At 41.4% G+C, this 72,089-nt stretch overlaps 1 protein-coding gene across 1 annotated transcript; it reads left to right on the forward strand.

Moving 5' to 3' along the window:
* The first annotated feature begins 26,112 nt into the window (after window positions 1–26,112).
* LOC147437875 (uncharacterized) lies at window positions 26,113–27,865 on the forward strand. The gene has a single exon (XM_086486025.1). It carries the CDS (start codon window positions 26,435–26,437, stop codon window positions 27,656–27,658), a length of 1,224 nt encoding a protein of 407 aa, XP_086342151.1. The 5' UTR covers window positions 26,113–26,434; the 3' UTR covers window positions 27,659–27,865.
* The last annotated feature ends 44,224 nt before the right edge of the window (window positions 27,866–72,089 follow it).

The following is a 72,089-nucleotide window of genomic DNA, read 5'->3' on the forward strand; positions in this document are numbered from 1 at the left end:
TGGAGGAGATGTTCAAATGGTTTTTTTGCACAACATTTGCTCGTACGCTCATAATGGAGCGTGTGCAACAATCCAAGATTGCTAGGGAAGTGCAAAAATGGGGTCGTCAAGAGCACAACAACAAGTGGAAAATGTCGCAAGGCCCCGCCAAGCATGCTGCATGGCACCAATGCAGAGTGCAACAAGGGTCAAAGTGGATTCCACGCGAGTGACTACACGTGAACGCAAGGTCCAACTCTTGACATGTTTTTCTAAAAAAGTTGGTGCATCCATTTTAAATAATGGTTTTTTTCCAGAATTAGTGTGAACAGGGCCCTTTTAAAATGGGCCCTTATAAACATTGCACGCTCTCATAAATCACTCATTTCTTAAGCACATGTGAGCTCTTACCATACCCAATGGCGCACACCAAAAAAACCACAAAAGAGAATCCATCTGCCAACAAAAACACCCTCCAAGGATGTGAGAAGTCGACGTGTCTTAAAGGCACAAGAAAATGGCCACGAACATCTGGCCGTTCCAAGCACTCTTCTAGCAGTGGGCATGATAGTCGGGCCCAAGAGACATTGAGGGCAGAAGAGACTTCACCTGCACAACAACAAACACCACGACGTAGAGTGAAGCAACACGCCCTGCGTTGGCAAGAAGAGAAAGCCCAGCAAACACCAGATTCTGATAGGGAGGAGCCGCCGCAACACAATTTGCAACCAAGACCATCCAGAGCTGGGGTGGTTCATATAGATACCGAATCAAAGATAGAGCCACCATGGTAGTGAGCTGATATACCGTACACACATCGGCTAGGGGGAAGACATTTCCTCGTGGCAAGGGAGCTCTGCCCACAACACAAGATTAGGAGGCAAGGGAAGAGGATGACTATGAAGAGGCTGCAAATCCAACCCCAAAGCATGTAAACAGGTGCAAATCAATGTTTTTCAAGAAGCCTAAACGCTGCCAACTAGCAAATGTGCAAGTGCCCCCAAGACAACCTCAGCGACGTTAGAAAATAGCAAGGGCATTTGTAGGAATCCGGCACTACTACCAGAAGACCATGGAGCTTTTAATTTGACACGCTCCCTTTGCTCGCACGGTGAAGGAGGTGCTTCAAAGCTATGGAAGTCAGTATAGGATGCAAGCAGTAGCGCTGGAGGCTATTCAATAAGCTGTAGAGGCCCACATCATTTCGGTGTTGGAAGATACCAACCTATGCGCCATACATGCAAAGAGAGTGACAATACAGTCAAAGGATATGCAACTTGCATGCCAATTGCGACGAGAGTTTGAGCATTAGCCAAAGTTACACGTCCCTTTTTGAATTGCACACCCTTCTCTTTGTAATTAGATGACTTTTCAATGACAAAATGATTAAGAGTTGTGTCTACTATCTCCATAGTGATTTGGCTTTTTGGACTATCCATGTATTTTAAATTACGTGCTTTTGGCCATGAAGAGTTAAATTTAAATAAAATATCAACATTTTTGGTAACCTAAGGGGCAAACAAAGCTAGCAAATGCAAAACAAGGGTGGCCACAAGGGCGCGTAGGTGAGGCATCCAACAATTTTGGATGGCTCACCTGCGCGCCCTTGTGGCCACCCTTTTTTTTGTATTTGCTAGCTTTGTTTGCCCCTTAGGTTACCAAAAATGTTGATATATAGTGAAACCAGATGTTTATGCAGCATGAGACTAGATTTTTATACTGTTCAATGTGATTTGGCCTTTTAGTGCAGGGAACTAGTAAGTTGAGTTGAAGGAAGACCTAATGTGATTGACAAGTTAAATCTTATGTTCATCTCACCTTTTCCAGGGTCCTCCATGCAGCAATAGCCTAATTATGAAAAAAAAAGGGTCGCCACAAGGGCACGTAGGACAGTCATCCAAAAATTTTGAATGAGCCATCTGCGCGCCCTTGTGGCCACCCTTTTTTTTGCATTATCTGGACTTGTCTTCCCCCCAGGATACCAAAAAAAATTTAGATTAAGTGAAAGCAAATATTAATGCAACATGACAATACAAATCCACTTCTTTTCACTCATATGTTTTTTGTATTGTCCCCAGAATTAAGGTCAACTCAGAAGATATCATGTGCATCCCACTTCTGCTGTGTTGTTACTTTAAGCAAATAAGACACAACCTAATGAAACACATCACCAATTTCTGCAATTTATAAGATTGAGAGATCACATTGAAAAGAACATACAAGATAGAGAGATCGTTAGAAGTATATTGTATTACTTCTAAGAAGTTGATTTTACATCATACATATGAGGAGCTCATAAATTTCTTGACCATTTTTTGGCGCCTCTATTGCGTGTAAGGCAACTCCCCACTCAGGAGGGACTGCGCTATCGCCTTAGGGTCAGTTGAGCCAATGGAAGCATGTATCCCTATCTGGGCAAGCACTTTACCACAAAAGCCAGTGCCAAATATTGTGCATGCAAGGGATCTACGCACTAGGAACACAAGATGGGTAGTTTGAGCAATGGTGCACAAACACAAAACCTTGCTTAGAGCTTTCAACGACCACGTTATAAAATGGCATTGGGGAGTAAATTCATTATGTTCAATGGCAACATTGCCAGGGCGGAGTTGTCCTAGGTAATGCGCAAGGGAAGACTGAGGTCTAAAGCATGTCCTCCTGCCACGCGTCCTTGATGCAAACTCATCAATCTCCAGGATGTCCTATCATAAACCAGTCAAGGTTAAGAAAAAAGACAAAGAAGGGTAAAAATTAAAAAAAAATTAGGATAGAGTTTACCTCCTGCTCCTTGCCGTCCTCCTCCCTGTTGCCCTTTCCACCCAAGTCGATGCTACCACACCCACGAGCTTTGGATCATCAGAGAGGGGGTTACGCAGTGGAGTAGGCATCCTAGGGGCCTCAACATTGGCTTGTGTGGCCTGGAATTCTTCCTCATCCACATGCAACTGCTCTACTGCCAGGACCTCCGTACACATAAGTGCAATAGTGTCAGTAACAGAGTCCCCAAGTGGCAAGAGCTTGCTTTTAAGGGTATCTGGCGCACAGTCTAAGGGAAATTTGGCACTGGTGCATAGCACGTTCAAGCATTCATCCATGCACAGACCAAATTCTTTCTCTAAGTCATGCAAAAACACATACTCCTCCCCATCCACTACCACTAAGGAGAAGTGGTTAATTTCTACCTCTGGGATAGTGTTGGAATTAGGGTTGCAGAGAAACACGCACAGCTTGGAGAAGACGAAGGAAGCTCAAGGCACACAATAGAGAGTGTGTTACTTACTGTGCAATGGAAAGATAGATATCCCTAGAGTGATGGGCGTATATACAATGCACGACGGAAAAAACCTCCTAAAGAGGGAAAAAAATGCCCTAGCTATCCTAGTGTATTCACACACATCACTACCACATGTATATGGTAACAAATCCCCCCTGGAGTGATGCAGTGAACAAGAGCTGGCACATGAGTAAAGGGAAGTGCCATGCCCTGAGGACATGATCAGTCCACAAAGGGGAGTAAGCCTAAAGCTTTGCGGAAAGCTTCAAGCTTCTCACGAGACAATGCCTTTGTGAAAAGATTTGCAAGGTTGTCCTGTGTTGGCACATAAGCCAAGCTGATCTCTCCTCTAGTGAGAGCCTCTCCCTCACATAGTGGTAATGCACCTGAATATGCTTTGTGCGAGCATGAAAAATTGGGTTCCTCGCAATTGCCAATGCGCTTTGACTGTCAATGTAGATAGTGTTGGTAGTGTCCTGTCCAACACCCAAATCAGCCATACACACTCAACTGTAGTTGTGAAGACTGCCATGTACTCAGCCTCACAACTCAAAGTGGCCACAATAGGTTTCCTCTTGCTCGCTCAACCATGGTATACATGAACTGCCAAACATGAAACAAAAACCACTTGTGGACACTCACGTGTCAAAACAACCAACCCAATCTAAGTCTGAAAAAGCATGTAAGTCTGGAGGCAATGATCCCCCCTTGGGATAAAACAAGCCAAGATGTAAAGTGCCACTAAGGTAGCAAAAATTCCTCTTGACAGCCTGCCAATGCTTAGACCCTGGGCTATGCATAAATCTGCTGACCTATGATATTGAAAATTGAATATTCGGCCTCGTGTTGCATACATTAATGAGGCATCCAATAGAAATTTGGTAAAGAGTGACATCATCAGGATCATCAGCATCATCAGCATCATGAAGACTCAATTTCAAACATGTTTCCATGGGAGTGGCAATAAGTTTGCAATCCTCAAGTCCAAACTTACATAGCAATGTCTCTATGTAACTTTTTTTGACACAAGGCAATACCACCATCACACTGCTTAAAGTGTATACCGAACTAATGATGCAACAACACCAAATATTTCATCTTGAAAGTAGCATTCAAATCAGCCTTAAATCACCAATGTGTCTCTCATTTGGTCCAGTGATCAACAAATCATCTACATAAAGAACCACAATGAGAAGTACATCACCCTCACGCTTTATATACAATGTGCTTTCTATTGGACTGACGAAAGCCTTGTTTGACCAAATGAGTGTCAGCTTTCTCATACCAAGCACGAGGAGATTGCTTCAACCCATACAAAGCCTCGTTACATTTGCACACTTTATCCTCTTGTCCTTTCTTGACAAAATCACGAGGCTGCGTTATATAAACTTCCTCAGATATGTCACCGTTCAAGAAAGCAGTAACAATGTCTGATTGATGTACATCCCAACCAAAATGAGCTGCCAATGCACATAGAAAACACACAGTAGTCATACGACAAGTGGGAGCAAAAGTCTCTTCATAATCTATGCCTTTTTGTTGTGCATAACCCTTTGCAACAAGTCGAGCCTTATGGAAATCGATCTCACCATTCGGCTTGCGTTTCAACTTGTAAACCCACTTCGTACCAATGGCCTTTTTTCTAGGAGGAAAATCACATAAATTCCATGTGTCATTTTCTATAAGTGCACCGTATTTTGATTGCATGGTAGCCATCCACTTTTTTGAATTGTGTGCTTCATCAAAAGACAAAGGCTCCTCAACATCATGTAAGCTAGACAAAGCCAAAGCATAATAATCTGATGCATAAGATGCATGGCGAGAGCCTGAACGAGTACAACTAGACAAAGGTGCATCCAATTTATTGTCACGCAATGTATGCACCAGCCATTTTGGCATACTTCTAGCCTGCTCATTTTCAGCCCTTTCCTCATCAAGTACATCAAGTACATATGCATCAGTAATAGGCTGATTTGTAACATTTTCAAAAACCCCCATAGGTTGTACATTTGCCTCATTGGAATTTACATTCGTATTTCCACCACTGAAAAGAGGCAACAAAGTGCCATAAATGTCTTGTGAGCTTACATTGATGTCTCTAGTACATGTTAGCAAGGGCTGAACAGAATCTTCCACAAACACTACATCTCGTGAAACCAGAATACGCTTTGTTTGTGGATGATACCACATGTAACCTTTTCTTTCAGCTCTATACCCAACAAAAATACATTTGACAGCCTTATCATCCAATTTTCTGCGCTGTGTTTGTGGCACCAAAGCATATGCCAAACAGCCAAAAACACGCATGTGCTCAATAGAAGGCTTTCTATCATGCCATGCTTCATATGGAGTAGTAGACTACAAAGCTTTCGTAGGACACCTGTTTAGTACGTAAGTGGCACACATGATGGCCCCAAGCCAAAAAGAATGCGGCAAAGCTTGACTTTTGACCATACATCTTTCCATTTTCATAAGTGACCTGTTTTTCCTCTCAGCAACACCATTTTGCTGAGGCATATAAGGCACTGTACATTGGTGTTTTATCCCACGACTAGCTAGAAATGAATTAAATTCATAAGACATATACTCCCCCCCCTCGATTGGAATGGAGGGTGCCCATAGTACACTTTAATACATTTTCAGTCATAGCCAGAAATTGTTTGAAGCACATAAAAACTTTGGACTTCTCTTTAAGGAGAAATACCCATGCATGCCTGGAGTAATCATCAAAGAAAATTACGAAGTACAGGTAATTGCCCAAGGACGGAGTTTGCATGGGCCCACAAACATCACTATGCATAAGCTGCAACTTGCATGTGGCCCTAACTGAACCATCCTTTGGAAACTTAGAACACTGCATTACAGCCTTCACAAACATGTTTGACAGGTGCTTCAAGAGCCGGCAAAGAAGCAACCATATCAGATTCTTGCAAACGCACCAAACTGGAAAAATTCAGATGACCAAAACGTGCATGCCAAAGTTTTGCATCTGAAATAGCCCTTGAATCTGCAACTGCATTTGTAAAATTTTGTCCACACTTGTCATACAAAGTGAGCTTATACATCCCATGGCACAAAAGGCAAGATGCAAAAATTTCATCACCAAAACTGAGATCATGAACTGTACATCTGTCATCCACAAATTTGACTACAAGTCCAAGTCTAGCAAGTGCGGATACAGACAAGAGATTCTTATTGATCCCAGGTACATAAAGTGCATCTACAAGTGTGAAAGAACTACCATTTGCATTAGTAAGCACAATATTTTCAACTCCCTGAACCGGATAAGAGGCATTGTTGGCACAACTGATTGAATTCCCATGAGGGGCAGACTCGAGAGAGGTGAGCAATTCATGATGTGAGGTGAACAATTCACAATGTGAGGTAATGTGCTTGTAGCACCACTATCGAAATACCACACATGTGAATCTATAGCAACTGACATGCATGCATCATGGACAACAGAATTGTAAGTGCACTCTGCACTAAAAGCCCATTCTGCATCAACATCAGCATTACAGTCTCCTTTCACAGAAGACTCAACAATGGCTGCATTTGTATTGGAACCAACATTTGCAGTGGAACCACCCTCTTTCTTCTTAGCCTCTTTTGCCTTCAACTTAGGACACTTCTTGATCAACTGATCATTAGCTTTACAATAATGGCAAGGCATCTTCTTTTTGCCCTTATCACCAAAATTTCTAGACGAATTGCTACCAACAGAAGCATTAGGAACATAAATTTTTCCACTCGCAGCAGAACCATAAGAAGTGGCTGCATTGCTGTCACCACCCTTTCTTTGAGAAGCAATAAAAGCCTGTTTAGCTGCACGCTACCTAGTCCTGTTTTTTTTGGAAAGTGACTCTTGCAACAACAGTGTGCATAAAGCATCAAACTTGACAACTTCAGGATTTCCTTCGGTCATAAGTCTCCAAGTACTAGCAAAAGTCTGGTAAGAATCTTATAAGGCATCAAGAACAGTCTGCACAAGGAAATTGTCTGAAATGACTTCACCTGCATAAATAAGTTGCTCATTGATATCCTTGGCACCAGCAAGAAAAGTGTCCATATCATCTTCCTCATGCATAATCTTTGACTCCAGCTCTTTACGTAGCAAAGCAATTTTAGCCTCATTGTGGCTTGCATTTTTGTTGAACGAGTGTGAGGAACAATGGTGTGCTTCACAGACAATGGAATCAATGCATGAGCCTGCACATCCTTTACATCCCAGCGAGTTTGTTCTGCCGTAGGCAAAACAACTCTAATAGCAGCAATCCTTGCAGCAAGGCTTGCAACATCCTCAACATCGCCTACATCCTCTGAACCAGGACATACATCAATGTCCTGCACAATATTGAAGACGACCTTTGACACAAGAACGTGTTGCATCATATAAGCCCACATAGGGTAATTGTCCCATCCAACTTGTCCTCAGCAGCAGCAGCAAACATCTTGAACACATCTGTGTTGTTGTCAGCCATGTTAAATGTTGCACCTGATGTGAAAGCTGCCCGAAAAGAGGAGAAACGGAGCGGGAACAACACGTGCTATATAGCATAAACCGTGGAAGACTGTAACGCACATGTTATGCAGAAAACGCCACTGACAAAAATTCTACACAAAATTATGAAATTGCCTGTGCATACCTGTCTGTAGTGGAAACGGAGGCCAAAATGAGCCTGAATCAGAAATCTTAGCAGACTAAGCTCTACGACCTCCCCTGAAAAATTTGTCGACCTGCAAACGCTTGCCAAACCTCACTGCAAATAGAGAAAGTGAGCAGGCGTGTGCTGGAGTAGGTGGTGACTAAGCCTTGGAGGACGCAACCTTCTCTGATACCAATTGTTGGAATTAGGGTTGCAGAGAAACACACACAGCTTGGAGAAGACGAAGGAAGCTCAAGGCACACAATATAGAGTGTGTTACTTAGTGTGCAATGGAAAGATAGATAGCCCTAGAGTGATGGACGTATATACAATGCATGAGGGAAAAAACCTCCTAAAGAGGGAAAAAGATGCCCCTGCGGTCCTAGTGTGTTCACACACATCACTACATCATGTATATGGTAACAGATAGCCTCATCCGACAATGATAGTGGCATTGGAATGTCACTAGGGCCAGCCACAATGATGGATTTCTCAACCACCTCCTCAAGCGCCCTGGGGTACTCGAGCCGAAGTGTTTGTCCTTCTGCTGCAAGGTTCATGGGGACAACCTCGTGCTCCTTGGTGTCCTTTTGATAAAGGACCCAACCTGAAGGTGTGGTAGGTGGAGCTCCTCCAAATCAGGTTCCTCGTTCACAAAGAAGATGAATGTTGCCAGTCAAGAAAGGTACTCCACCCCAACTTGCGCTTCTTGAGCGCTGACACCCCTGGGGCTTGCTCGTCCAAGAAATGGCCTGCGACGTTGGAGGCAATTTCTTGGAACCGTCTCAACCACTTGGAGAATGGGCGATCTGTAGAGTGTGCAGGTGATGGAGAAGGTAGGAAAGAAGGCTACATACACACACCAACACACATCGAGACACACACACATACAATCATTACCCTGCAAGCCTTCAACGTGCTGCTCTTCTCTTCTTCACTTTGAACTATTATCCAAAGTATATTTACAACATAGTATAGTCAGTGTTCGGCTGCCCATAGCACAACGGACACATTCTTTAACATCATATTCTTTAACACTCCTCCTCAAGCTCAAAGTGAGCTTGAATATGATGGATTCCCAATGCTTCACGAAAGTAGCAAAACTTCTCCTTTCCAAGAGCTTTTGTGAATATATCTGCAACTTGATCATTTGTCTTCACATACACCAAATCAATCTCACCTGCCAAAACTTTTTCTCTAATGAAGTGATAATGTACTTCAATGTGTTTAGTGCGAGCATGGTAAACTGGATTCTTTGCCAACATGATGCTGCTAATATTTTCACAATATATAATGACACTGTCAAGATAGTCAAAACCAAAGTCTACCATAAGTACTCTCAACCATGACTCTTCACATGCTGCCAAAGCTGCTCCACGATATTTAGCTTCGGCACTTGATAATGCTACAGTTGATTGCTTCTTGCTACTCCAACTTATCATACCATTGCCAATGGAAAATGCATAACCACTTGTAGATATTCTATCCATTAAATCTCCTACCCAATCTGCATCTGTGTAACCATAAAGACAAGGCTTTCCATTCTTTTCATAAAACATTCCATAACTGACAGTGGCTTTCACATATCTCATAATCCGTCTCATTGCATCAAGATGACTTTTACATGGCTTTTGCATGAATTGACTCACAACACCCACTGCATAACTCAAATCTGGCCTTGTTATTGTCAAGTAAATAAGGCTTCCAACCATCTTGCGGTACATAGTGACATCCTCAATGTAATGTCCATCATCAAACAACTTCACATTTTGATCAAGAGGTGTATCAACCGGTTTGCACGCTGTCATTCCATACTTCTCAAGCATATCGAACGCGTATTGTCTTTGTATCATCCAAATTCTTGATAAAGTGTTGACAATTTCAATTCTCAAGAAATATCTCAACTCACCAAGGTCCTTCATGTTGAATTCTCTCAACAAACTCTTCTTGACATACAAAATTTGCTCATCATGACTTCCAGTGAGAATCAAGTCATCAACATAGATAACAATAACAACGATCTCTCCATCAACATGCTTCAAAAACAATGAGTGATCAGCAGTAGACTGTTTAAATCCAATCTTCTTCAAGAATTTGGTTATCTTTTCACACCAAGTTCTAGATGCTTGCTTCAAACCATACAATGCTTTCTTCAACTTACACACATAATATGGAAACTCTGGATGTTGATAACTTTCTGGCTGTATCATTTAAACTTATTCTTCCAAGTCACCATTCAAGAATGCGTTATCGACATCCATTTGCCGTAACTTCCAACCGAACATACTTGCCATTGCTATCACCAACCTGATTGTTGTCATCTTTGCAACTGGACTAAATGTCTCATCATAATCAAGACCTTTTGTTTGTGCATAACCTTTAGCAACAAGCCTCGCTTTGTATCTCTCCACACTACCATCTGACTTGCACTTGACTTTGTATACCCATTTTGAACCAATTGCTTTCTTTCCACTTGGCAAGCGAACCAAATCCCAAGTGTCATTCTTCACAAGAGCATCCATCTCATCATCCATAGCTGACTCCCATTCTGATTTTCCAATTGCCTCTTGAAAACATGTAGGCTCTTTATGTTGCACACGTGAAACCATGTATGCATAATGTGTACGCATGTAACCGTTGTATGTCAATCTATCAACTAGATAACGCACCCTCTCTAATCTTCTCAACTGTGGTGCACTCTTCTCTTCAACTCTTGCATATGGGGGTACATATTTCTCAATATGCTTACTACCAGGTGTCCTCAAATGTGGTAAACCATGCTCTTCATCGAGGCTTTCATCTCCAGAACTCTCCTCAACCACTTTCTTCTTGCCTTTCTCGTCTTGCTTCTTATCTCGCAAACAACCACTCCATGGGTTGACACTTCCTGTACTCTCCTCTGCCATATGTGGTCCTGAAATAGTTCTTGTTGATGGTCTTGGCTTATCAACAACATGACGCACATTCTCTTGCTCTTCATACTCATCTTGTATCATCACTGGATTTGGTTTATACCATGGTTCATGCTCACAAAATCTGACATCTCTACTGACATAAACTTGTCTTGTCGTAGGATCATAACACTTGTAACCTTTCTTTTCAACTCGGTAGTCCAAGAATATACACTTCACTGCCTTTGGCTCCATCTTCTTTCTTGCTTCATTTGGCACATGAACATAGCAAACACATCCAAAAACTTTCATGTAGGAAATTGTTGGCTTGATCCCATTGATCCCATAAAGTCTCTCATAAGGTGAAATTTCATGAATGGTAGCTGTTGGTGTTCGATTCATAATGTGTACTGCTGTATGAACTGCTTCAGCCCAATATGTTAATGGCATATTCATCTCATTCATCATGGCTCTTGCAATCTCTGCTATGACTCTATTCTTTCTCTCAGCAACTCCATTTTGTTGTGGTGTGTATCTGCAAGTAATCTGTCTTCTTATGCCTTGTTCACGTAAGTAATCATCAAAACTGTGTGACATGTACTCTCCCCCTCCATCTGTACGTAGGTATTTAATTTGACAACCATTCTCTTTCTCAACCATAACTTTGAACTCCAAGAATACCTCAAATGCCTCTAACTTTGCCTTTAGAAAGTAAACCCATGTCATTATGCTGTAATCATCTGTGAATGTGATAAAATATCGACAACCATTTGGCGTAGCATGATCACAAGGTCCCCAAATATCTGAATGAACAATTTCCAAAGGACTTTGTCTAATTCTCCCCCTCTTTGGAAATGGTAAACGAGATTGCTTTCCAAATTGACAAGCTTCAAAAACATGATCAAAATTCAATCTGCCAAACTTTGGTAATCCACGTACAATTTGATTTGATTGCATATGCTTTAGTCTTCTAAAATTGACATGACCAATCCTCTTATGCCATAACTCTGCCCAATCATCTTGAGTGGCTGATTTGTTTGAAAACATACCGCTGTGTAAACATGGATTTTTAGCTTTCAATGGGAACAAGCGACCTTTCTTTCTTCCACGTGCCATATCTTGCCTGGTCTGCCTTTGTGAAACTCCTGTATGAAGCAACCATAACGATTAAAACGGACTTGAAACCCTTGATCTGTCATTTGTCCAACTGATGCAAATTCTTTGTGATTGAAGGTACATATAGAACATCTCCCGTCCTTTTCTAGCAATGGAACTGAACCAACATGCGTAATCCGATGCATAGTATCATCACCTGTAGCGACAAACTCATCCTCTTCTAATTTCTCTTTTCTGTCAAACCATTCACCATGACATGTGATATGATTTGTGGCACCACTATCTAAATACCAATCATCTGTATGATGTGGCTCCACCATGCTTCCAACAACATGCTCCATAGGAAATAAATGTCCACTCGATCTATTGTCATATATATTTTGATCATAAGGATTGTATCCAGCAAAGTTTCCTCCATGTCTGCCATAACCTCGGCCTCTTTCACCACGATCACGATTTTGATTTAGCCTTGTGTAACATTCTTTTTCAAAGTGACCATAAATGCCACATCTGTTACAATATCCTCTCTTTGAGGATGTACAAATCGTCCACCTCCACGTCCACGAGTTCGGGCTCTCCCCCTGCCTCTTTGGCTATAATCATTGTAACTTTGACTTTGTTGGTTTTTCCATTGACCTCTTCCAACATTGTTTCCACGACCATAGTTTCCTCTTCCACCTCTATTGTTTCCACGACCTCTAGAGTAAAAAACCTGATCTCTGGAATTGTTATTTGATGTAGAAGGACCTGACTTGCCTAACTTCACCTCTTCTTGCAAACAAAGGTTTACTAACTCTTCAAAATCAGGCATGTGTCCTCGAACAGATATAGATGTATCCAATGACTTGTATTCCGGTCCCAAACCATTCAATGTCACTGAAACTAAGTCATCATCTGGAACTTCAACATTAATGCTCGCAAGATCTTCCTGTATTTGCTTTATCTCTGTCACATAATTTGATATGGATCTATTTCCTCGCCATACACAATGTAACCTTTTCTTCAAGTGAACTTTTCGTGGTTCTGTATTGGAGCTTCATTCTTGCTAGTATCTCCCATGCTTCCTTTGGAGATTGAGCCTTCTTCACATGTGGTATAAAGAAGTCACTAATGCATAGTGAAATCCAATGCACCACTTTCCTTGAATTCTCGATCCACTTCTTCTAAGCTTCTACTCCTTCTTGCCATGTTTTATGTGCTTCAACATTCTCTCTGTTTGGTTCCAAACCAACCTCGCGACACTCTTGTTCACGTGTAATGTAATCCCATAAACCTTTGCCCATGATAAAGTTCTCCATCCTGTAAGACCATATGCTGTAGTTCTCTCTGGTCAGCTTCTCTCCAACAATCTGTGTGACTTGAGTTGAACTTTCTGCCATCTTTACTCTCTCAATTTCTTCCAAAGGATTTTGACAAAATTTCAGGCAGAGTTTTGTTTGTATTTGGACAATATCTCAAGTGACAATCTCAACCAAAGTGCTCATAAACACTGACAGAAAATCTCGCACTGCCAAGGAAAAATCCACTGACTCACTTTGCCACAGACTGACTCAATACTATGCATAAATACTCTAAAACAATGTCCACATGGACCTGTATGCAAATGCAATCCATACGCTGTCTTGTACCACAAATCCATACATCCACCTTCTTTCCATAGTCGTAAACGACATATGAGGTCTTTCGCGGGGCCAGTCGGGGGTTCGCTCCAGTACCTAATCCACCTTGCTAAGGTACCAAAGCTCCCAAGGCAAGGCTTCAAAAAACCTCACTCGACCCTCACAAAGGCTGCAGTTTTCCAAAATACATTAACCACATATCCATACATAACCACAAAGTACTCAATCTGACAATATAACCGCCTCAACTTCTTCCCACAACCTTTCTTACATAGGCGGCTGTCCATAACGGACCCACAACAACCAAACATAATCTCCGATAACACAATGTCATGATGCAAAAGCTCTATGTTGCTCTCCAAAACCTGTGTAAATGCTAAATTCTTCACCTGTAACCTATAAATCTACTACTGAGTGCAAAATTGGAAATCTTCTATGCTTGTGTGAGCTGGCTGTTTACTACAAAAAATTATAGATTTTGGCAAATCTGAGTATGCCAATGCGTCCGGAATGCCCAAAAACATAAAGATAGACTCCTGGATCACTGTATTCCGAGTTCGGGTGAGGGAGTTATGACAAAAAAACCTCTCTGTTTTTGTTGTTTTCCAGAGCTGTGAAAATCTGTGTATTGACTGTAGCTCCTTAAACTGAGCTCTGATACCACTTTGTAGAGTGCGCAGGTGATGGAGAAGGTAGGAAAGAAGGCTACATACACACACCAACACACATCGAGACACACACACATACCATCGTTACCCTGCAACAGCAGCCATTCAATGTGCTGCTCTTCTCTTCTTCACTTTGAACTATTATCCAAAGTATATTTACAACATAGTATAGTCAGTGTCCGGTCTCCCATAGCACAACCGACACATTCTTTGACATTATATTCTTTAACACGATCACCTTTGTGTATGTAGCACAAAAGATCACAAGGCACCTAGATCCCTGCATGTGGGGAGATAGATACGGAATATTTTATGATGTGCTCCTCCATGAACGTTGAAATATTGGCAAATGTATCCATGTGAAGGGCAATTATGGTGTCAAGGTCGAGGAAACGAGTAAAGAAGGTGTGGAGGTCCAACTTCCCTTTGTAATTGATGTCCTCGAGGAAGAGGATGAAGCATAACAAAGGGGTGGATGTGGGTGCAGATGCAAAGGCTGTGGAGGCGCCCATGTCCAGCCTAGGGTGTAGACAGAGAGTGGAGGAGCTCAAGTGTCACGAAAGTGAAAAGTGTGAATGAGTTATGCAGCTCCCCTTTTATAATGGTCCCCTTTTTAAAGAAGGCACTTTCCCCAATTAAAAAAAGGCACTTTCACCAAAAATGAACTTTCATCTCAATGTGAAAAATTATATTCAAAGTCATAATTTGCCAAAGCAAATCATGTTGATTACATCGGGAATTGTTCACAAAACTGCAAGAATTACAAAGCTATAAGAGCAATAGCATAGTTCCATCCATACCCCAATCCTCCTCGACCTTCAAATTGTCTTCCATTCTCTTCCCAATCTGTAGACATTCATTACAATAAGTAGCCAATGATCGCCAAACTATGATGTATTGAAAATGTGGTGGAAGGATTCTCACCTTGTGACCTTGCAAACGAGATTGCACTTATTGAAGGGCCTCAAAACCCACAATAGCCAAATGTTCTCGCACATTACTGCGAGTCCAATGCTTGTTCACTTGGACAACCTCCACAGCATCATTGGGTATCCTCACTGCAATGTCAAAGCTTGCAATAGCGCTGTCTACACTCTTTAAGGGAGTCCACACACTCCAAGCTTGCACATCCAAAGATCATAGTGAAATTGTATGTACAAGGAGGTGCGGGATTTTAAATAGCGCATCCCAATACTTGAAGCTTCAACCTTACAACGGTGCCTATCCCCATTGTGCATGCCCTCCACAAAACCCCAGTCCTCTTCTAAAAGCCTTTCTAATTCTTCATAACGCACATCTTTATATACAAGCATTGTGGTAGTCTCTACAAATCCAAACTCTTTAAAGATGTGCATGAAAAAATGAATAGGCAAACACCAACTCAAGCCCACAGACCTAGAAGCTTTAGAGTATTTCAAAGAGTTTTGGACATCTATTATCATGTTTTGCTTGAAAGATGCTACCGACCACAAATCTGGCTGTGGCCACTCCATACTTAATAGGGAAGATACTTTGATGGGTTCAAGCTTTCCAAACTCTTGTGTAGAAGTAGGCACAATATAAGAGTGAGAATAGAAGAAAATCCTTCTTTGAACCAGTTTGGTTGGGCAAAGATGTGCGAAAATTGTTGCTCCAATATCCGTATGTATAGCATTGAATGTGCCGGAGAGACTATGTAGTGGCTGCTCCTCCACCAATGTGGATGGAAATATGACTATAAATGCATGGCAAATCTTAATTATGAATTCGCAAAAACATTACACTGTGATTTCACAACCTAGCTTTGTATTCTCAAAACATGTACTTACAATGTGTTGGAAATCGAGGTGGTTGTTGCAATAGCATGCTTGACATTGAGAAAACATGTTGTCAATGGCTACAGTCCCCTTGTCTTTGCGGTTCTTCAAGCCAAGGAGCTTTCCTTCCCAATGATGATCCAAGTTTGCACGATTTCGCACATGGTGAGGACCAATAGCAGATGGCTGCATGGATACCCAAGCACCTTTGGTGAACTCTTGTGGCACCCACTCATCATCTATACCTCTTGTGTTGTGTCATGCAAGTGTTGCGACCTCATCCTTTGGCGGCCTTTGCGGAGTAGAGCTGGCCATGGTTGAACAAAGACAATTAGGAGGAGGAGCATGACCTTGCTTGTTGCTACATTGTAGGCGGGAGTAAGTGATAGGAGAAGGTGGATAACCATTGCTTGGTGTAGCAATGGGAGGAGAAGGTGGATAACCCTTGCTTGGTGTGGCAATGGGAGGTGGTAGGGGGGGAGAGAGGAGATTCCTTTGCTGCAACAATGGAGATGGTGTAGAGAGAGAGTGTGTTGGAGTAGAGGGTGAGTGTGATGATTGCAACCAAGGAGGGGTCGAAAAAGGGGTTCTAGAGAGAGAAAATCACTTTTTGCATAGGGACTAGTTTTGGGAGGGCTTTGGATAGTAAAAAATGATGTTTCAAAAGTTTTTGGAAAAAAATCAATTTCTTTTTGAGGTCAAAAAAAGCTTTTTTGACCATAAAATAGGTTTAGGGAGGTTATAAGAAGATAAGATATGAGTTTTGGAAATTTTGAAAATTTTAAAAATATTGGGATTTTTTCTAACCGAATAAAAAAGGAGGGAAGTTGGAGGTTCCAGATGGCCCACCACACTCCCCCCCACCTTCTCACTAGGTAAGAGGTCATTAAGAAGTGTAAGACTACTTTGTCCCCCTACTTTTTTGAGGGCATAGAGTGTGTCCACCACCTCTTCTCATTGGCTGGCCTCTAATTAACCTTAATCCCAAAGGGCCCCTAGAGGGTTCATATTTTTCCTAATGATCTATAATTACAAAGTTCTTGTGCTCAGGAGTGAGCCGCCTTGAGTGAAGAGAATTTGTAAGGATCTGGATAGTAGGGTCATGTTGTTGTAGAATAGCCATCTGGGATAAACTTACAGGGAGCTCTATAGAATCTCATGTAAATTAAGCTAATTGGATCTCAGCGTGGGAAAGTTCATCTGCCACATACTTAGTTGAACCCTTTGGATATTGAATTGTGAAAGTGTATTCTTGAAGTGCCAACACCCAACAATAAAAGCTTGCATGGAGGATGATGTTTTTGCAAAAGGCGGTTGATGATTGGTTTCCACCATCACGTTTGATCCATGTAGGTATGGGAACTTGGCAAAAGCCTAGACCAATGGTTATTAACAATTCCTTCTCTGTAGTGGAATAATTGGTCTCTGCTGAAGTAAGTGACCTCTTGATGAATGAGACTGGTGCCACCTGTCATGGTCATCTTGTTGAAGTAGCACATCCCCTAATCCACGATTTGAGGTGTCAGTTTGCAACAAGAATGGATTTTGGAAGTTAGAATGTGCGAGAACTGCAGCCTGCAAAATGATTTATATTAACTGATTGAAGCTTTGCTGACATGCAACAATCCAAATGTACTTACTTCCTTTCTTGAGAAGTTTATGAAGGGGTATGTGAGGGAGGCCAGATTGGGGACAAAACGGAGGAAAAAATTAGCCATGTCGAGGAAGCTTTGAAGAGTCTTGATAGTTGTAGGAGGTGGATAATTCTGTATGGCTAACACCTTGTAGGGTCCAATTGAATGCCATCGGGTGAGATAATGAAACCAAGGAATTTGAGCTTAGTGGCACCCCACTTGCACTTTTTGAATAGCCGAAGGTTATAGTGCTCGCTTTGAGTGAGAAATTCATGTAGGACTTGTAAGTGGTGCTCCCAGGTAGCTGTGTGTATTAAAAGGTTATTCAGATATACTACTACCACTCTTTGTAAAATGCTATTGGCCGTGCGTTGGAAAGCGTTGCTAGCATCTGAGAAAACAAAAACATGCATTTGAATTCATAAAGGCCCATTGGTTTCCTAAATGCTGTTTTATGGGCGTTTGATAGATTGAGAGGTATCTGCTAGTACCATGAGGCGAGTCTAGAGAGGTAAAGTAGCAAGAGTGTCCTAATTGGTCTATGAGGTCATCAATTCGAGGTAACTGTCATGAACTGTCACTTTGTTCAATGGGCAGAAATCGATGCAGAAACGATAAGACCCATCATCTTTCCTAACAAGGTGAGGCTTAGAAACCCAATTGCTATTCACCTTTCTGCAACATGTCTTGCACAATGAGATTAATCTATTCATTAGCAGCCGACGATCGACGTCGTGAGGCCTTTTTAATGGGGGGAGCATCTTCCATGCTAATTGAATGGCACATTGAAAGGTTGATTTTAGATGTGATTTTTTATTATGAAATAAAGAATGAAACTTTTTGGCAGATGACAAATGTCATGAGTGCGACTGTCAGCTGATAGGACTGTGTGCTGAGCGTGTACAAAGTTCAGACCTTGTTGTAAGTACAAGAGTGGGATGGGGAATGTGTTTGGAATGATGAGGTGATGGGTGTCAAAGTGCAGCTTGGCTCGTGCTTGAACATACCAATCACAACCAATTGTGACTGGGAACAATTACCTAGGGAGGACATAGAATGCATGCGTGAATGTAGCATTGGGGGTTATACAAATTGGTGAGCAAGCATTTTCGAGCAACAAAATAATCGAGCAAGTCCCTTCATGCATTCTTTATTACTAAGAGCGAATTGCAGAAGTTGTCATCAAAGTCCTCTGTGATTGAGTTAGAGCTCACTTGATCACTACATAGAGGATGGTGAGTCCTAAACCATCTTCCTTTTCTTTGAGGCTTTCCTAATTGCAAGACTATAGCCAATTTTTCAAAACGAGAAATAAACTGGGAAATTTACATACATTTAGTGTAATTATCGGCAAAAGCTTCAAATTTTGAGAGAAAAATTGGGAGAATTTCAAGTTTTCCCTATCAAGGAAAATGTGTTTTTCTAGCTCTGCACCGCCTAAGCATTAATGAGAAAAACGTTTCAATTAGCAGTCAAGAGTACCTAGCATTCAAGAGCTTTCCTTGTCGGACAAGCTGGATTAAAGAAGTTTAAGTTAAATGATTTCTTCAGCTTGAAAACTGAAGTGATATGGACAAATTCACAACACATGAGGGTGCTGCATGTCTTAAACACAATCTATCCTAATGGGTGTTTCTACACTCTCATTTTTTGAAATCTTGGAAGATACCTTTGCAACCTCATAGCCATGGAAAGAAAACTCCTCGAGCAACCCAGAGCATTGATCTACTGATGCCATCATCGTAGTAAAATTCATTGTCCAGCTCGTCGTTGCTATTTTTCTAGTGAGCTCCCCTCTATTAGGCTCCCTACCCTACATTGTTTGAGAAAAAATATTTTTCCAAAGGTATAAAATTCCTTTTCTTGAATTTAGCACAACAGAAAATTTTCAAAAATTAGATTTATATTTCAGGTTTTTACACTATTTTTCTCTATTTTGAGGTGGAATTTCTCCTTTTCCCCTTGCTCTCAACCAGAATTTTTGAAATTGAAAAGCGCACTATATTAAGATGAGACAATTTTCTCGAACACTGCTACTTTGCGTCCTTGCCCGATAGCTATCATCTCTAGATTTCATTTTTGCCTTGCACGATGCGACGACCCATTTTTGCCCCACCTTTTCGTCCTTCACCCCATGAGGCATCTCCCCTAGATTCCTATTAATCCCACACACTTTCAAAACTTGACCCACCTACTATATGCTCTTCATTAAACAAAAACAGTTTATTCACAAAAGCCTTCAAAGATTGATTTCCCCTTTTGCACCACCTAGGCATTCCCCCTCTTGCCATGCTCGCCATCCCCCTTTCTCCTCCCTGTTCTCTCTTTGTCAGCGTGCCCCCCCCCCCCCCCCAAAAAAAAAAAACCCTCTTTCTGCCACCTACTGCTTGTTGGCTCATAAACCTTGCAACCGAATCTGCCACAATTGGCCCAGTGAATGTGAGAGTTCGTTTTAAGTATGCATTGTGCCTCACACTTTGAAATATAGACAAAGCCATATCTCTGCATGTGGCATCATACAAACCTATGCTTGCCTTGTATCCAACATATCTACACATACTTGCATGCTTTTCTTCTGAAAGATTTGTTCTTAGCACCAAAATGCATGTCTCATCCTGAGGCACCCTTACACCCAAACAAGATAACCATGTTTTTGAGAAATGTACCAATGGTTTATTGCTAGCAGCCTCCATGACATGTGAATCTTACTATGTCATTGGCAATGTCGAAGGCTAACCAAACACCTTGTTGGTGGATGTCGCAATAAATAGAATTGAACAAAGAGTTGTTAGTTGGAGTGAAGCCTTTGCAGACATGCTTGTCAGAATGCCCCAACCTATGGAGCAAAACATGATATTTTAGGGAGGTATCTCTATGTAGGCGTCATCTACAAAGTGGAAGGTCACGGATGGAACTCCCTCAAGAAGACCATTCTCTTATACTCCTATGTTCAGTAGATAACAATAGTCAAAGAAGAGAACATATGTCTATCATAAAGAAACTGGACTGGAACCAATGCTTGAAAAAGATTTCCTAAAAACATAATTAGAAAACCTACGTATGAATTGTTGATGGTTAAGGTTTTTGGCCTTGAGTAGAGCTTTGTGTGGCTTGAGGAGTGAACGTCGATTGATGCTTGAAGGACTGAGAGTTTCTTGAGCATTGGTAATTGAGGACTCACTTTAATTCTATTCAATTTTTTTTGTATTGCAAGCTCCAAAATGCAATCTGGAGTCAAATTACGGGAAACCTTCAGTCCCGTGATATATGCCTCTGCTAAGCAGCTCGCTTTTGACTGGCCGATGAGGTGAAGAGGCACATTCCTAATTTGCACCTCTTCGCCTAGTAACAAGGTTGTAGTTAGCGCCAGTTTTCTATCTGTCCCTCCCTTTCTACCACTCCCCTGCATATGTAAACATCAGCATCGACAGTTTGCCTCTCGCGTTTATTGGCTCCTCTACATGAACATCCAACGCAGCAGTAATGACTCTCTTTGCCTTGCACACTTAGGGATTCCCAAATGTAAGGGTCGCCATGGACAGGGGGGAGCAAGTCGATGTTCGGGGTCAGGTTTCGCCTCCACTGACATCACTGATCTCTTAGGCCTTGTAAGAGCAAGAGCGCGGATGCCAACAAGCTGGCGGACGACTGGGGATGTGATGCATACAAGCCCAAGGGCTCAAAACTCTAGATTTGTGAAACCTGTTGAAACCAGTCCGCGCCGGCGCGGACTGGTTCCAACAGGTTTCACAACCTGTGCATGCTATGCAATCAAATCTATTCATAAAGGTTTTTAATATTTTTTAAATTAATATCAGCTTCAAGAAGCCTTCGTATTTGGGAAAAATCGATTTTAAGAACATACAAAATACCCTTTTGCATAGATTCAAAGAGGAGTTTTTTCAAAATAACTGGCTTTTCTTGCAATTTAACACTATTTTTTCAATCCTCCCTCCCCACCACACCACCTGCTCGCCTTTAGAGAGAGAGAGAGAGAGAGAGAGAGAGAGAGAGAGAGAGAGAAGCATGGAAGCAGGGGATTGCGTGGGCCTTATTCGATGGGCAAGAAGCAACAAATGGGCAAAACGCAACAATCAAAGGTCCGAGCTGTGAGACCAACGCCTTGCAGTTTCCACTTAAGCGCCCACCTATTCATTTTGACAATTTCTTTTAAAATAAATCGACTCCTCCCCCACTGGTCTGCTGCTGCAACCAGTCCGCGCCGGCGCGGACTGGTTGCAATAGCAAACCAGGGAGCTAATGTTGAGATGTTTGAGGGCGGACGATTATAATGCGATCGATAGAAGGGATTGGATTGCGGGTACATACGACAGTCTTGACTCCACTGTCAGCACTGATGACGCCTTGCAAGACTTCTGCGTGGCCCTCAGCCCCGACGAGCTGTAGAAGCTCCAGCTCACCCTCAACATCAACGGACTGCCCTGCAAGCCTGCCGCTGCCGTGAAATCCTCTGACTTCGCTTCCCGGTGGAAATGTCAAAATGTGTATAATGACTAGCTGTGCTCACGTAATGGTAATGTACAGCTTCGAAAGCCTGCTAGGACTAGGCTCAACTGTCCGCGCTGTTGCTGACGAGGACCCCTTGCAAGACTTCTGCGTGACCTTCAGCCCCGACGGGCTGGAGCAGCTCCAGCTCACCCTCAACATCAACGGCTTGCCCTGAAGGCTGTCGTCGCTGCCATGCAATCCTCTGACTTCGCTTCTCGATGGAAATGTCAGAACATGTATAATGACTAGCTGTGCTCACATAATGGCAATGTATAGCTTCGAAAGCCTGCCAAGACTAGGCTCGGACATCCTGTGATTAAATCATGCTCTATATGTGCCATGACCTTGGTTGTTTTCAACACTGATTATACTGTTCACTATATATAGACTTGTTAGGCAAGCAATGGTCCTCAAGGAAAGTGGTTCCAAAAGCAAAATGATTAGATAAAGTAGCATTTTGGTGGTCCGTGAAAGGCACCTCTTCAAGATTTATTTTATCGTGGACCGGGAGAAGTAAGAGGCAGCTTAGAAGCCAATGTTGTACAAGCTGCCAGGGAACTTAAGCGAGACAAGTAGTCTTGACTTGAACTTTTGGTGATTAGTAAATTGGAGCTTTCCACAACTCTTTTACTGCATCTTCTCAAAATACCTTGTCGCTTCGCTTTTGTCTTGGACTCCTGCCTTAAAATATTGTCTAAGACCTCATGCATGTCAGCAACTATGTTCACAAATCTAGAAGACAACAATGGGTTCCCAAGAGGTTAGTTGAATCTATAATAGCTAGACATGTTAGCCTCTCAATCAATTTAACTTGCTTGTATAAGCACCTTCTAAATTCTTTGAAATAACTCTCTTTTACTTAGATTTTCCACTATAGCTATGTCCCTTTCAATTTCTCTCTCAAGCACAAATATCGAGTTCTCTTCAGCAGAAGTATTAACTTCCAAAGGACCACTCTCATTGTGATGCAACCATTCTGAAAGGAAATGACAACCTTCTATGCTTCCTTGGTTGATTTTTTTGATTTTGTAGGCTAGAATTGTCCATTCAACCCCTTTCATGGTCTTGTCCATCTATGTGTAAGGCCAAATTAAAGAATGTCACTGTCTGTAAATCTGTTTGAGTAAAGGAGACTTTAGGAATCAACGCTTTTCAAAACTAAGCAAAGAAGCAACTAATAAACATCTATTTATTTCACATGAGCGCCCTCATAGAATAGGCCCTTCATTTGTGTTCTTAGCAAAACTTAACATGGATTAATAGCTAGTCAATTATGGTAAAAAGTAATAGAAAAGTCATACCTCAAGAATCTTGTTGAGATGGCCATGAAGCAGTTGGGTGTGCTTGATCTCATCATGCATTGGGCACATTAAGTCATCATCACCAATGCGTACCACATTGATATAGTTATAGCAGGTACATCCACAGCTTGTTGCTCTCATTTCCTCCACCATCCACAGAGTGCCGAGCTAGCAAGAGGAAAGGGAGGGCAGCTCAAGGGTGTTGCACTATGAAGCTGAGAGGAGATAGAGAGTGGGCTTGTTTCTACTTGCTTACAAAAGTAGAGTTTTTTCAAGCTTTAGGATGTTCCCGGATAGCATTGTAGGCTTAGGAGGTTGTGTGTTGAATTTTTTTGCAAAATCTAGTGCCAAATTTTTGAGAGGAGCCATGCCACATGGAATTGAATTATATATGTTTCAAGTATGCAGAGATTGCTTTTGTCTCGTGTATTCAATTTTCATAATGGTTCTAAAATCTCATTTTGTGTCAGATTTGCAGTAGTGAAAGTAATGTGCATGGCATAATTATTTTCTTTCACCATTGTTGCTATTATATCAATTTGCTCGGATTTGTCTTCGCTCGACTTTTTTTGCTCAGTGATTAGAAACCCCCATTGACTATGTGAAAGGTGCAGTGGGCCACTACATTAGAATGATAAACTTGCTGATTGTCACCGAAGAGAATATGTTTTGTGGTGCTAGTGGGAAGAGCTAGTAGGTCTACTAAAGAGCGGCTATTGATGAAATTGTACTACCTGAGTCCAATAGTGCTTCTTGAGATGTGCGCTCAAGTTGGATAATTGCTGAGCACATCGTGCGTCCGGAAGTGGCAACAACCTGGAATTGCGGATGAGCCTGATGGATGAGTGCCTTCCATCATCCATCCGCCTATATGTTTTTTGGCAAGGCAGCAAGGGTGGTTGCATCCTCAACGTGAACTTGAGTATTTTGTACCTGCTGCTGCTGAGCCCTCCGTCTTGACAATATTTTCCAATATGCCCATATGTGTTGCAATAAAAACACTTAGGGTGACCCTGTGCATCACGGTCTGGTAGGGACCTTCCGTTAGAGATTTGAGCATTTTGCACATCTACATCCATTGGAGTAGGGAGCGATTCATGCACTTGATTCCGCATAGGCTGTGTGGGATTTTGGAATACCTGTTAATTTTGATTAGCTTGGCTAGCACCTTCGATAGGTTGAGCAATCTGGATGGTTGAATGAAAACTAGTGGGGCCTTGATCCCTTACGTACATGCCGAGAGATGTCACATCATAGGTGCGGCCAAAGAAAGAACAACTTCGTTTCCTCGGACATTGTAGGATCTGCCCGCAAAGGCAGTTGGTTAAACTTGACAGCAAATTGAGCGACCGATTCGTGTTGTTGCTGCCGCAAGGCATTCATTTGTTGTAGTGCAGTCTAGGTAATGTTTTGATGCACAAAAATATGGATTAACAGGGCCTTGAGGAGGTCCCAATTGCCTTTGACATTCTCAGGCTACTGGACAAACCATGTCGCGGCTACTCCTTCGAATAAAGTTCTAGCCTCCATGGCACGACGTTGATCGTGCCATTGGTGATAGGTAGCTGGCAACATTATCGAAATGGTCAGGCTAGGCTAGTACGTCCTCTGAGGGAATTAGGTTTGAGAATGATTTTGGGAAAATCTTGGGGTCGGTCTGATGGGCTTTGACTGAATGTGTTGTGAGGTAAGCAACGAGGGACTGATTTGTGTGATTGACTTAAGCTAGGAGCGTAGAGATGGCTTGAAACATCTTGTCAATGGCCCAAGGTTATGAAGGGAACTCTGGATGCATAGAAGCATCCTCATATGGCGGGGAATTTGGCTGATGTTTAGGAGACAAGCTGTGGCTCATGATGTTGGCTAGGAGTTTTGTGTGTTGGGAGAGGTGTGGGAAGGGTGATGCCGAAGAAGGCACAGGTTAAAGCTCAAGAAAGTGGTTTTCTTGATTCTGTACCCCACATCTCCACCAATGTGGAATGCTTAAGACTGAATCCACCTGTATCTGAGTGGCCGGCCCTTGCTAGTTATAGGTTACAAATAGAAGCTTCCAAGACTTGAGTCATTACATACGTGGCGACATCAGCTTGCTTAGAAGGCTGGGCACGTCAGATTAGGCTATGGTCACACGAGGCTTAGTTTCCACAGACAACGGCCGACCAAACATGACAGCGTGCAACTTTCCACGGGCATAGTGTTGTGAGAATTTTGTGACTATGCCTTTTCTGGTGTAGTTTTCAAAATCAGCCCGTTGCATGCCGATGAGTTCTCCTTTTCTCTCTCCTGTCTATGCCCCACACTCCCTCTCACTACACGCTGCTCCCGTCACCCTCTGAGCTGCCGTACTTGATGTGGTCAGATTCTTTCGCGAGTTACTGAAAACTAAGTCTCGCGTGACCATGCCCTTACAAATGCCAAAGTGGCAATGACGGCCCACTATCATGGTAAAAAGGGCAAAAAAGTTTTATTGACCATGCAATCTTGATAAATGTTGGAGTGTGCGAGGAAACATAATTTGGGAGAAGTTGAAATTTGAGAAGGTTGAGAGTCTTGGACCAGGCGCGGAAGAGCAGTTAATATAAAGTTTTTATTGCGCACAGAGAGAGAGAGCTCACTGCAAAAGTATAAATTTCTTTAGTTCTCTGGTCTTATCTTCTTACCAGCTTTCCTCCTCTCTCTCTCTCTCTCTCTCTCTCACTCTCACACTCACACACACGACATGACTCTTTCTCTCTCTCTCTCTCTCTTCTCTCTCTCTCATTTCTCTGGAGTCTGAACTATCCATGCATTCACTTTTGCGCTTTTGCTTTTCCTCTGCGTCTTCACAACTACTGCATCTGCATGTAGTCCTCTAGAGCCTAGTCTCTCTCTCTCTCTCTCCTCTCTCTCTCTCTGTGTCTGTGCAAAGTGGGATGTTCCTTTTTATCCTCTACCTTGATCTGGCTCTCTCTCTCTCTCTCTCTCTCTCTCTCTCTCTCTCACACACACACACACACACACAATGGGGAGTAGCTCTCCTGAGGATGAGGACGGTGCTGGGCTGCGAAGGTGCCGCAATGCTTGCTCGCTCGACATGGCCACCGGCAGCACCAGAGAGGCAAGCAAGGCAGCAGCATGGATGTGGCACATGCATGGCAGCAGCGCCACCTTCCAGACAGAGAAAGAGGACAAGCATCCACATCATACCATGAAGAGGCGAAGCAATAGCTGCGATCGCAAAGACTCGCGCTTTCGACAGGAGGCGGCATCAGCATCGACTTCCATTCCAGCCTCCTTTTCAAAGCAAGCGGCATCATCGACATCTTCTGTTCCAGCAGCCTCTGCTTTGACGCCATCGGCATCTCCTACTTCCAAGCCACCGGACTCCAGCATTTGGGACTGCGGCAGCAAGCTATACGACACATTCGAGCTTGTCTCTTTCAGCAATCGGCTCGACCGTAGCTTGCTTGGCGTCGTTCCTGCCTTTGAAGCATCCAATCATTTCTGTCATGTGGTGCAATCTCCTCTTCACCACAGCAGCTTTGTAGGTGTGCTTCGCACCTTCTCGCTTCCTCGGATGCTCTCTGTGCATAATTCCAGCATTGATGAAACCAACGGACGCTCTCCCATCACAAACCATGCCCCTCTGGTTGATATGCAAGGCGCCGTTGGCCCTCCCGCCAACGAACGGAAATTGTCTGTTCTTCGACGTGCCCTCACAACCAAATGGACTCTTTCAAAGCTGGTGAAGGTCCTGAAGAGACTGACAAAGTTCCGTAAGCAGATTCATCGTTTTCGGCCACATGCCAGGTGCGACAGGAGGGTGCTCCTTGTCAATAAGGATGATAATGGTGGCGGGTCTGAGCCTCGGCATTTCTGGTGGCGTGGTAATCGTGACAGAAAGGGTCCGGGAAGACGCGAGCATATGGCCGATGATGAGGATGATGATGGTGGCTTGTCTGAGCATCGGTATCGAGTGTATGAAGAGAAGGTAAATCATGAGGAGAAGAGCAGTAAGCACTTTCATCACCACCATCACCATTACCATCATCATTTTGTGCATCATTTAGACCAGTTCAGTCAGGCTGCCAAGGATGACAATGAATACAAGCATCGTCAGAGCGGCAATGGCAATGGCATTGGCCCAGATACAGAGTGGTCTGCTGGCTTGCCGTCGCGCACGGAATCAGCTCGCCTTAGCTCTGATACAATGTCTAAGATATGTGCAGATGTGAACTGGCTCTAATTAAGGCCTTAATAAACCTCATCAAGGCAAGAGCTTCTAACTCAGGACTAAATCACTTTTAACAGTATATGTCATTTTGGTCAGCAACTAATAAACAGTTTTATGCTGACAGGAGCACCTTTTCAAGGGGGGCTTCAAAGTTGTATGTAATGTTGTGAAAATGTTTGCGAGAGAGTTGCAAGTTGTAGGAGTATATTCTCAATTCATTGTGTATGGTGTGTGTGTGTTTGAGAGAGAGAGAGAGAGAGAGAGAGAGAGAGAAGGGGGCGAGAGGAGATGCCATAGATATTTGTTTTGGTTTCGAATTTAAGCTCATATAACCGAGAAGCCAAAACCCATTTTGGAGAAAAGTTAACTCCCTTCTAAATCTACAGCTTCTGTCTTGTCTACATGGAGCCTTTGGAGGATTGGCTCCCCTTGGTGGTTTTGATCTTGGTTGTAAGGCTCTAAGCCAAAATTCCGAGGAAGACGAGAAGTTTCAATGTCGAAGGAACAATCCTAAGAGACTACATCAAAGATCTATCGGACGAGAGAGAGAGAGAGAGAGAGAGAGAGAGAGCCTTAGCACAAGGTCCCCTCCGGCCTCCGCTTGGCTAGCTCTGCAGAGCTGGTCGGCCGTGGCAGAGTCTTGAGCACATGGAGACGCGATCGTAAGGATCAGCGGAGCAAAGGGAGACGTGTGTAACTTTGAGGGCGGGAGCTGCATTCAGTGGACGCCAAGCAATGTGCCGGCAGGCCGTGGAGGTCAAGCCCTAGCTCTTCTCGGCCTCCGGACAACAAAAAAGTGAAAAGTGAACTCCACGTGGACTCACGACCCTTTCTTCAGTGGCTGGCCGGTGTTGCGGCACCTATGCGCTCATTACGAGAGAGAGAAAGAGAAAGTAACATCATAAGAACAATATCAAGAGACCTCAAAGATCTATACCAACATCAGAAGTCTTGAGAGAGAGAGAGAGAGAGGGAGAGAGAGAGAGAGAGAGAGAAAAGAAGAAGAAGAGAAATTTTAACATCATAAGAACAATCCCAAGGGACCTCAAAGATCTATACAAATATGGGGAGAGAGAGAAAGAGAGAGCTCAACACATGAGTTCAACAAACAAAATCACATGCACAATTTGTCATGCCTTAGGCTTGTGTATTCCAGCAAATCAACCAATCTCAGCTGTCTGTTGCATTAACGTTCTTACAGTGAATAGCACAGGAACAGTGCAGTCAACACAATTCCACCAATGGCCAATGAGAAGCAACGCAATGTAACATAGAAAATAAATGAAATAAATCAAGAAATAAGATAACACATTTTAAGATGGAGAGAATCTAAAATTATTTGTAAGGTAACATCTTCTTTTTGCGGCGTTGACGGTTCAATCTCTGGACTCACCACCAAGAGACTATAATAGCTGTCAAGGTACTGAAAGATAATGACTTAAAAGCTATCATTCTTCCACTACTAAAATCTATCTCTCCATTAAGAAAGCATTCAAAGCTCATCCTCCCTCCATTACAAGCTATTTTTCTTCTTACATTCAGAACTATGGCTTCTTCTTCTTCTTATCCTAAAAGCTCTAAGGGTTGCTCTACTCTTGCCTCAACTAACCTCACCATGAGTCTACCAAAAAAGACTAGCAATAGCATAAGCTCTATTTCCATCTCAAAATCCCTCAATGTAGATAGTCAGTGGCAAGAGCACAGGATAGGCAAAGGTCTTGGATTCTCATGGATCCAAGAAGGAGAAAAAGGTCATGTATAGCAAATCGCATGGAAAGTAAGCGTGCTGGATTTTAAAGTGAAAGTTGGTAAGAAGATTGTAAAATAGGGTCTAGTTCAACATGTTTTCACTCACTGTGATGTGATTGCTCATGGTGGTAAAGTTTTGTTACATCACCCACGATACAAGTGTAAATAGATTCTTATCCTTGTTTTTGTTCTTTTCCATTTAAAGCTTTATGTTCTCTTACATTCAGCTCTTATAGTTAAATTTTTTTAGTTTTCTTCATACAAGGAATGGGAGCCACTGGAGTGCATTAAAGCCCTCATCTCTCTGTAATCCATACTCACACTTGGCATTTTATAATAATAGTATGTGACCCACGCGTTGCTGCGGCCAAAGAAATATCACTATCAATACTCTATTCCTACATGTATATTCTATTGCATTTCTAAAAGTAATGCATTACACAACCTCTTGAAGATTCTAACAAACATAAATATATGTAAGATTCTACAAAGCATTCTTTGATACCAATCTTGGGAGCTTCTCATAGACATTGTTTTTCATAAGGTGCTAACCCTTATTCAAAAAAATTAGGAGTACTTTACTTCTATTGTGGTATAGAGAGAGAGAGAGAGAGAGAGAGAGAGAGAGAGAGAGTCTCCTCCTTCTAGTGTATCTTGGTTTAGCAATGCTACCAATGTTGATTATACATATTAGGTAAGTTAGCATGGTGTGAAGAGATGAAAGCCGTCTAAAATCAATGTAACAATAAAGTCTTTTTAATAAACGGAGTGGCGTCTAGAATTGGTTTCAACAATAGGAGCACAATCGAATTCAATGTCTCTACTTTACTCTCTTACTTACTTCTATCCTTGCATCTTTCTTATGAGCAAGACATGGTAGAAGTGTACATCATAACTTCTTATATGGCAAGAAGACCATCTTTCCCTTGGTCTACCTAGAGTTGACAAAAGTGCTACCAATTCGAGAAGTACAAACTGGGTAAGCCAACAAGTTTTAAAGATGAAGGCTCATAATTGCTACAGTGTGTAATCATAAAACTTTTCATGTCTAAGAGTAGAGTTGTGAAAATATGAGGGCTCATAGTTTCCAATGTACCAGAAAAGCTTCAAGCTTCAAAGAGATGAGATGACGTTCTTTTAATACTGAGAATGTGATTACATCTATGCTGCTCTCTAGATGCTTCTCTTGGATCTCTATCTATGTTCACAAGCATGGTAATAGTTTACGTCATCACCTAATCACAACAATACATAAGCAGCTTAGTAGGATAAAGTGCACACTATTTGTTCATGTACACTTTCACATCATTTGCATCTTAAAATGTGATAGAAATGAAAGCAAAGTAAAGTTGCTCAATTGTTTATTTTTGTAGGAGTTTTGGCCATTATGCTAAACTGAAGGACGTGGTGTAAAATCATGCATGCCATTGATATCTATCTATCTTTATCCCCTAATTACAAAACCATATTCCTCTTTGGGAGAGCAGATTGTATTCAACCAGCTTGAGCCTATTTTCTTGCACACAATCTATACTATACCAACCATTTGGCTTAATTGTTGATCTGTTAAATGTGTGATTGGACATTGAGGCAATGTAGGACAACCTCTTTTTGTGTACACATTAGGTTCCTTGAAAGTTTGAGAATATGAGTATCATACCCTACTTGAGTACACACACACACACATGTATATACTTGTATTTGTGTGTGTGTGTGTGTGTGTGTATATATAAGTATGTATGTATGTATATGTATACATACGTATACATATATATATGTGTGTGTGTGTGTGTGTGTGTGTGTGTACATATCTATATTCCTATATCAAAGATTTGTCACATAGGTCTTGAAGCCTCTTATTGTTGTTATAGTACAAATAACTATGACATTCAAAACTTTTATGCTCCCTTTGTGTCCCCCCCCCCCTCCCAAAAAAAAAAAAAAAAACCCTCTCTCTCTCTCTCTCTCTCTCTCTCTCACACACACACACACACACACACACACACACACATATTAGATGGATAGCAGTTTTCATGGAGCTCATGTGTGCATACACATATGACTTGTCATCGTGGTATAGTAGTTGAACAATTGGCACAACGGTTGAAGTGATGACCTCAAGTCAATGCATGAAAAGAACGAGCAAACTCCTTTTTGTCAATCTCTATAAAGAAAAGTATAGATGGCTATGATTGGTCACTCTCTCTCTATCTCTCTCTCTCTCTCCATGTATCACTCACTGCTTCTTGGATTCTCATGGATCCAAGAAGGAGAAAAAGGTCATGTATAGCAAATCGCATGGAAAGTAAGCGTGTTGGATTTTAAAGTGAAAGTTGGTAAGAAGATTGTAAAATAGGTTCTAGTTCAACATGTTTTCACTCACTGTGATGTGATTGCTCATGGTGGTAATGTTTTGTTACATCACCCACAATTCAAGTGTAAATAGATTCTTATCCTTGTTTTTGTTCTTTTCCATTTAAAGCTTTATGTTCTCTTACATTCAGCTCTTATAGTTAAATTTTTTTAGTTTTCTTCATACAAGGAATGGGAGCCACTGGAGTGCATTAAAGCCCTCATCTCTCTGTAATCCATACTCACACTTGGCATTTTATAATACTAGTATGTGACCCACGCGTTGCTGCGGCCAAAGAAATATCACTATCAATACTCTATTCCTACATGTATATTCTATTGCATTTCTAAAAGTAATGCATTGCACAACCTCTTTAAGATTCTAACAAACATAAATATATGTAAGATTCTACAAAGCATTCTTTGATACCAATCTTGGGAGCTTCTCGTAGACATTGTTTTTCATAAGGTGCTAACCCTTATTCAAAAAACTTAGGAGTGCTTTACTTCTATTGTGGTAGAGAGAGAGAGAGAGAGAGAGAGAGAGAGAGAGAGAGAGTCTCCTCCTTCTAGTGTATCTTGGTTTAGCAATGCTACCAATGTTGATTATACATATTAGGTAAGTTAGCATGGTGTGAAGAGATAAAAGCCATCTAAAATCAATGTAACAATAAAGGTTTTTCAATAAATGGAGTGGCTTCTAGAATTGGTTTCAACAATAGGAGCACAATCGAATTCAATGTCTCTACTTTACTCTCTTACTTACTTTTATCCTTGTATCTTTCTTATGAGCAAGACATGGTAGAAGTGTACATCATAACTTCTTTTATGGCAAGAAGACCATCTTTCCCTTGGTCTACCTAGAGTTGACAAAAGTGCTACCAATTCGAGAAGTACAAACTGGGTAAGCCATCAAGTTTTAAAGATGAAGGCTCATAATTGCTACAGTGTGTAATCATAAAACTTTTCATGTCTAAGAGTAGAGTTGTGAAAATATAAGGGCTCATAGTTTCCAATGTACCAGAAAAGCTTCAAGCTTCAAAGAGATGAGATGACGTTCTTTTAATACTGAGAATGTGATTACATCTATGCTTCTCTCTAGATGCTTCTCTTGGATCTCTATCTATGTTCACAAGCATGGTAATAGTTTACGTCATCACCTAATCACAACAATACATAAGCAGCTTAGTAGGATAAAGTGCACACTATTTGTTCATGTACACTTTCACATCATTTGCATCTTAAAATGTGATAGAAATGAAAGCAAAGTAAAGTTGCTCAATTGTTTATTTTTGTAGGAGTTTTGGCCATTATGCTAAACTGAAGGACGTGGTGTAAAATCATGCATGCCATTGATATCTATCTATCTTTATCCCCTAATTACAAAACCATATTCCTCTTTGGGAGAGCAGATTGTATTCGACCAGCTTCAGCCTATTTCCTTGCACACAATCTATACTATACCAACCATTTGGCTTAATTGTTGATCTGTTAAATGTGTGATTGGACATTGAGGCAATGTAGGACAACCTCTTTTTGTGTACACATTAGGTTCCTTGAAAATTTGAGAATATGAGTATCATACCCTACTTGAGTACACACACACACACACACACACACACACACACACATGTATATACTTGTATTTGTGTGTGTGTGTGTGTGTATATATAAGTATGTATGTATGTATATGTATACATACGTATACATATATATATATATGTGTGTGTGTGTGTGTGTGTGTGTGTGTGTGTGTGTGTGTGTGTGTGTGTGTGTGTATACATATCTATATTCCTATATCAAAGATTTGTCACATAGGTCTTGAAGCCTCTTATTGTTGTTATAGTACAAATAACTATGACATTCAAAACTTTTATGCTCCCTTTGTGCCCCCCCCCCCCCCCCCCCACCCCCCCTCCCAAAAAAAAAAAAAAAACCCTCTCTCTCTCTCTCTCTCTCTCTCTCTCTCTCACACACACACACACACACACACACACACACACACACATATTAGATGGATAGCAGTTTTCATGGAGCTCATGTGTGCATACACATATGACTTGTCATCGTGGTATAGTAGTTGAACAATTGGCACAACGGTTGAAGTGATGACCTCAAGTCAATGCATGAAAAGAACGAGCAAACTCCTTTTTGTCAATCTCTATAAAGAAAAGTATAGATGGCTATGATTGGTCACTCTCTCTCTATCTCTCTCTCTCTCTCCATGTATCACTCACTGCTTCTTGGATTCTCATGGATCCAAGAAGGAGAAAAAGGTCATGTATAGCAAATCGCATGGAAAGTAAGCGTGTTGGATTTTAAAGTGAAAGTTGGTAAGAAGATTGTAAAATAGGTTCTAGTTCAACATGTTTTCACTCACTGTGATGTGATTGCTCATGGTGGTAATGTTTTGTTACATCACCCACAATTCAAGTGTAAATAGATTCTTATCCTTGTTTTTGTTCTTTTCCATTTAAAGCTTTATGTTCTCTTACATTCAGCTCTTATAGTTAAATTTTTTTAGTTTTCTTCATACAAGGAATGGGAGCCACTGGAGTGCATTAAAGCCCTCATCTCTCTGTAATCCATACTCACACTTGGCATTTTATAATACTAGTATGTGACCCACGCGTTGCTGCGGCCAAAGAAATATCACTATCAATACTCTATTCCTACATGTATATTCTATTGCATTTCTAAAAGTAATGCATTGCACAACCTCTTTAAGATTCTAACAAACATAAATATATGTAAGATTCTACAAAGCATTCTTTGATACCAATCTTGGGAGCTTCTCGTAGACATTGTTTTTCATAAGGTGCTAACCCTTATTCAAAAAACTTAGGAGTGCTTTACTTCTATTGTGGTAGAGAGAGAGAGAGAGAGAGAGAGAGAGAGAGAGAGAGTCTCCTCCTTCTAGTGTATCTTGGTTTAGCAATGCTACCAATGTTGATTATACATATTAGGTAAGTTAGCATGGTGTGAAGAGATAAAAGCCATCTAAAATCAATGTAACAATAAAGGTTTTTCAATAAACGGAGTGGCTTCTAGAATTGGTTTCAACAATAGGAGCACAATCGAATTCAATGTCTCTACTTTACTCTCTTACTTACTTTTATCCTTGTATCTTTCTTATGAGCAAGACATGGTAGAAGTGTACATCATAACTTCTTTTATGGCAAGAAGACCATCTTTCCCTTGGTCTACCTAGAGTTGACAAAAGTGCTACCAATTCGAGAAGTACAAACTGGGTAAGCCATCAAGTTTTAAAGATGATGGCTCATACTTGCTACAGTGTGTAATCATAAAAATTTTCATGTCTAAGAGTAGAGTTGTGAAAATATAAGGGCTCATAGTTTCCAATGTACCAGAAAAGCTTCAAGCTTCAAAGAGATGAGATGACGTTCTTTTAATACTGAGAATGTGATTACATCTATGCTTCTCTCTAGATGCTTCTCTTGGATCTCTATCTATGTTCACAAGCATGGTAATAGTTTACGTCATCACCTAATCACAACAATACATAAGCAGCTTAGTAGGATAAAGTGCACACTATTTGTTCATGTACACTTTCACATCATTTGCATCTTAAAATGTGATAGAAATGAAAGCAAAGTAAAGTTGCTCAATTGTTTATTTTTGTAGGAGTTTTGGCTATTATGCTAAACTGAAGGACGTGGTGTAAAATCATGCATGCCATTGATATCTATCTATCTTTATCCCCTAATTACAAAACCATATTCCTCTTTGGGAGAGCAGATTGTATTCGACCAGCTTCAGCCTATTTCCTTGCACACAATCTATACTATACCAACCATTTGGCTTAATTGTTGCTCTATTAAATGTGTGATTGGACATTGAGGCAATGAGGACAACCTCTTTTTGTGTACACATTAGGTTCCTTGAAAATTTGAGAATATGAGTATCATACCCTACTTGAGTACACACACACACACACACACACACACACATACATGTATATACGTGTATTTGTGTGTGTGTGTGTGTGTGTGTATGTACTGTATGTATGTATATGTATACATACGTATATATATATATATATGTGTGTGTGTGTGTGTGTGTGTGTGTGTGTGTGTACATATCTATATTCTTATATCAAAGATTTGTCACATAGGTCTTGAAGCCTCTTGTTGTTGTTATAGTACAATAACTATGACCTTCAAAACTTTTATGCTCCCTTTGTGCCCCCCCCTCCCTCCAAAAAAAAAAAAAAACCCTCTCTCTCTCTCTCTCTCGCTTTCACACACACACACACACACACACACACACACACACACACGTACACGTATTAGATGGATAGCAGTTTGCATTGAGCTCATGTGTGCATACACATATGACTTGTCATCGTGGTATAGTAGTTGAACAATTGGCACAACGGTTGAAGTGATGATCTCAAGTCAATGCATGAAAAGAACGAGCTAACTCCTTTTTCTCAATCTCTATAAAGAAAAGTATAGATGGCTATGATTGGTCACTCACTCTCTCTCTATCTCTCTCTCTCTCTCTCTCTCTAAGGTCTTGAACTTGAGACCATGGAATAGATCTTTGATATCTCATTGGATCGCTCCTACAACATTTTAAATTCTTCTTTTTTCAAGACGTGTGTGTGTATGCGTGCGAGAGAGAGAGAGAGAGAGAGAGAGAGAGAGAGAGAGAGAGAGAGAAGATGAAACAAATATTCTCACCCAAGTTGCCATATATATCTTTTGGGATTGTTCCTATGGAATTAAATTTTTTATTATTCTTCTCTCTCTCTCTCTCTCTCTCTCTCTCTCTCTCTCCTTCCATTCCATAGATATTCAATTGTTAAAGACTTGTTGTGTAACTTTAGCGTCTTTTTAGATTGTTCTTACACCCTTAAACATTTTATTCTCTCTTTCTCCTCTTCTCCCTTCTGCTTGCTGCGTCATTCGTTCGACACTAAAACATTTTTCTCTATGTGTGTGTGTGTGTGTGTGTGTGTGTGTGGGGGGGGGGGGGGGGGGGGGGGGGGGGGTTGATTTTTGATAGACACCCTTCAAGCCCTTTTGCATTTTATAGAGGTTTTCTCTTAAGTGAAGCAGTGAGTGATACATGGAGGGTCTCTCCTTCCTTGAAAAATTTAAGCTGCATTATAAAGAGTATAGATATAGGAAGAACTAGCAAGAGCTTTGTAGATGACTTTTCTAGCCTTTTTTTATAGGTCCATGTAGGATGTGGAACTAAGGAGGTCCGTTTTTCTCTCTTGCATTTTAAAAGTGAAGGGTGAAAAGGGAGCGTGGCCACATCATAAATAACATGCATAATTAAGGGCCAAAAAGTGACTTTTTTCTCAAAAAGATTATTTTACTTATTTTTGGCCTAAAACTCCTCCCAACATATATGCATATCAAAAAAACCATTTTTGATCCTTTTTTTTTACTTACACTCACTAAAAGTCCACTTTTTCAATATTCTTCTTTCCCCTCCCCAAAAAAACCTTTGTTCTCTCCTCCTCCTCCCTTCTTTCTCCGTGCAGCTACCATGGTGCTTAATGACATCACAAACTATGTTCAACACCACCATGTACTCCGCACACAGTTTGCATTGAGGTCCGCATGTGTGGGTGAGCAAAGATCATCACAAGAATGTTGTGCCGTTGGTGAGACTAATGTTGACCTTTAGGTGGATAGCCATTTGTACCTGTACGATCTTGTAAGCCGTTTTCATCTAACATTTAATAGTCTTTTGACGTTTCTTAATATTTTGGGAGGGGAAAGGTGGGCTTGTTAGGTTATTTCAAGTGGTTGTCTATGGGTGCAAGTGATTCTTTGCATTGGTGAATGCACCAATGTCAAGTTCTTTAGCTCAACACACTGACATTACAAGAAAGAATCGCCTCTTTAGAGACAAAGGTTGCAACTCTCCAACAACAAATGCAGGAGAAGGATGTCAACATTTCAAAGCTTGGCAATCGTCATGCACTTAAAGAAACACCCCTTAGTGCAAGAGAACACAAGCATGAATTTTCATCCATTAAAATACTTGCACATATAGGTGTAGTACGTAAATGATGAGTGACAACCACAAGGTGATTTATTCTTCACTTGCAGGAGACATTTCTACTTCACACTAATCACTAATGTTTATCTTGTTGGAAGCCATAAACTTTATTCACAAGGCATGCAATGTATCAAGCCAAGACGATCGAGTCAATTTTCTTACTAGTTGTCTCAATATCCATGATGTGATTTCTAATTTATATTCTCCTAGGTGGAAGTGCATTAGTGATGCAGCCACCAAGGAGCTTATGCATAAATTGGAAATGTGGTTAGTGAAGGTGATGTGCAATCAGCTTGTGATGAGGATAGGATCAACAGTAAAGCCTATAAGGCTATTTTTTAACATCTAAAGGATTCCCTACAGGAGCATGGCATTGTGGAGAACTTGTTTTTCATTCTGCACAAGGCCAACCTTGCAAAGAAGGACACAATGAAGACGTGTTCTCTTGTATTGGGGCATATCTACACATTCATGACATAATGTCTTCTTTACTTTATGATTCATGTACGCCAAAGACAAGGAGAAAAGCTAGGCAAAATTCCACAAGATCTTTAGAGAAGGGCTTCCCTTAGACAATGTGGAACAATATATTTGTGGAACTCAAAAGGCTAGTAAGCTATGCTAAGATTCTACGAAGTTACCTCAAGAAGGTGACACAATATACTTCTTACTTTTGGTTGTATTCTTGTTATCATAGACTATGATGTATAAGACAAATATATTTGGTGGCTCGGTGCTATTGAGGTGCCCAAAGAGACCAATGGAGTAATTCCATGGAGTTTTGAGAGAACTCATGGATTATAGAAGAAATATACTCCCAACTTGTAGGTGAGAAGTTGGAGGTTGAGGGTTTAAGCAGCTTTGATGTGGAGTGGCACTTAGGTGGGGACTTAAAGACCATAAAGTGTTTGATTGACTACAAACAAGGGGCTTCTTCACTCTTTCTTTGTCCATTTTAAACTCGAGGGTAAAAACCTAACAAACAAAAAACACAAAATAAATCTGCAAAGGGTACTTCAATTATTCCATGGCAACAAGATGGCAACAAAGCATTGGAAAATTTTGTTGTCGGAGATGAAGGTAGGGAATGGAAAGTGTCTATTTCAAGATGTCCCATCCTCAATGCACTGAAGGACAAGGCGTGGAACCCCATATTTTTATTTTCTCTATCTAATGTATATTTCTATACATTACATGCATTCATGCACATTTTTGATACTATGCTTTCACAATGAAGCCATTGTAGAAGTCCTAGGAGGCCATCACCAGGGTGGAGGTACTTCTTAATTCCATTGGCCGTCATGGTTGCAAAGAACATAGGGGATGCCCATGAGATCACCCAGCAAGTATCAATGAGTGGACAAAAAGCAAGACACTTCTTAAAGAAAGCAACTCTATTTAGAGTGCTAAGATGACACTCAAAACAACTCCAACCACAAGGCACCTAACCTTTGGGAGCTCTAGAAGGATTATACAAAGCCACTATTGACAATGACTTAATGGAAATCTTGCAAACATGCACAAGAAACTTTGGAAAACTTTTGATGGAATGGTCAAGCTTATGGGTCTGACCATCACAACAAAGGAGCAACGTCAATCATTTCAAGTGGTGTTGGCAGATTTCACCAAGGTCTGCACCCTTGCTTGGGGTGATAATGACATCACAAGTTACATCGTAAGCCATATCTCATAGTGAAAGTATTTTAAGAAGTTTTTTCATTTCATAATTTGCATCATTTTATCGTGTGAACAACATATCTTATTTGTTCATGGGGCATTTTTTATGCACAAATATGGTTTGCTTGAGATTTCCAGCACTCACGGCATGGAGAAGTCCCACTATGGAGAATTTGACAGGGGGATGTACTTTAAAAATACTAGACATGGTGGTGGTGTGGTTATGGTATGGTACAATCTAATTATTTGAAAAAGATGTTCAACTAGTTCTTTTGCATAACATTTGCTCGTAAGCTCACGATGGAGTGTGCATGATGTAACATTTAATGCACTAGTAACTTGTGTGTAGTGGAAAATGATAACATAGTGAGCATTTCATTAAGAACAAGTTCCTAATGAGCATAGAGAGAGTACTTGGTTGGAAAAAAGCAACATAGCAATTACACGTAGCTAGTTTGGCATAGACAATACTTGAAAAGAGAGAGAAATAGAACAAATGACAACAGTTGAGGACCGGATTTATATGGAGCCGGTCCCCCCTCCAAAAAGGCTTTTGCATTATAGCTTCTCCCATCAAGGGAGACTTTTGTACAATACATTCTTTGTGTTAGTTGAAAAAAATCATTGGTGCAATGAAAATGTAAGATTCATGTACCAAATTATGCTTGAAAAACACACATAGTGGACCTAGCCTCAGTCCCAAGACCTCACACACCTTCAAAGATGGTGAGAGCTAGCAGGGAATGAGGAAAGATGAAGATGAAGAGGAAGAAGATGTATCTTACAAGAAAGAAGTATTCTCCTCACATAATCACTCTTATAGCATAGCTTAGCTTAGTAATTAGCATGGTAGAGGAGATGAGCATTCCATTGAAGCTTGGCTCTTGGTTGAATTTGCATTCCATAGCCAAGAGTTGTTGGTGTAGGCCTCTACTTCTCAATGCTTGGAAAAGAAGATGGAATTCTTGCTCAATGCATGAGTTGTGTGTGTGTGTGTGTGTGTGTGTGTGTGTGTGTGTGTGTGTGTGTGTGTGTGTGTGTGTGTGTGTGTGTAGAAAATGAGTTAGACTAAAAAAATGCTAACTCTCTCTCTTCTTGGTTGACCCCTCTTCCCATTTGCTCTTGCTGGCTTCCCATTGGCTCCTATAGAGCTTAGCCAATAGCAATTAAGAGGCATAGTTGATATTTCTGTTACAAGTGTCCCTCTTTCCCCTTTTGTGAGAGCTTTAGATAATTAAAATAATTTATTTAAAATCTCATTGGATCTTTTTGTCTTTTGGCCAATACAAATCAAGCAAGCCATTGGGCTGCTTGATGCTCATTGGATCCCTTGGTAGACTGTCCATAGTCTTCTAGGGAGCTTAATTTCTATTGGTTCTTTTATCAAGAATTTTTAAATTGATTAGACTAATTTTACTCTAGCTTAATTCTCATCGGTCCACCTCTATGGCCATCCAATAGGATTTGAGGGCAGATTGGAGGCAACTGGGCTAGGAGCCTGCCATGTGTCCATTATTCCCTTTGTGTAAAGGGAGAGCTTGGAGTGTGTGTGTGTGTGTGTGTGTGTGTGTGTGTGTGTGTGTGTGTGTGTGTGTGTGTGTGTGTGTGTGTCTTCCCCTAGCTTTAGGGCTCACCCCCTCCTTCCTAGGGATGTGGGAAGACTTTTTAGTCTTCCCATAACCATCCAATTTTCCCCACTTTTGGCCATTGGACTTTTTAATTAAATTTTGGAACCTTAGCCTATGGAAGTCTTAATGGAGCTGAACCTTAGGCCTTTTAAGCTCCATTGATACACATTGCTCTTTTCCAGACTGCCCCCTTTTGGATCCTTTTTTCCCTCCTATGGATCCCTGTTGAGAGCGGGCTGGTAGCCTTACCAATATTCTAGCTTTTAATCCCCTGGTACCTCCCCATATTAAATGGTCAGTTTAACATGAGAAAATCATTTGGGAGAATTAAATATTAGTTTTTATGAAATGAATTCTCTCTGAAATCATAGTCGTCCTCAACTATGAGATAGAGAAGATAAAGCCTAGTTATTAGTCCGTTTGTTAGCGGGTAGAGGATCCCTATCGTACCCTTCCTACGAAACCATTCTAGAATGGATGACTAGTCCACTTGGTGATTGAGAGCCTTAGCTACCGCAAGCATGTCTGCACATTAGTCTGTATCAATCTTCCACAGTAGAGTGACGAGCTCTACTTGGTGTTCGGGAGACGTCGTCTCCACAAACATGATTCTAAGCATGCATACTTATTAACATTTGCTCACAACAAAGAAAAATAGAGTCCTATAAGACAAAAACTTTGTTCATTTATACATATTTACGTTTGCTTACTCTAGGGAATCATTGTAAGCATTGACAAGGTTTAGGTTATCCTTTAATTGTATGCCTTGCATCCATCTAGCATCTTCAAAAGGATAATTTTTTAAACTTGATAAGATATCGTCAAGTAGTCTTACCACCTCTCAATACCGAGTCAATGCTTACAATGACTCGGGCTGCATCACCTCTTCTTGGTCCTCGATCTTCGGTGGGTCTTTGATGGTTGCCTCTTGATATGGATCTCCTTTGTAAGGCTTTAGTAGGCTCACGTGGAAAACATTGTGTATGAGCCAATGGTTGGGCAATTTGAGCTGATAGGCCATCTCATTGATCCGCCTAAGAATTTGAAAGGGACCATAGTACCTTTTTGCTAACTTAGCATAGTATTTTTGGTGTCCTGTAGGATTCTTGCCCGTTGTGTGCCTTAATCAAGACCCAATCATTTGGTTTAAAGGCTAGAGCTCTTCTGTGCTTATTAGTAGCAACCTTTTGCCTTTGGTGAGAGATAGATATAGCATCTTTAATCTTTTGGAAATATTCTTGCAGGTCTCAGCTATATTCATCTGCAGTGAAGCTCTTCCCATGTACTTTGAGTAGGGGCCTTTTTGATCTTCCCTCAATCACCCCAAAAGGTGCTTTTCCCATGGAAGTATGTACAATGTTATTGTAAGCATACTCCAGTAAAGGTAAGTACTTCTCCCATTGGGACTTTTGATCTACTTCTGTGACATAAGCTTTTAGCACATCAAGAATTGTTAGGTTAGCTATTTCACTTTGGCCATCCGTTTGCGGGTGATAGGCTAAGGAGAAGTTTAGCCTTGTATCTAAATTCTCAAAGAGACCCTTCCAAAAATTAATGGTTATTCTAGGATCTCTATTTGACACTATGGACGTTGGCAAGCCGTGGTACTTGAAGATTTGTGATATAAAGAGGGTTACCATTTGATGGGCTTGATAGTCTTTTTGACAAGTATGAAATGCACTTGTTTGCTAAACATGTCCGCTATTGTCCATATTCATGTACTCCCATGGATAGACTTGGGCAATACAAAGATAAAATCTATGGATATGATCTCCCATGGTGAATTAGGGACTGACAAAGGTTGAAGCAATCCAGGTTGCTTCACTCTATCAAACTTTATCTTTTGGCATATGTTTGCGGGTCGCCGCGACGGACGTCCATAGCATAGCTCTCAAGCATCAACATATTTATCAATACAAGGCAAGCGACTCGGCTGAGGCATGGAAACTCACTAGGGTGTCATTCATAATGAAGTGAACTCGAAGAGATGCAACTAATAACTCTACAAGCAAATCAAACGCATTACCGCCAGGTAATCTGCCTATGTCCTCCTACACAGCTCTCCAGTCATCACGCCCGTTTACCATGAAAATCATATCGGAATCGCACGAAACTTGAAGGGAAGCTATAGGGGATTATCAGGAACATATCCTATCACTATCACAGCATTCTAGAGAGGTACAACGATCGTGATCTATTACCATATACATGTGGTAGTGATGTGTGTGAACACACTAGGACTGCCTGGGCATTTTTTCCCTCTTTAGGAGGTTTTTTCCCCCGTGCATTGTATATACGCCCATCACTCTAGGGCTATCTATCTTTCCATTGCACACTAAGTAACACACTCTGTATTGTGTGCCTTGAGCTTCCTTCGTCTTCTCCAAGCTGTGTGTGTTTCTCTGCAACCATAATTCCAACAATTGGTATCAGAGCAGGTCACATCCTCCCGGGCTTAGTCGCCAGCTGCTCCAACACAAGCCTGCTCACTTTCTCCGATTTCAGTGAGCTTTGGCGAGCGTTCGCAGGTCAACAAAAATTTTGGACTCATTTCGGCCTCCGTTTCCACTACAGGCAGTACTTCACAGGCTATTTCGTCATTTTGTACAGAATTTTTGTCAGTGCCGTTTTCTGCATAACATCTGCCTTATAGTCTTCTACGGTTTGTGCTATATAGCACAAGTTGTTCCCGCTCCGTTTCTCCTATTTTCGGGCAGTTTTCACATCAGGTGCAGCATTTACCGTGGCTGACAACAACAACACAGATGTGTTCAAGATGTTTGCTGTTGAGGATAGGTTGGATAGGGACAACTACCCTATGTGGGCTTATATGATGCAACATGTTCTTGTGTCAAAGGGTGTCTGGAACATTGATGTACGTCTTGGTTCTGAGGATGTAGGCGATGTTGAGGATGTTGCAGGTCTTGCTGCAAGGATTGCAGCTGTTAGAGTTGTTTTGCCTACGGCAGAACAAGCTCGTTGGGATGTTAAGGATGCGCAGGCTCATGCATTGATTGCGTTGTCTGTGAAGCGCACCATTGTTCCTCACATCCGTTCAACAAAATCTGCAAAACAGGTTTGGGATATTTTAGCAGGTCTTTATGCAAACCGCAATGAGGCTAAAATTGCTTTGTTGCGTAAAGAGCTGGAGTTGAAGATTATGCATGAGGAAGATGATATGGATACTTTCCTTGCTAGTGTCAAGGATATCAATGAGCAACTTATTTCTGCAGGTGAAGTCATTTCAGATAGTTCCCTTGTGCAGACTGTTCTTGATGCCTTACCAGATTCCTACCAGACTTTTGCTAGTACTTGGAGACTTATGACCCAAGGAAATCTTGAAGTTGTCAAGTTTGATGCATTATGCACATTGCTGTTGCAAGAGTCACTTTCCAGAAAAAACAGGACTAGGCAGCGTGCACTTGAACAGGCTTTTATTGCTTCTCAAAGAAAGGGTGGTAACAGTAATGCAGCCACTTCTTATGGTTCTGCTGTGAGTGGCAAAAATTCTATTCCTAATGCTTCTGCTGGCAACACTTCGTCTGTCCATTTTGGTGATAAGGGAAAAAAGAAGATGCGTTGCCATTATTGTAAAGCCAATGATCACTTGATCAAGTCGTGTCCTAAGTTGAAGGCCAAAGAGGCTAAGAAGAAAGAGGGTGGTTCCACTGCAAATGCTGGTTCCACTACAAATGCATCCATTGTTGAGTCTTCTGTGAAAGGAGACTGTGTTGCTGATGTTGATGCAGAATGGGCGTTTAGCGCAGAGTGCACTTACAATCCTGCTGTCCATGATGCATGCTTGTCAGTTGCTGCAGATTCACATGTGTGGTACTTCGACAGTGGTGCTACAAAGCACATTACCTCACATCGTGAATTGTTTACCTCTCTCGAGTCTGTCCCTCATGGGAATTCAGTCACTTGTGCCAACAATGTCTCTTATCCAGTTCAGGGAGTTGGAAAGATTGTGCTTACTGTTGCTAATGGCAGTTCTTTCACACTTGTTCATGCACTTTATGTACCTGGGATCAAGAAGAATCTCTTGTCTGTATCCGTACTTGCTAGACTTGGACTTGTAGTCAAATTTGTGGATGACAGATGTACAATTCATGATCTCAGTTTTGGTGATGAAATTGTTGCATCTGGCCTTTTGTGCCGTGGGCTGTATAAGCTCAGTTTGTATGACAAGTGTGGACAAAATTTTTCAAATGCTGTTGCAGATTCAACGGCTATTTCAGATGCAAAACTTTGGCATGCACGTTTTGGTCATCTGAATTTTGCCAGTTTCTTGCGTTTGCAGAAATCTGATATGGTTGCTTCTTTGCCGCCTCTTGAAGCACCTGTCAAACATGTTTGTGAAGGCTGTATTTTGGGTAAGATGCAACGTTCTAAATTTCCAAAGGATGGTTCAGTTCGGGCCACATGCAGGTTGCAGCTTGTGCATAGTGATGTTTGTGGGCCCATGCAATCTTCGTCCTTGGGCAATTACCTGTCCTTCGTGACTTTCATAGATGATTACTCCAGGCATGCATGGGTATTTCCGCTTAAAGCGAAGTCCGAAGTTTTTATGTGCTTCAAACAATTTCTGGCTATGGCTGAAAATGTCTCGAATTGTACTATGGGCACCCTCCGTTCCGATCGAGGGGGGGAGTATATGTCTCATCAATTTAATGCATTTTTGGCTAGTTGTGGGATAAAACACCAATGTACAGTGCCTTATACACCTCAGCAAAATGGTGTTGCTGAGAGGAAAAACAGGTCACTGACGGAAATGGCACGATGTATGGTCAAAAGTCAAGCTTTGCCGCATTCTTTTTGGCTTGAGGCCATTATGTGTGCCACTTATGTACTTAACAGGTGTCCTTCGAAATCTTTGCAGTCTATTACTCCATAGGAAGCATGGCATTGAGGCGGTCCGGGGCGGGCAACTAGAAGAGGAACCTCTAGACACCCTTCAAGGCTCCCGTACTGCTCAATGGGGCTGGGGCACAACACAACACAAACCAAAACAACAAACCCACAGCCAAATCCCAACTACACAAGGGGCACCACCTAGTTTAAGAGCGAACTAGGACGCAAAAGAGGAGAATCGTTAGAGCAACCCACAAACAAGCAAGGAATTTACACTAACCCTAACACCAATGGAGCACTCTCACACACTAAAACACGAGAGAGAGAGAGAGAGAGAGAGAGAGAGAGAGAGAGAGAGATGGTGTACAACTTAGCTTCAACTTTATATTTTGCACAAAAAGGAACTTAGAGCTTGCGGAATCAAGTGACAAGATTTGGTTATAGCATCACTAGCACATTGTCTTAGGGTTATGGGAGCCCTCTCACCATCCACCCTCTTACAATGGTAGCCAAACAATAGCCAATGAATCACAAGCAACAAAACAACAACCTTCAATGAAACAAGTCACCTTATGAAGCTGAATGAGTTTGCCAAGCCAAATTGGAGGAGAAGCGTGAGCCTTTGGACATGAATTGCACCCAAAACTACCAATTCATTGATGTTGGGGTAGATACAACAATGGTAGGAAGAATATCTTCTACTCGCACTCACTTAAATTAGCTCAAGCTTTTCTATGCACCAAGGTGATGGTGTATAGAAAGCTTATTCTCTCTTTACAACCAAGATAGAACTGGCGTGTGGTACGCTCAATCTAGTGTGCAATGGTATAGTGATGTCTTTTACAAGGAGGAATGGGTTCTATTTATAGGTTTTAGAAGCCTTGATTAGGATTAAGCCTAATCAATTTTATTAGGAAAGATCAAGGATTATGAATTTTTATGAATTTCAAATGAGAATGGGGTCTCTCTTTTCTCTTGAGTCACATGGATGTGGGGTCAAGTAAGAGAATTATTGATGTGGTGAAAGGAGAGAAACTTCCATGGGACTGAGTGAATTTGGTTTACTTGTGCGGTTGCCTACTCCATATGTTGATAGTGTGGGTGCATTTTTACAAGAGAAGTTAGTTGTTAGTGGTAATAATCAATAGAATTGTTAGTGATACATTTACAATGGGTAGGATGAGTTGATTTGATGAAGGAAGAGGGGTGAATTAAAAGAGAATCATTGAGATGGTGAAGCTTTGAAGAAGCTTGAACTCACCCTTGTGTAGATTGTGGAAAAAATGACCGCTGGTCTTCTTCTTCTTCTTCGCTTCTTTACGTCGCCGCCACGGTTGACCACCACGATGAAAGAGGATTTGTTGATGAAAAATCCTCAGTTTGCAGAAGTTATCATGGTTAAGATGCTGAATTTTAGATATTTTTAGGAGAGGTAAATGAAATTGTAACATAGAAGCAATAGAGAGAGACATGGAGAGGGTGTATGTATGTAGAGGTTCATAAAAGAACTATAGGGATGAGAGAGAAGGGTAATGGTGAAGAGGGTGGGAGAAGCCATGGAAATTGCAGGTTTGAGTGACGGAAGGAGAGGGAGGGATGTGTAAGAGTGAGTAGGTGTGTGGAAGGGTGAGAGAAGACTAAGGGCTACTTGTGAGAAAAGTGGGCAGAATGGGGTCCACTCAAAAAATCATAGCTCACCGCTGGTAGCTCCAAAAATCATGAAAAAATTTGAGGTGATTATTCAGAGCGTGGGCTACATTTTATCTTTTGACCACCACTCCAAATTCGGAGTGGAGATAGGTGTCAAAATTCTCACCAAAAAAACCTGTTTTTTATGCCTGCAAAAGTCTTTTAGTGGCCCCCTCCTTTGTTGAATTTGTACAATGCATCCAAGAGTGAGCCCCTCCTTTGTCATATTATAATACAAAGCATCCAAGTTGCCCTTGACCCATGCATGGAGGAGGATTATTGGTGAATAAAGAAATATATACATGGTGGGACTAGTGTATGGACTATTCATGGACTTTAGCTCAATGAGCACATGGTGTTAGAATAATGAGTAAAAATAATAATAAAAATATGGAGGAGTTATGGATATGGAAAGATATTGGAATCATATGATATGGTCCCTCCTTGAATTATTTTGGGTGAAAGAGGAAAAGGTATGCAAGTAAATAATATAATAAAAGTAACCAATGAGTAGAAATCAATTTTTTGTTTTCACGAGGGTGAGGGTGAAAATCTGGGAGTGATTTGTATAAAGGAAAAATATGAGGTTAGAGTATGTACATATTGCCAAAAAATATAATTATGGTGTGAGAGGATGAAAGAAGGTGTACATAGGTTTAATAAAACACACACCTAAGTAGAAATATTTAAATAAAATACCAAAATAATTATAAAAAATCCCTATATTTAGGCCATATATACAATGAAATATTTACACACAAAGAGGCCATAATATACTTTTATTTTTTTGGCTCAACTAGCCCAGTGACTAGCTAGCTGAGGGTTTTTTATTTCAGTAAGGAGATATGGGAAAAGTCCCCTAACTCACACGCACCTATATACAGTGAAAGGGTGAGGGTAACCACAGTGTTTGAGTGATTTGATAGGGGGGGATAACTCACTATGGCAATCACAGAGAGCCGAAAAACGGCTATCAGCATGATAGAAAACCTTCTATTGACCACATGCGTATTTTTGGCTGTTTGGCATATGCTTTGGTGCCACAAATGCAGCGCAGGAAATTGGATGATAAGGCTGTCAAATGTATTCTTGTTGGTTATAGTGCTAAAAGCAAAAGTTATAGGTTGTATCATCCGCAAACAAAACATATTCTGGTTTCTCGGGATGTAGTGCTTGTGGAAGATTCTGTTCAGCCCTTACTGTCATGTATTAGAGACAGTAATGTAAGCTCACAGGACATTTATGACACTTTGTTGCCTCTTTTCAGTGGTGGAAATACGAATGTAAGTTCCAATGAGGCAAATGTACAGCCTATGGGGGTTTCTGAAAATGTTCTAGATCAGCCTATTACTGATGTAGATGTACATGATGTACTTGATGAGGAAAGGGCTGAAAATGAGCAGGCTAGAGGTATGCCAAAATGGCTGGTGCACACTTTGCGTGACAGTAAATTGGATGCACCTTTGTCTAGTCGTACTCGTTCAGGCTCTCGCCATGCATCTTATGCATCAGATTGTTATGCTTTGGCTGTGTCTAGCTTACATGATGTTGAGGAGCCTCTGACTTTTGATGAAGCAAAAAATTTAGAAAATTGGATGGCTGCCATGCAATCAGAATATGATGCACTTATAGAAAATGACACATGGACTTTATGTGATTTGCCTCCTGGCAAAAAGGCCATTGGTACGAAGTGGGTTTACAAGTTGAAACGCAAGCCGGATGGTGAGATCGATCGCCATAAGGCTCGACTTGTTGCAAAGGGTTATGCACAGCAAAAAGGCATAGATTATGAAGAGACTTTTTCTCCCACTTGTCGTATGACTACTGTGCATTTTCTATGTGCATTGGCAGCTCATTTTGTTGGGATGTACATCAATCAAACATTGTTACTGCTTTCTTGAATGGTGACATATTTGAGGAAGTTTATGTCACGCAGCCTCGCGGTTTTGTCATAAAAGGACAAGAGTACAAAGTGTGCAAATGTAACAAGGCTTTGTATGGGTTGAAGCAATCTCCTCGTGCTTGGTATGAGAAAGCTGACACTCATTTGGTCAAACAAGGCTTTCGTAATAGTCCAACAGAAAGCACATTGTATGAAAGCGTGAGGGTGATGTACTTCTCATCGTGGTTCTTTATGTTGATGATTTGATGATCACTAGACCAAATGAGAGACATATTGCTGAATTTAAGGCTGATTTGAATGATACTTTCAAGATGAAAGATTTTGGGTTGTTGCATCATTATTTGGGTATACAGTTTAAGCAGTGTGATGGTGGTATTGCCTTGTGTCAGAAAAGTTACATAGAGACATTGCTATGTAAGTTTGGACTTGAGGATAGCAAACCTATTGCCACTCCCATGGAAACAGGTTTGAAGTTGAGTCTACATGATGTTGGTGATCTTGTTGATGTCACTCTTTACCAAACTGCTGTTGGCTGCCTCATTTATGTATGCAACACGAGGCCGGATATTCAGTTTGTAGTCTCACAGGTCAGCAGATTTATGCATAGCCCAGGGTCTAAGCATTGGCAGGCTGTCAAGAGGATTTTCCGCTACCGTAGTGGCACTTTACATCTTGGCTTGTTTTATCCCAAGGGGGGATCATTGCCGCCAGACTTACATGCTTTCTCGGACTCAGATTGGGCTGGTTGTTTTGACACGCGAGTGTCCACGTGTGGTTTTTGTTTCATGCTTGGCAGTTCATGTATATCATGGTTGAGCAAGAAGCAACCTACTGTGGCCAGTTCGAGTTGTGAGACTGAGTACAGGGCAGTCTTCACAGCTACGTTGAGTGTATATGGCTCAGACGCCTTATGGCTGATTTGGGTGTTGGATAGGACACTGCCAACACTATCTACACTGACAGTCAGAGCGCATTGGCAGTTGCGAGGAACCCAGTTTTTCATGCTCGCACAAAGCACATTGAGGTGCATTACCACTATGTCAGGGAGAGGCTCTCAGCAGGAGAGATCAGCTTGGCTTATGTGCCAACACAAGACAACCTTGCAGATCTTTTCACAAAGGCATTGTCTCGTGAGAAGCTTGAAGCTTTCCGCAAAGCTTTGGGCTTACTCCCCTTTGTGGATTGATCCTGTCCTCAGGGCATGGCACTTTCCTTTACTCATGTGCCAGCTCTCGTTCACCGCATCACTCTAGGGAGGATTTGTTACCATATACATGTGGTAGTGATGTGTGTGAACACACTAGGACCGCCGGGGCATTTTTTCCCTCTTTAGGAGATTTTTTCCCCAGTGCATTGTATATACGCCCATCACTCTAGGGCTATCTATCTTTCCATTGCACACTAAGTAACACACTCTCTATTGTGTGCCTTGAGCTTCCTTCATCTTCTCCAAGCTGTGTGTGTTTCTCTGCAACCATAATTCCAACACGATCGTTCGTCCCAAAGTCAGCAAAAACAGCGAACATGTAAGGTCTCAAACTCGTAGTTGAAAACCCACACCGAATCTTGAATGATTACACTTGAATGGAAGAGCAAGATGAGAGGAACACAATGCAATAAACAAATCTGAATTTGGATTATCGTAGCCGCAATGGTGAAGATTACAAGTTTGAACAAGAAGGAACTCTCAAACGTACGCTCTCTTCTCAGTTCTCCATTAAAAAGATTATCCTCAAACTTACAAAAAATGACCTTTATAGATTAGGTCTTTGCAAAGGGCTTGTCCGGCCATAAGCTCATAAACATCTAACTAGATCTCTAATATACAATTGCTCCCATAAGAATAATCATACATCCTTTGACAAATTCTCGGCTTAGAGATGCTTCCTTACAAAAGAATTTTACAATGGTTTCTCAGAAAAATGTGATCCTTCTCTGGAAACGGCCGCTTGTTGCTTCATCCGCCAAACACTCCCCCCTTCCTTATCCTTGCATGCCCTCTTGCATGTTCAGTGCTTTGGCCGTTGATGTGGCTCCAATGAAGCAAGTGTCGCTGAAAAACTTCTCGTTCGCAGGACGGCTTCCAGGGCTTCTTGATGTTGTCTGAATGGATTTTCAGATAACCTGTGTTGGTATGCTACGTACCTTGCCTTGAGGTCCTTCGCCATAGGATGGAAAATCCTTGAGTCAATTTCAAATAATCCTATGACGAAGGCCTCTTCGAATGTCTGCAAGTAGTGGGAGGGCAGGTACATTAGCCTGGAGTACATGGCCATCAAGATGTGTTGTGGCGGTGAATCCTGTAGATTCCAACAGATGCCTTTGTGTCCTTCCAAGAACAGATTCCACGGATGATCGTCGCCTTCAGTGTCTTTAAACACCTGGATGCAGGTGACACGATCATCCGGGCTATCTTTACTAACATTTGGCACGCGCAGCAATGTGACTGTCGAATTCAGTGTGCTGACCATGTAGGCCACCGTAGGGGGTTGCTGCGCTGTCAAAACCGGGTAATTCAGTTTTTGCGGCCTTGACCCTTTCCATGTGGTCAAGTCTTTCCACGTGCGTCTTCTAGGGACTGGGCAGAATGTAGGATCTATTTGTATATGTTGAGGAGCGTTGTGGTAATTGGTTAGATCCTGTGGCCTTTTGTCCAACCACTTCTGCCTCCACTTGGGGTGGTCATCGACAAGCATCTGAGCTTCTTCCGTTGTTAGTGCAATGCCTTCGTAACCCCCATCTTTGTTTCGTGGCAAGGCTGGCCGCATCTTTTTTTTCCACAAAATCGCTTCATGGCATAGCAGAGGAAACGGGAGGTACTCATGGCCAAATCCTTCCACCTGCTCTTCTGGTTGTAAGTATGCCAGGGCTATTGCCTCCATTATCTTCTTTTCATAGAGCATGTACTCCTTTGTTGGCCCCTCTGGCATGTCCTGAATGCTCTCATTGAGCTCATCTCTTATATCTAGATCTGGCCCTTCAAAATCATGCTCATGTTGCCCTTGGTGTGATGTTCCAGGCAAATCTGGCACTTGTTGTCCGGGCAGCATTTGTGGTTGAGTATGGGCTTTGTCTGCTTTGATTTGTTGTTGAAAAAGCAGATCTTCTTTTTCCTTTAGCGGCGTGTCACCAATCTGCTGCTGAATCTATAGTTCGGTGCTTGCTTGAGCTAGTTGCTATTCCATTTCTTTTAGCTTTAGCTCATTTGCCACCGTCTTGGACACCATTCCTGATACGAGCAGCTGTCTTTGAAGCTTTTCTTGCTCTAGCTCTGCTTTTAGTGCCGCTATAGTGTTCACTGCTGTGGCATCATCAGATGTGGAGACCAATGCCCCAGCAGGTTCCTGATTCGCCATCAAAGTTGTCAGAGTGCCTTTGACAGTTTTGTATGAACTGCTAAGCCTCTGAAATCTTGCGCTCTCGTAGGCAAGATGCTCCGTTGCTTTTTGTACTCTTGTCGTCACTTCTTGGCACTCCTTTTCTTTGGCGGTCAAGTTTGTCCTGACGACCACCAAGTCTTTGATCAGAGACTGAGCCTGTTTGTCGCTCAAGGTCTCTCTCCTCCATTATGCGTTCTAGTTGCGCCCTCAGGCTTTCTAACTCCTCTTGCCCAGATGTTTGCTTTTGTTGGGCCTCTTGTACCTGCCTTTCCTTTTCACTTAGCACCACGTGTTGATACTGGAATTTTCGTTCTAATTCCCTTAGAGTTTTCTTGTAATCAAAACCAGCCACTGCCTCGCAGGCTTTGTGGTATCCGATGGCTTCTGTAGGAGGTATAAACTCCTTTTGCGAGGGAGAAGGGGGAGGAGTTGGCTATTTTTTGTTCGATGGAGAAGGGGGAGGAGGAGGAGATTTTTGCGAGGGAGGAGGCGATTTGGGCAAGGAAGGAGGTGGGCTTGATTCTTGTCGTACATGCCTCTTTTTTGAAGTCTCTTCCCCCTGTTGCGAAGCAGATGCTTCCCCTTTTCTTTTCTTTAAAATTCTGATGATTCTTTGGCAAGTGAGATCCGCCGCCCATCGCGCTTCCAGATTCCTTTCTCTTTGGATCTTCTTTAGCTGCTCTACCTGGTTTATTTCATCAGCAGGGTCTTTCTCCTTCGTTCCTTTAGTGGACTGCGAAGAGATGTACACTTCCGCAGCCTTTTGCTCTGCTTCTAACCTTTGCTTCTCCGAGCGTATGCGAGTTGCATTATCTATTCTTTCTTGCCTCTCCCTTTCGAATCTTCTTTTCTGTGCATGTTGTGTTGCAGCCGCTCTAGCCTATCTGTCAGCCCGTAACTTGGTTCTTCTTTCCTCGACTCTTTTTTGAGCTTTCGCATATGCTTTTTGCAGGTCCGATTGCGGTACTGCACTTCTCTCCCCTCTTTTTCTGTCAAGCGGCTTTGTGGAGTCTTCCTCCTCGCTTTCTTCAAACTCTGATGGCCCTTTGTCTTTCGACCCTTGAGATTTTCCTTCATCATCTGTCTCTGTTTTTTCTTCATCACTCGAGCTTTTGTTGGTGGCCTTTGCTGAGCGCGATGATGTCGCGCCAGGGGTCGTCCTTACGGAATGAGCAACCAGCTTGGCTTTGTGGATCGGGGTCGTTTGAGAGCTGGCAACTGGCAAATCTTCGATCATTCCCAAAGCCTGGTATGCTATTCTGGTTAGCATTGGCCCTGCGTTCATGTAGCTTTTGTTTTTTGCCGAGCTTTTCAAATTTGCTTCAATAAGGTTTTCCAGAATGTCAGAACCGTAGTCGCAGCGAATGGTTCTATTTTTGGCCGTCGCTAGAGCCATGACCACGGCAATGTGCAGGATTGGTTCAGTGTAGTGAGGAGGCTTTTGTACTTTGAAATGCTAAGAGATCAATCTCATCGGCAATTCCGGCTCTCCGTATATCATGTCATTGTATTTGTATTTGTTTCCCTTTGCTTTGACAAATGCCTTCTCATTATCCAGTGACTTTGTCTTTGCCAGCAAATCGTGTTGCCCTGGGAGGAAATGCAAAGCTTCGTTTTGATGATTTCTTTCGTGATCTTTACTTTCACCTTCGATCCATCCTTGTCCGTGAGCATTGCCTGCCCATCATATTGTATCGAGCTCATGAGCTCGTGGGCCCTCATGTAATATTTTCCCCATGGCTGTAATCTGAAAAATTGCTCCAAGTGTACATCTCGCACTGCCTCTATTACCTCCGGCCTTCGGTGGAGGTTCCATATCTCTCGTGGCATGATAGTTGTCTTTACCAAGTCACCATCAGCATCCTTAAACTTCGAGATGAATATGTGGGCAGGGATTTGAGCAAGTATTTCATCCGAGATGTGAGCCTTTTCATTTGTAGCGAGCTCCTCCACTTCATATGGTGCTGTTGTCCACTGCCTTTCTTTCTTTTGGCGAGGCATTCTTTGTCAAGAGAACCATAAGCTGTCAGGATTTTCCCTTCGCAAGTCGATCGCATTTAGACTTTTAGTAAAAAACAGTTCAAAAGTTAAAACTGATCATAACTTGAACAAATTTCATCCATTCTTGTCCATATTTCACCAGTGGGACTACGAAGACTAAAGCTATGACTGATTAAAATCTGAGCCAATTCTGGAGTTGAGGTACACCGATCGCGATCGTAGTACAGAGGCCAAAATTAGATTTGATCACATGAGTGGGTTGTTGATAGTTGGAGGGTCATTTTGGTCCACTCTGTGTTTCATTTGAACCAATTTTGAGTTTACAGGTCCCAATTCTGGGTTACAAGGGAGTTTTGGACTAGACTTTGACTTTTTATGAGTTTTTGATGTCCAAATGGCTTGAAACTTGGTTGGTGACTTGAACAAGATGTATACAAGGGATCTAATAGGTTTTGGTAAAACTCTGAAGCTGAGGTACATTGATCGTGATCGGTGTTATGGGCCTTTTTTTTGTGAAAACTAGATGGTCATGAACCCCTATGCCTGCCTAGCCCACTGATGATTTCTTTCCAAGTTTGGACTTAAAATGAACAAATTAGAGCAATTTTTCACTGTTTGACCATATTTTACTAAGTCTAACCATATTGGGTTTTCCTAATGAAATTTGGTTGGATCCTGGAGTTAGTTGAAGTTAGTTTTAGAGCTCCCGCTGCTTCCATGAGGTTCGGCCACCATCAGCCTACTCCATTGTCTGATTTTGACTTGATCAGGCACTTTATACCCTGTCTTAGGAGGTTTTCCAGATTTGTGCATTTTTCAGGCATTTCTTGGATATCCATGTGATGCTTGAGTATCCCTAAGTGACCTTTTGGTTTTTGGCAGTGGCTCGGCTCCAATTCTATCTTGGTGTGATCATTCGAGACTGAAATGACTATAGCTGTACTTGTAGGAGATTCTGAGATCCATTCGAGGTTTTCTACAACTGTTCTGACTCTTAGTCGGACAAGTGTACCTTTCAAACCATCCATCATTATTTTTAACCGGATTTTGGTAGTTGTAGGTCAAATTTTCCGTTTTCGATTGTGTTAGACAAATTAGGCCCATTCCATGAGAAAAATTTGTGCATTTTCCTTGAAAATTCAAGAGAGTGTACTTTTAATTGAGTTCCAAGCTTAGGCCAGGTCAAAAGTTGCAAAACCTACATCTGGGGGCACCGATCACGATCGTACCATGGAGGCCAAAATTGATTTTGACACCAGTAGATTGCAGGCGAGGCTGAGGGGAGGTGTTTGGCATGTTCTGTCCCAGTTTTTGTCAATGAGGTACACCGATCGCGATCGGTGTACCACCACCAAATTGTGATTTGACCATATGGCTTTGTTCCTGACCTTGTGGGGAGCACATTGATGTGTTCTGTGCCTAAAAAAAGTTTTGTTTGGGTGCCTCTAAGGGCCCTTGACCTCTTTGACCCGATCCGACTTTGATTTGATCCCTTCGTCCGTTTGTGCAATGATTCGCGCTTGCATGAGTAATAGACTTGATCTTTACTTGATAAGGAACATACCTGTGAAATCTGGTGTGAAATGCTGGCTGCAACTGTCCGTACGAGGTAGAAACGTGGCAGCTCGCTCTAGGTCAAAAAGCTCTCTCCTTCTCTCTCAAAAGGTGAAAATGAACAATAAGCTAGAGTTTAGCCTACCTAGCCTATATCTTCCCGAGATTTTCGTGACACGGGCTGATTTTTCTCACCTTTGATCCCGATATAATCTGCATACCACCTGTGGGTCGAACCACTTGTCGTTTCGGCGTCGTATAACCATTTGATGCGATTTTGGCAAAATGTAGTCATGATTATTAAGGCTGAAATTCGACATCTTCAGATTAGCTTCAAATCTTCCATGCTTGATAACCTTATCATGATACTTCGGCGTTTGCTTCCAGAATTTGATTCCGACACTTGTGAGCGATATTTTTTAATTTTTGATGTTTTATTAACGAAAATCAAACAAAATAAATTGGAAATACTTATTAATGGGCAAAATTAGCCAAAATTATTGTACTCACCCCTAAGCATATATTTTCTCTAGAAGCATCCCAATGCTCCGGATTTTGTCATTACAGCTCATTATTATGCTGGTCGGATGATACAAAAACGCTAAAAATGCCAAGTTTTGATCGCATATGTTCGAAACTGAACTCTAAATAATGAAAAAAACACACACATTATGTACATATATACACGTTGGACCCCTTAATGGCCCTGACTATTGCTAGATTCATGAATTACTCCCCCCTTCCTTGTCTGAGTCTTCCCGGACGAAGGTTGGGTGCATGTGCATGGGTTTTGGAATCTGTGTCTATGCATGGCCATGTAATGTGGCCTATTCTGATGTTTGAGACAATGCGTTGAGTAACAATGTGCTGTGCAAGATGCAGGGACTGAATGTATTTTTCAGTGGCTTTTGATGGCGAGGGTAGCTGTTTATGGAACAGAAGAGGTTGCAGTCGAATTGCTCTTTCCTTGATTGTTGGTGTTGTGATGGAAACTAATTTTGGAACCCATTTGTATGTGGTTTATTGCATCTTTACAGATTTTGCTTTAGTTTTCACAGGTTTCCAGTGCCATTTTGGAGGTTCAGGCTTCTTGTTTTGAGTTTTGTGTTTGCTTTCGAGCTCTGTCGCCGAATCTTTAGCTTTCTCCAGTTTTGGTTGCCATTTCCACTTTGTAGTAACTTCTGAAGGTCTTTGAGATGATGCTGCTGCCGTCTGGAGTTTGTCCTTAGGTAGCCATATCTTGCTCGGTTTGTTGGTCAGCAATCTTTTCTTTATCCATACTTTCCGAATAACCTTTTGTGGTGTATTTGGCTGATTAGCCTGTTGCTTTTTGTCGATGGGGATGCTTGGCCACGAGTGATCTGTTTTGGCGAATGGAGTCATGTACACGTTAGAGTCGTGTGTGTACCTTAATGCATGTTCTGACCATTCAGTGATGACTGCATTGTACGTTCTCATCCATGGAACTCCCAAGCATATTGATTCTCTGATTTATCCGTCTTTCATTACGAAAAATTGATGAGGACAACTATTTCCATCAAGATTGATTGGTGAGTTTACTATCCCCAATGTTGGCATTGTTGCACCGTTTGCTGCTTGTAGATCACGTGTGGATTGCACGAGGGGTTCATCTATGAGCATCCTGTAAGTGGAGAAGTTGACCGCATTGACTCTTGCTCCTGTGTCAATCAATGCTCGTTGATATCGGCCATGCGGGAGTCTGACATTGATGAGAACATCGATTCCTGTTTCCCATTGCTCATCAGTTTGAATTATAGACAAAGGAATTTGAGCCGTATCTACTAGTTGAGGAAGTCTTTGTTGTTGTAAGGTTTGTTTTCGCTTTAAAATCCTGACTTTGGCCTCCTCCTGCGCTTGAGCTTTTGTTTCCTTTGCTTTGTTCTTGCGCTCCTTCGTAGCGTGTATTTTGGCAAGCATCTCTGTGGTGAGTGGTATGTTGTATTTCTTTAGTCTGCAACCACTAATCCAGTTAGGCATTTCCTCTCCCTCTAATGTCGCATATTTAATGGCACCGCTAGATGATATGTCATGAATCACATAGGTCCATTTCCTCGCTTTTTGAGTTTCCGAAAATGTTGTTTCAGGGTATACATTAAGACGTAATCCCCAGTAGCAAATTCCTTACTGATAACATGTTGATCAAAGAATGACTTCATGTTTCGTTTTTGCGCGTAGATTGATGCAACGGCTCTCAATTGAATTCCGTAAACCATGTTGAACGGAGTCGTTCCGATTGACGTTTTGTAAGCTACTCTATATGCCCATAAGGCTGAATGCAGCTTTTGATCTCAGTCAGCTTTCGATTCTCCAACAATTTTGGTGAGAATTGTCACCAAAATCTTATTCGTACTTTCGGCTTGGCCGTTCGCTTGTGGGTGATAAGCAGCGGATTTCCTGTGAATTACCATGAATTCATCCAATAGGAATTCGATCACCTCATTGATGAAGTGAGTTCCTCTATCGCTCACTAACTCAATTAGTAAGCCATATCTGGTGAAAATGTTCTCATACAAAAACTGTGCTGTCGTTTTTGTATCATTTTTTGTTGTTGCTTTAGCTTCCACCCATTTTGTTAGATAATCTATTGCCACAATAATGTATTGAGCGTGCGTTTTATATCTCGGAGGCGCTATCGGTCCTACAAAATCTATTCCCCATTTTGCAAACGCTCTTGCCCCCATCATTGGCCTTAAGGGCATATCATCTCGTGCTCTAGGAATTTTTGTTTTCTGGCAATCATCACATCGTTTCACAAACTCTTCAACGTCCATGAATAGTGTAGGCCACCATATGCCTGCAATAAGAATTGCTTTGGCCGTTCTGTCAGCTGAGAAATGTCCACCATCTTGTCCACCGTCCGTGTGCTTGCTCTAAGATAGGAATGTATTCCTCCTCAGTCGCGCACATTCTCAATTGATTGTCTTTTCCCCTCTTGTAAAGAGTGTCCTCAATCAATACATAGTTTTCTGCCTCTTTCATGATCGTTTTGATACGTGCTCTACTCATCCCTTCAGGTAGTATCCTGGTGGTGAGGTATTCAACAATGTAGTTACTCCATCAGGGTGCTACAAATAATCTGAATAGAGTTGCGTGCTCTATTGGCTTTTGAAGCGTGCATTTAATGCAAGATTTGACATGCATATGAACTCTATGTCGCATTTTTGGCCAATACACACCCATTCTCATCAATCTTTGATACATCTGTGCATGCCCATTGTGAATCCCCGTTTTTTGTACATGAGCTTGGTTTAGGTACAATTCCCGTTCGCTCGACTCAACACAAAGCCTAAGGATTTGATCCGATCCTTGTTTGTATAGCCTGTCCGCCAACATTATTAATGAAAACTTTTTCACCGCATAGACCATACCCAATCCCTCCCTCTTAGTTGTCATGTAATTCTTCTCTGCATTGTTCAGTTGTCTACTAGAGTAACTTATTGGAAAATCCATGTTGTTCTCTCCAGGTTGTGCAAGTATGCATCCTATTGCATACGCCGATGCATCTACGTGGATGTGAAATATTTTTTTCCAATCCGGAGCCTTCAAAATTGGAGCGGAAATTAATCTCTGCTTCAAAGTTTGAAAAGCTTTCTCGCACTCATCCGTCCACTCAAATTTAGTTATCACCGCGTAAAGCGGTTTTGCAATTATAGCGTATGAGTAGATAAATCTGCGATAATATCCACAATGGCCCATAAATGCATGTACCTCTTTCTCCTTTACTGGTCGTGGTAGATCAACAATGAAGCTGATCTTCTCCATGTCTGTCGAAATACCGTTTTTGGACACTATATGTCCCAATATTTTTCCCTGTCTTACCATGAAGACACATTTCTCTGGATTCAGGCAAATCCAATACAGTCTGCATTTTTCGAACACCTTGGTCAAGTGCTCTATGTGCTCCAATCTTACACGAGAGTGAACGCACAGGTCATCCATGTAAATTTCTAAGAACTGTCTTAGATATTCTTTAAAAGCATGACCCATCAGCCTCTGAAATGTGGCTGGTGCATTCGTTAAGCCAAAAGCCATTACCCGGAATGCAAAAATACCCCATTCAGTTGCGAAAGCCATTTTGTGTTGATCTTCTGGCTTTATTGCGAGTTGGTTGTAACCCGAAAAGCCATCTAAGAAGCTATAAGCCTCTTTGCCTGCCACCCTTTCTATTACATGATCAGTAATGGGTAGGGGATAGCTGTCCTAAATCGTAGCAGCGTTTACTTTCTTGAGATTGACGCACACTCTTAACTTTCCATTTTTCTTCGGGACCACCACAATCGGTGAAACCCAATCGGTGTGCTCAATTTCTTAAATAAACTCTGCCTCCTTAAGTTTATCTATGTCCTCCTTGATCTTTTTTGCAAACGTTTCATTGTAAGTATAGGGACGTTGTCTACTGGGTTTGGCGTCATTCTTAAGGGGTATTGTGTGTTGACAGATACTTGGATCCACCCCCTTAAGATCTTTGTATGACCATGCAAACACATCTCTATACTGTTTAAGAGTAGCTACCAAAAGCTTTTCCTCTTCTTCAGTAAGATCCGTGGCAATATATGCAGGTTTTGGATCTTCTCCTAGCTCCGCTAGATCTATTTGTTTGGCTTTTTCAGGACCGTCGTACGATGTACCCGGTTCCTTCAATTCCCTCATAGGTTGTTGCACTATGATTTTCCTATCTTGTATGGTATACTTCTTATAATGGGAAGGTGCATCCATCTTGTCAGAACTCGTGTCCTCATTTGTTTCAAAGTCAGTTGTCCATATGTCTCTGAGGGTTCTCTTGAGCTTATTGTATTTCGTTTTCCTCTCTGTTTTGGTTATTCCAGACCCTGTTGTCCCCCTTTCCTGCGACTTAGTTGCTTGCTTTTCGTGTCTGTTCTTCTTGTTGTTTTTTCGCGGTTTAGTTTTGATAAAACAAGGTAGGAAAGAGAAAGAAGAAACATTTCATAGGAGAAAGAATTAGTTCCTCACTTATCATAAGTCTTCTTGCTAGCATACATAATAGCATAGTAATGAAGAAGAAGGAGATGGAAATATTAAGCATTGAAGCATGGCTCTTGGTTGGATTTGCACTCCATAGCCAAGAGTGTTGGTGTAGGCTCTCAACCTCTACTTGCTTGGAGAAGGAGAGGGAGCTCTTGCACTTAGCATAGCACACAATGAGAGTGTTTTTGAGAGTGTGTGGGTGAGTATACCCCCTAAGCAACCCCCTAGCTTGCTTAGGTCTACCCCCCCTTGTAGCTCATGCTTGAAGCTCATTGGACCCCTCCAGGCCTAGCCAATCACAAGCAGGAGGCATTACAAGCAGCAAGGGTAGCCTTGGGACAAGTGTCCCCCTTGAGAGAGAGGACTTGATAAATGCAAAATAAATTAATTAAATCTCCTAAATTATCATTGGACCCCTTGGGTGGCCAACCAATAGGCTTCAGGCGCACCATGAGGGCAACATGAGGAGGAATTTGAGAAGTGTCCCTTTTGCTTTCTTTGTACCATGCATGCCTTGTGTGAGTGTGTGGGTGTTATCTCTCATCCCCCCTCTTGTAGGGCTCGCCCTTTCCTTGTAGGGATTGAATCTTGACCTTTTGACACCTCAAGCCCCTCATGCATAGGCCCAGTTCCCACCACAAGCTTGGCCCTTAAGCACTTTAAGCTTGGGCTGGGTTCTCACCTCAAGTGCAACCCTAGCATCTCAAGAATGTCAAGCACCTCAAGCATCTCAATCATCAAGCACCTCAATCATCAAGCATGACAAGCACCCCTAGCTTACCTAAGGTCAAAGGACTTTTACACACATTATTGGAGGTCTTCAATGAAGCTAACCCTAAGGTCTTATGCTCCATTGGTTAGCCTTGCTCTTTGGTAGACCATCTCTCATTTGGGCCCCTTTACCATTGGCCCCGTGTTGAGATATATCTATAAGCACATGTCTATATCTTAACCCTTGTTCCCGTTTATTCTCCCACATTAAGTGATTAGTTCAATATGAGAAAACCATTTGGGTTGGTTAGATATTAAATATTAGATTTTATGACATTACCTCTCTCTTGAAATCATAATCGTCCTCGATTATGAGATAGAAGAGATAAAGCCTTAGTCATTAGTCACTTTTACTTGTGGGTAGAGGATCCCTTTTAACCCTACGACATCTTTCCAAGATGGATGACCAATCCATTTGGTGCTTGAGAGACATAGCTGTCGCAAGCATGTCTATTCTTTAGTTCATTTCATTCTTCCAAAGTAGAGTGACAAATTCTACTTGGTGTTTGAGAGACGTCGTCATCACAAACATGATTCTAAGCATGCATACCAGTTAAATTTGTGCACAATTAAAAAGAGGACTAGTCTTCATACGCGTATAGAGACTGACAACCAGATTTTAGAGCAGACAGTAATCCACTTAGCTCTGACAAAACCTTTTGTTAGTCCATTATGTGATAATAACATATACAGGGGATCAACCCTTCCAAAGGGAAATTTGGACAGGAAATACTTGCATGTTCTTCCTACTCAATACTGAATGTTACTAAAAGAAAACCCATTAGGAAAAATGTGGACTCTCCTTGGGCCATATAGGATTAAGGTTAATTAGGCTCTAGCCAATAGGAAGAGAGCAATGTATATAAGTTTAGAACCTAAGAAAGAAGAGGGAATAATAGAGTTGTTTACTTATTTATTGCTTTGTCTCCTAGAGGGAGGTGGATGGATAAAAGGGGGAGGGGGAAAGGAGGTGGGGGGCGGGGGGGGGGGGGGGGGGGGAGTGGTGGGTCCACAGATACGTTTTTGCAAAAACCCTAAACTTTCAAAATTTTCAAAAAAAACTTAAATTCAAAATATTCCATCCAAAACTCCCCCCAAACCTACCCTATGATCAAAAAGTCATTTTCTCACTCTAGAACCTCTTTCCCAAGACTCCCTTCCTCCATAGCCCCTTTCCATAACACAAATCTCCCACTCTGTCTCTCTAAACTCTTACACCTCCTCCTTCCTCAAGCTCTCCATTGCAACTTTAAGCTCCCACTCTCTCTCTAAACTCTGTCTCCCTCCTCCTTCCTCAAGCTCTCCATTGCAAGTTTAAGCTCCCACTCTCTCTCTAAACTCTGTCTCCCTCCTCCTTCCCCAAGCTCTCCATTGCAATTTCAAGCTCCCACTTAAGCATCTATGGCCAACAATGGTCAAAATAGACGCCCCAAATCCATCATTCAAAGTATGGTTCTCCACAACTCGAAGAATGAGGAGCAGCAATGGGAACCTCAGGTTTTTCAAGAAGGTGCTTGGGTCTGATAAAGAAGAAGGTCGGCACCCAGTTTCTAAGTCGCTTGGCGACTTTTGTGTTTCTTCTTGCGCAGGAGCCTGAAAGATCTGAGGTGAGTTTGCCTCATTTGTGCCTTGGGGGTGTCGTCAAGGACACAAAGGAGCCCACTACAGCGCCCTGAGATGCAAGCAAAGAAGGCAATATTCTTGCCCTAACCTACCCAGGAGGTGTCATGGATTCCACAAAATCCATGGGTGATAAGGGTGCAGAAGCATCCTTCAAGCCGATTGCAGATGCGCCGGAGGAGACATTAACTCCGGAGGTTTTTTTTGAACACCTCTCTCCAATTGTCATAAATGGGGAGGAATATTTGTTTTTACATGATCTTGAAAAAACTTTTGACATTCGCATGGATGAGTGCCTGTCCATCCTCTGTGCCATTGTAGAGTCCTCTGCCATTGACCCCTCCTCCGATCCACTGGATCGAAGCCTCCTACCCCTTGGAGAGAGTGTGGTAGATGCAGTGGAGTTGCCAATGGCGGTGGTGACAGATGCACCGCACTCATCTGTGTCGGAGGATGAGTTTTAGCTACACGCGCATTGCTTGAAGCCCAACGCACTCCTATTCATATGGATGAACTTGAGAGTGTCGCTATGGCTCCCAATTCATCCATTTCTCTTGACAGCAAAGGCATAAACGATGAGGACGACGAAAAACAAGAGGTATCAATCAATTTTTGTTTTGTGATTACGTTAATTTCATTGTTGCATTTTGAAATCTTATTTACCTATTGATTTCTTTGTACAATGTTGTGGAGCTGGATGAGCATGCAGGTCGGGGACGAGATGGTAGGCGCCAAGCTTTTGGATGGCAGTCATCCCTTGCACATTACCTTGGCAAGATCCCCCAGGACGGCTTTGCGATAATCCACAAGGAGTACACCCGTGCTTTTGTCCCCCTGCGTGCCTCTGCGGCGCGGCAGGTTGCGGCGCGGCAGGCCCCCAGACAGCTTTTTTTCAACTTTTTTTGGCTAGATTTGTCAGACTGCATTGATATTATGCCTTTTTGGTTTTTCAATTAACCACAATCGGTTGATTATTTTATCATCTTGAAAATCTCAATCGATGAGAAAATGCAGTTGATTATTGACCTGGATTCAATATTCTATCTATCACAACATCATATCATATCTCATCATATCATATCAAACTTGAGATAGAATACAATATTCACAACATCATATCACTTATAAACACAAATGTTCAGTAAGATGGAAAAGAAATCACTAAAGCCACAACTCGTTATATTTGAAAAAGATATCTTTACATTGTCAAAATGGCATAAAAGTCAAATTCAGTTTCTCTCCTCTGATTCGACGCGCAAGAGCTATATCCTTGGACATTATTGTCACCCGTTTTGCATGAATAGCACACAAGTTTGTGTCTTCAAAAAGAGAAACTAGTTGATATTCTGCCGCTTCCTGCAAAGCTTCTAGAGCGATATCTTGAATTCGATACGTCATTCAATAACTTTGCATGATCTCTTTCACCAAACGTGTGAATGGTGCCTTGCGGATGAGAAGGTCAGAAGTCTTTTGATAGTGACGAATCTCTTGCAAGGCCTTTGGAAGGCGTCGCTTCACAGCAGGAGCCCATTGTTGAAGAATGGTAGGATTTGGGACCCTGCGAAGGCGAACCTTGAAACACGTTTTCTTTCTACGAGAGGGCTTGCGATAAGGAGCTTGCGCATCTTCAAGCCCACCATGTGCTCCGATTGGCTCTTCAACTCCACTGTGCGCTCCACCTAGCTCGTCTTCTACGTCCTCAAAATCCTCTGCATTTAGTAACCCGTGATCACGTCTAGGATCATCTGACGTCAGAGCTCCCAAGCCACATAGCAATGCCTTCCCAGTCGGGACTCGATGATTGCTTGGGATCTCCTGTCCGCTCCATGGTGGGCTTGGTGCTTCACTGTCCGTCTCGGTTTCAGTGTCTAAAGTCACTACCCGTTTCTTCTTGCGTGAAGCTTGTCCATCTTGTTGCTCTTCACCTGACCATTCCCTCTCCATCTCTGCTAGGAGCTCTTGTTCGTGTATCCAAGGTGGTTTTTGAGCACCTTGGATGGATGAGAGAGGGTGAGAAAAAAAAGGTTGGTATTTTCTTGCTGTTTGCTTTGTGCGTGCCATTGTGTAAGAAGGGGCAATATTGAAAATGAGACTCCCTCTTCTCTAAAAGCCCCCTATTTTTTTAAAAAATAGGTCTCTTCACACTTGACCAGGCCACTTAAAAAAACTCTTAATATCATCAAAATATAAAAAACAAAAAATGGATAAATGGAGAAGTATTATATGCAACTCAACAAAGACATCTACAAACATAAACATTACATTGCATAGCATCATTTGTTTTACATGTTGGGTAACCAACATTTCCCCACTCTATGGCGATTTTCACGCTACCTAGCATGATTAAGGGGTCCGGTGGAGTTTCTCCATTTCTCTTTAGCATTAAGTCGAGATTGTCTCCTAACCTCCTTGGCAAGACTTGACTTTCGCGCTCGCTCTATGGCATGACATCTCCCAATGAACAACGAAAGAACCAATCAAACATCTCCTTCATGTAGTTGGATCTCGTAGTTCCACCACCATGATGTGTATTTCAGTAAAGTAAACATCTTTGGCTCGATAATGTGATTTCTCCATTCCTTGAGTGCTCCACATGTCTAATGAACCATATTTTGACATAAAGAATGCTCCACGCGCATACAAAATATGTTGCATCAAGAAAAAATGCTTAGATCAAATGAATGTTTATGTATAGCATCAAAATTTGAACTGAACAAAGTAACTTACCATATAGTGTGTGATATTGCTCTCTCCCCACGCTTGCACAAATGCTTTAGTGAAATTAGAAATGTGATCTTTGAACAAATTTTGTTGCTCGCTTGTGATTTGGGGTTTCCACATGATTTGAAGCACTAACTCGAAGTGGTGCTACACTTGCCTACACAGATTTACAAGCACGGGATTTGAATCTTGATCGGTCGTACACTTGCAAAGCGCTTTCCATGGCTCCCATGGAGCATCCTCCTCACCCCTCTCCTTTCGCATCTCTGGTTTCTTGAAAAACCTACGTGCTTTCACACCATTCATAGATACTTTTTGTGGCACTTCATGCATATTTTCCACCTCACCGATGATAGAAACATTGCCACCATGACATCCAATCGAATTCAGAATTGCATCAACTATTCCAATGGCTTCCACAGATCTAGAAAGTGGTTTCATTGTGAAAGCGTACTCTATGTGAAGATTTAACAAGCGATCAAATATACGCATGAAGGCATGCAAAGTGCAAAAGTGTACATTTGTAAGTGGAAAATTGATAATGAGATGCCATGTTCTATCTTTTGTCGATCGATTGGGAACCTCCATGATAGGACACTTCAACACCGAGCACACCCATTCCCTTGCATCATCATCCATTGACCCTGTTGCCTGACTTCCCTTGACACTTTTCTTTGAAGACGTGGAGCCATGAGTACTCTCCTTGTATCCTCGTACACAATATGGACAAGGAAGAAGTGATGAAGCACCTTGTTTACACCCAAGTATACATTTGATTGTTTTTAGATCACCTCCTAAGTGCCACTCAACATCAAATGTACCTGCTCCATCTACTTCTAGCTTTTCTCCCTCTAGTTGTGCCTTAATAACCTCTGTGATCCACGGGATCATAGAGAAGACCCATGCCAACACCTCATGAGTCTCTTTCGGAACTTCAAAAGCTCCTAACGACCATCTTTCCTTTTCCGATTGTACACTAAATGATTGTTTCTGAGAATGATCACCGATAGCATTGACTTTTGCAAAAAACATTGCCTCATTCATGAGTGTCACACTCATACGTTCCAATCTCCGTCCTTTGACAATTTGACATTCATCTAGCTTAAGAATAAATATGAGCTTCTCTCCAAGTACTGAAACAACACAGGAATTGAATTTTTATACTAAATGATAAAAAATGACATTACAATTTGTATTACCTTGTAGAGACAAAGCATAAAATTTAACCATAGCTCGTTGTAGTCGTTTCAAGTCAACAAAAATATTGTTGAATTGATGATAACCAAAAGACTTTGCCCCATTAGGAATAGTATTGCCCCCCTTTATATTACCACGTGACTTGGCACTTGTGGAAGAGTACATCATGGATCCTTCAATGTGTTTGTATTCACCAAGGGATTCCCGAACGAGATCATTGTTTGCTTTTTTTGCAAGTCGGACCCTATGTGGAATAGGAAACAAATTCTCGGTGATGCCTTGCTCTCGTAATGCATCTTTCATCAATCCATGAAGTGCATGGTATGCATTTTTGTTGATCCTAACCTCATCACAAGCTCTCTGGACATCATCCTCAGGCACAAGGTTAGCACTAGGTTGGTAATGGGACACTTTTATGTCCTGTTAAGTGACTGTTTTCTTTGAATTATGTCAAGAGTTTAAAAATGGACTTTGAGGTGCTATCTATCTAGAAATTTGTCTCATGAGCTGAAAAAAACTCGACATTTTTTTCGAATATCAATTCCATCTTTAACATTGTCCTTGCACAACATTTCACAACCTAATCTGTGTGAAAAAACGGGTCCTGTTTTTGGCTTTTTTTAACTTTTTGCAACTATACCACTCTAGAATTCATGTTTGTGAGGTCTATAATGCTAGAGAACTATCTTTATTAGTCCTCAATATGTCCTGATGCTTCTAGGGAGAAATAAATATTAAAGTTGTAAGTTATGACCAAATTACAAAAATTGTCAAATCCTGTTTTTTAGCCAGTTTTAGCTCTTCTATGATTTTTTTGGTGGATTTCATGATATCCAAATGCATTTTTGATTTTCTATGTCGCATATTGTAACATAAAGCTAACATTCCTTGAGTTTTGAGGCACCTAATACCCTATTTTGCATAGTACACAGCGATGGTTGATTTTTTCAATTATAGAAGAAAACGAAACATTCTAGTATATCAAGTATAGCTTTTTCAATATTGTTAGTTTCTTGTGACAACTACATGCATTTTGTAGGTAGTAACCATATCTAGTCATAAGGATCAAATTTGGCTAGATATTGAATAGTTTCTATGGTATTCTACAACTCATAATGTTGAACCCAATTTTTTCATGTTTGCTGTATTTAACACTTCATCTTTGATTCCCCTTGGTAAGAGATGTATTATTCTTTTGACATGCTCCATGGATCCTTATGAACATAAAGGACAATAGGAAACTAAGAAAACATGCATATATTATTTGTAATGAGCGTGGCTATAGAAACTTTGATGATAGGTTTGCAGAATGGTAAAAATTCAACTTTTTGTACCTATTTATTTTGGCAAAACAAAAAATAGTGAGTGAGAAGCAATCATATGTTCTGATCACCAACCCATTGAAGTTAACTAGGGAATTTATCTCAAGTCCTACAAAAATCCCTAATCTTATTTTTATGCAACAAAACGTAAGAAATGACTGTTTTGATGAAAATTCACTGGTCCATCAACTTTGGAGGCTTGGTGTGACCAAAAGATGAGAAATTTAGTAGGCCTTGAACTATAACCTCATGAAAGGATTTTACAAAATGAGTGGATCTACTATGGTTTTGGAGGTTTTTTTCAAAACCCTGAAAGGACACTTTTATGTCCTGTTGAGTTACCAACCTAGTGTTAGAGATCTTTTTTAGGATCTTCTTTGTGATGGCATCTTTCATGTGTTGGCCTTTTCTCAACCTATGATGTAAAGTATATCTTCCTTTGAGATGCATCCTAGGAGAAGATTGCAACAGTCCTCTTGTCTAAGACTTCCACACACATCTTGTATATATGTCCTATTTCAAAAGGTGAACTGAGTTACAAATTGATGGAAATTATTATAAGTGATGAACATTGTGAATTTAAAAAAAATACCTGGTTGCCGTGATCCGCTTCTTACGTGCCCCTCCATTAGAGGCTAAGTTTTCAATGGAAGAGAACTCCCTCTTACGCTCACGCATGCCAAATGCCCGGGGCGGTCACTTTTTAGAATGTGTATGATATCACGTGAGTTAACGGAGAGGATTATTAAAAGACCAAAATGTATAAAAATGTATACATACAGAGGGGGGTGGGGGTTTTTTAAATAGGCTCACAGTGTAAGTATAATATGTATATTGGGGTATTATTAATTACCTCTTGAACGCACGTGATATAGGGGTCTTTTGATAAGTGACTGCCCCGAGGCCAAATATAGTGGCTTTTAGGTGCATCATTGCAATCTGTAGCTTAGTTACCTCTGTTTCTGTAGCTTTCATCTCCTCTTTAAGATCTTTGAGTTGTTTCTCTGTGGAATGTAGTTGTTGGAGATTTGTGGAATGAATGTGTAACACTTGACATTGTTGTCTGAACCATGCCGACGGACCTGCGTGATTGGAGTCCAATCTCTTACAATACACAAGAAGACCACGTTCTCCTTCTCTCACATATTTGATTAAGCTTGGGAGTGTATGGAATGTCGGATGACAGCCCACGAGCGGATCTTTTGGATACAACCCTCCATCAAGCCACAAGTCAATATTGGTTTCTTCTTGAAACCGTCATACGAATGCCGGTTGAGATGCTTTCTCATCATTTTTTTTTGTGGGAGCAAATTCGATCGGTAGACACAGATTGACATTAGTTGACCTAGTAGATGACGGCGCAGGTGATTCATTGGTTATGTCACGAAGAGACATGGTGGAAAGTTATGATGGGGAAAAAAATAAATAAGATATACTTTTTGGGATAAACATACAATTTTTGGGATAAAAAGACTTAAAAATATATTTTTTCATATGTAGATATATATAGGTTCAATTTTTGAGCTCAAAGGAGGAAAATTTCTAAATTTTAAAATTTTCGATTTTTAGGCTTTATTAGATGGACGTTTTGATGATGTGGCATTATCTATTTATTCTTGGAATTAATGTAGAGAGGGACCCAAGGAATTTTAGATTTGGAGCTTATAAAAGCTAGATTCTTCTAAACAAATACTGTTATATAAATATATATATATATATATATATATATATATATATATATATATATATATATATATATATATATATATATATATATATATATATATAGGGACCTTTTTAAAGCTTAAAAGATCCATTTTGAAGATTTTATTAAAAAATCATTTTTTGGGGTGAATTGATGCATGAGCTGAAAAGGGGATTTTGTCATAACTACTTACTCTCTTTGTTTGGTGATAGGTAGAGAGAGAATGGTTCTTCTCTCTACTTTTACTCCTCTCTCTCTTTTTACCCCCCTCTCTCCCCTACTTTACCCCCCCTCTTCCTCCTACTTTACCACCCTCATTCCCTACTTTCCCCCCCTCTCCTATCTAGAGAGAAGTTAGAGAGAGAGCTACAAAAGTAGCCCTATTTATTGTCTTTGTTCCCTCCATCCCCTAAAAAATTAGCTTTAATCCCTTAAAATTAGGAATCCTTACATGGCCCCAAGGGGGTCCAATTTTTTCCTAATGCATCATTGACAAGGAATTGCAGAGTCTAAAGTTTTGTATAGATAGCCAACAACAAAGTCCAGCAAGTCCAAACCAATCTGAAGTGTAAGCAATCAACCAATTGAAGAGCTGAAATAGTCAGAGTAAGACATGGCAGAGTGAACTTGAAAGGTAAAAGGTTTGGATTTGTAGTGGTGTATTAATGGATTGATGTATTTGAGATCAGGAAGAAACCTTCAAAGAGACCAAAAACCACAAGGAGATCAGGTCAGCATAGTGTCTACGGAAGAGAGTGTGACCCAAGAAAGGGTAGATCCACTAGCACCAATCATAGAAGACGTAAGTGGGACCGATACCTCCTCTGAGAAATCCATTTATCTCATGGTGGACCGAAACACCGTGATGAAATAGACAATCCAAGGAGAGGGAGGGAGCACCTCTAGAAATGCTCCTCGAACATTAAGGTTTACAACCCTTTACTTAGAAGAACCAAATACCCATGGGGCTTTGATCTATGCTGATGAAAGGGGACGAAAAAGCATATGTATTGAGGAAAAACCAACAGAAGGACTGGATGCCCTTCTAGCGTACGATGATGGGGATAGATTTCGTGATGACGAGGGAACACATTACCTTATAGTTAAGGATCTAGAGAACTACAACAATTATGGGGATAATGTAGTAAAAGGGAAAATGATTTCAAAAATTATCGAAATACCTCCTTTAATAGACCTTCCTAGTTCCACCCTAGTGTTTGACAAGAAGGTGACTAAAGTTGCAACTAGCCATGGAGCAGTAGGAATCTATGAAT

The sequence above is a fragment of the Adiantum capillus-veneris genome, chromosome 17 (genome assembly GCF_014529385.1).
Source record: "Adiantum capillus-veneris isolate H3 chromosome 17, ASM1452938v2, whole genome shotgun sequence".
Taxonomy (NCBI): domain Eukaryota; kingdom Viridiplantae; phylum Streptophyta; class Polypodiopsida; order Polypodiales; family Pteridaceae; genus Adiantum; species Adiantum capillus-veneris.

What these genes read in the sequence shown, in the direction of transcription:
- LOC147437875 (XM_086486025.1), top strand. Translation starts at nt 26,435, where the DNA reads ATGGGGAGTAGCTCTCCTGAGGATGAGGACGGTGCTGGGCTGCGAAGG.